Source organism: Papaver somniferum, chromosome 6 (assembly GCF_003573695.1).
Source record: "Papaver somniferum cultivar HN1 chromosome 6, ASM357369v1, whole genome shotgun sequence".
NCBI classification, from domain to species: domain Eukaryota; kingdom Viridiplantae; phylum Streptophyta; class Magnoliopsida; order Ranunculales; family Papaveraceae; genus Papaver; species Papaver somniferum.
This window is the reverse complement of record NC_039363.1, coordinates 39959821-40031909: the sequence shown is the minus strand read 5'-3', so window position 1 is coordinate 40031909 and position 72089 is coordinate 39959821. Positions and strand designations below refer to the sequence as shown.

The window sequence follows — 72089 nt, the reverse complement described above, 5'->3', positions numbered from 1 at the left end:
GTAGTGAAAGATATCTAATCGTTTGAATGATCTGTCTCAAATTTGATTTTTTTTTGAATGTTTGTTAAGACATATGTGGGGTGTATGAAAATGTTAAGTTTCACATAAGGGTGGTCCTACATGATGATATTACATGTAAAGATGGTGTTTCGTATTCTCAAAAAATCAAGAAGTCTATTTGATTATTTGTTTTCCAAAAAACGTTTTGAACTATTTTTTTTTATTCTCATTTTTTTTATGATTCAAAATCCCTTTCTTATACAACGTTCTTATGATCATAAACATTATAATCATCTATAAATCTACATCAAGATTTTTTCTTTTCCCAAGTAATTAAAATGAATAAAATTTATTCTTTTATGTTTGGTCTTAATTAGAATTTTGGGTAATTTGATCTTGACTCAATTTTAATGTTGTGTTCGGTCCAAATTCAGTCATTTTTAATTAACAAATTAGTAACGATTAAAGAACATTTGACCCACATATTTTAGGGCTTGTTTGGTCAACGTCGTTGACAAATTCATGTAGGCTACCAATTGAGATGCTTGAAGTGAAAAATTAAATTTCTTAAAGTGTTATAAATCATGTTTATTTACAAAGTTGCCCTTGTGTTTAACATTAGGGTTTCCCATATCCCTATAAAAATGAGATTTCTTAAATCGAGCACGCTAACTGCATAATTTTCTGCCGACTTTGGAGCCAATTATGCTGAAAAGAACCGGTGTTATGAAAGGACAAGCCATAACCTATATTCCATTGGGCGAACCCTACCTGCCGAATCGGAGTATTCTAGATTTTTCAACAATATACGTATTGTTAGAGCACCATGCAGCCGAACTCACAAGTTTTGTTATCTCAAGCTTGTTGTCGACGTTAGATGTACAAAATTATATCTTCATTTCTAGTATATTAAAATCAAGTCTCGGATTAGGATTAGAGTATGGTAGTTGAATATCAAAGATCACTGAATAACCCTTGAAGATTAAAGACTAAAGAACAAACAAAAACATTAACAAGGACTTCATCAAAAAAGGTGTGTGGAGACCGATTTCATTTGGAACTCTTGTTTGATTCTACCTTTATAATCTATCGAAACGAGTAATCACTCTACAAAACATTCCTATGACGGTGAACATATATATATATATATATATATATATATATGCATATACTTGAGGATATTTGAGCCGAAGACTTTACTGAGAATGACCTTTATCCCCGGAAAGGTCCTCGTGTTATAGTGAGTGAAAAATATGGATCCGACGAGCCAAAAATCACTCAATTCCGAGTTATAACGAAGAAGTTACTTATTAAAGACACATTCATGATGTGTGGCTAAACACGGTTCGTGAATAAGAAACGGTCCACAAACTTTCAGTGACGGTTCACAGACTAAACCACAAAAACATGATTAGATGCCTTTTTAGTCAAGTTTTTGATGTTTTATCTTCTAGGCAAGATGGTTATTCTTCCACATGCAATCTATTGCCATATTAAAGTGTGTGTGATTTTTTATACTCCTTCCTAAGTTAAATTGTAATTTATCTTATTTATTGAGAGAAAATTACAACAACAAAAAAAATTTATGCTAGAGTTGTAACTTAGGAAAGACTCTTAAAATAAGGAAAGTCTTAAAAAGGGAAAATAGCTTATGAACTTTCTTAGGATTCAAGCTACCTTGCTTTGGTCATTTACTATAAATGGAGGATTCATGTAAGCTACACAATTTATCCCTTGGAAAATTTGTGTGTGCTTCATAATGTTGTTTTCTACTACTTATGTTCTTCAACAACAACAGTAAGACAACAAATACTTTGTTTGGGGATCACAAAGCACAAGTTGGTAATAATCTTCTAGATAGTTACGCAACTTGTATCTAGGTTATTTCAACAATCTTTGTCTATTATAAGGTCCCCCTCCTCTAATATAAGGTTATTTCAACTTACACAAAGCACAATTTTGGGGATCGCACACAACCCATGCGACCATACTCCAAGAACAAAATTTTGGGCAGATATGGATGATGTAAGAAGCTGGTGAATGGTCCTATTTTCATTGCGGGTGATATGAATATTATAAGATCTTGCGAGGAGAGGAATCAAGGTAATGGGGATAGTCGCATTAATGCAATGTTAAATGATTTTATTGCGGAGAACGAGTTGATTGACCAACCATTGATATGTGGTTTTCTTACATGGTCAAACAATCAAGCCAATCCTCTTTTGTGTAGGCTTGATCGGTTCTTATTCAGTCACGCCTTTGATGATGCTTTCTATAACGCCTTACAAGTGGTGCTGACAAGAACCATCTCGGATCATAATCCTATTTTGGTGATCTCATAACCGGTAATGGCATTTCCTTACTTTAAACTAGATAGGTTGTGGGTAGAGAACAAGGATTTCGTTTAAAGTGTGAAAAAATTGTGGGATGTTATGACTTATACTGGCAGTGCAAGTACACGTTTTTTCCTTAAGCTACAGAATTTGAAACACCTTATTAAACTGTGGAAAAACATGAGTATGGTTTTTGTTTGAAGAGGAAAAAATGAGCTCACAAGTAGGATTCATGAGCTAAACATTTTGAAGGAAATGAGTGCGCTACAATACAGTCAGTTGGAGGAGAGAACAAAATGCAAATTGAAGCTAAGGAACCTAGAAGCAATGGAGGCAAGGAAATGGCAATTGAGAGCAAAGCAAAGTAATTTTAGGCGGGGAGACTCAAATCCTAGGTACTTCCGTAGTATTGCTAGTGCAAGGAAAAAGCGAAATACAATTTCTAAACTTCCATTACGAGGCGTCGACTGTGTTGAGCAAAAAATTATCAAGGAGTAATTAAGAAGTTTTTACATCAATCTCCTTACTCAGCGGGATGAGGTGAATTTGTATATGGAAAATTTACATTTTCCAAAACTTAAAGAGGTGGACAGAATGTGGCTTGAGCGCGAGTTTACAGAGGAGGAAGTGTGGGATGTTGTTAATAAGATGGGGGTGCAATAAGGCACTAGGTACGGACGGGTTTGCTGCTGGATTTTTCTAGAGTTGTTGGAGCACGTTAAAAGAGGATTTCATGAACCTTGTCAAAGGCTTCCACATGTTTGGTTCAATAGGCTGGCGTTTTAATTTCTCTTTTATCACTCTTATCCCTAAAAAGGAGGATTCTTGCACACTCGGAGACTTTAGGCCTCTAAGTCTTATTGGTTTGGTGTATAAGATTTTGTCTAAGTTACTCGCAGTAAGGTTTAAAAAGGTGAAGCCAGAACTAATTTCTGATTTGAGGGAGTTTTTATTCATGATAAACAGATTCTTGATGGCGTTCTTATTGCAAACAAATGTGTAGACAGTAGATTGAAGGCTAAGAAACCTAGAATCCTTTGTAAGATTGACATTGAGAAAGCATTCAGTAATGTTAATTTGGCAAGATTTATTCACCATCTTGCAAAAGCATGAATTTGGAGACAAATGGATATTCTGGATCAGATGGTGTGTTACTTATACGTATTCATTTATCTTTTCATGTGAATGGTGGTTCTACAGAAAAATTCAAACCAAGTAAGGGTTTAATGCAATGCGATTTATTGTCTCCGTATCTATTTCTTTTGGTGGTTGAGTTACTTTCTAAATTAATCAATGATGCGGTCGAGAGAGGACAAATTTCTGGTTTCCAAGTGGTGGAAAATGGTTCTATTATCTCTCATATGTAATTAGCAGACGACGATTTGATATTCATTGATGCTACAACGGAAGACAACTTCTCATTATTTTGGATGTGTTTGAAACTATCATTGGTTTGAAGTCGAACCTTGATAAAAGCATCATTATCAACATGAGTGCAGAAGGGGTTATTAGTTTTCTAGCTAGAGAACTTGGATGTAAGACAAAAAAATTGTCGTTTACCTACCTTGGAATGCCAGTTGGGGCACATTGGTGTAACACCTCAGTTTGGAGCATGTGTGGATTAGAATGGAGCGAAAGATGGCATCGTAGAAGAAAAGGCAACTGAATAAAACAGGTATACTAATACTTATTAAGAGTTGTCTTTCCAGTTTACCAATTTATTACTTGTCGTTATTTTATCTTTGTTAGAGAATTGCTCGGTTGAACCCACCAAGCGTTAGTATGTTAAGTTTGGTTGTCTTATTTTAGTATCAAAACTCGATTAGAGTCACTTGATTAAATGTACTAGAGCCAACTTCGTGTAGGTTAGACTATAAAGTATAGGAATGTTGATACATACAAGTATTACCTTGAAGACCCGAAGAACGGGAAGACGTATCGACTACAATGAAGACATCATCCTTACACTCGAGGTTAATGATACTGACTTGACTTGTTTCCATTCCTATCGTTACTTTCAAGTCGTTTAATATTGAAAAGATAACATGCGAGTGTTGATGGTGGTTTTTAGTTCATGGCTAAAATTGTGAAACCCTGTATTTCATGTGTTGTCATTCTGCAAAGAAACAAAGCCATTTAAGAGTAATGAGTGCCTAGTCCTCTTTACTCACATATGTATTGAGCAATTCAGTATATTTATATATATAATTTATCCAGAATGGTGCATTTAGCAACAATCCCAAATATTCTGTAAATTTTATCAAACTCCTGCTTGCATTATTCACTAATGTACATCCTGTCGAGCATTTTCCTATGTTATGTTCCCCAACTGAACTCTTAATATTGGCATGACATGACAATTATTTTTCACTCGCAGCGGAGTATCATAAACATCCCGAAATGTCGGTATTAAGATCTGCATGAAAATACTCAGGAGCACGTAAGTTGCACAGCTCTCTGATAAAGAGGTTTCTTGTGCCAACGCACAGATAATTTATCGAAAATTATTTAATTTTGTGTCATCTCACGAAATTCAGTTTTCTAACCTAATTTTACCTATTTGCAAAAATTAGGTTTTTTGCGCCCTGCGCGATATTTCGAACCCTATTGGTTGAAACTAAACCTAGGAAAATTAAGAAATTGATCCATCATGGAGCTAGTAGGAGCAAGATCTTACCAAAAATCAGAAAACAAGAAATAAAGAGGAACTGCGGCAAGTAAAAAAGCAGCAAAGGGAGGCGTGGCCATGCCACTTAGCCGGCCGATCTGCTCCAGCAAGCGCCACCCGTGGCCGATCGGCCACACTCCATGTTGCCGCTTGTCGACCCCCTTTCCCATCAACCAATCAGATCGATTTAAATGCGTCACACACACTTTTAAATAAAGCTGGAAGTTGGTTGGTCGACACGCCTAAATTCCTTAAGGAATTTAATATAGACTGCCCAATACAGTCTTAAAACGATCACGAACATACGTTTTGGACACTCAATTTATCAAGCTTAGCCGCTCCCTAACGCAACCGGACGAGCATCACCATACACAACGGCGGGGCCACTAATGCCTTGGTCAATCAGAATCCTTCCAACTCGCAAGTAGAGCCACCAAACGTTTACCCAAAGTAGGTTGGTCGCACGAGTTATAAAACCCTAAATTATGTTAGAGGCAGCATATTGCTACCGCAAAACGATCTTGGCCATCCAACTTTGCCAGCCGAATTGATCGTCCTAGATTCAATCTCAATCAACGGGAAAGGTGCAAATACGCTCACCAACGGCCTAGATATTGTGCTGGCCAGACGAACAGCTCCCAACACGATGCCAACACCAAAAAACGTTGGCCCAAAATAGGTTGGCCACACGGCTTTTAAAGCCTAAATTAAATCAACGACATCCATTAACTGTCGCAAATCATCTCGGCCGCCCAACTTCGCCAGTCAAATCGGCCATCCTAACTCCTATTCTAAGAGTTCAAAAAGATGTGTCCATAACCACTGGCCACCTCCATTCCATAAGGAACAATCGGCCACGCCGCGGCCTTCCCATATGGCTCCTAAACGATCTCCCAAATATGGATAGCCGCGCTTCTTGTAAGAGTCTTAAATAAATTAGCGGCAACCAATAACTGCCGCAAATCATCTCAGCCATCCAATTTGGCTATCCAATTTAACCGGTCAAGATTTAACTTGGACCGACCAATAGGATGTCAAAATGGCTACCATCCATCACTCTCCTATAGGGACCGACCGACCTACTTTTGGCACGCGTGAATGGCTACTGGCAGCTTCCTGAAAATGGACGGTCATGCTCCTTTTAAGACATAAAGCTCCGCGACTGATTTAAGCGAACTTTATACAATGATGCTTTACATGCATCGATTATTTTGAGCTGCTTGCTTAAAAGCGATGCTTTACATGCATCGAATACATACGATATTTTACGAGTATCGGCTTCACAAATAACTTAGTTATTTAACCTAATAGCGTCACATGTTATTCTTTGCATAAAGTCTCATGACTTGGCTCGTCATACATGACTACCCGCCACCTAGCTTGCGCGTGGTTGGTCAGAATAATTAGGCAAGACCCGCTCAACACATATTTTCTATAAAATACTCGAGACATCAAACGTGTCACAAACTAGGGGATGTTCATCAGAGTATTGGTCTGGCGGTTTACAGCGTGCGGCGTGCAACACGCCCATTATGAGAAAGTGTTAGTAAAGGAGGACAGTTAGTTGCAGGAGAGAAGTAGTGGGTGTAAACTGACTCATCTTTCCTCATAGTAAGACGTGGTTTTCTACATTTTCACATGACCCCACTTATCCATCACGCAACTACTCCCACTTCCTATGATATCAGGGTGCGTACAACTATGACTATATAATTAGGGTTTTCAACCTATTTCAAGCAACAGAGTTTTGGTTAACAACACGAGTATCCAGAAAAACACCAAGAACTGATAGCTTACATTCCGCAAGCCAGTTCCATATTCTGATACAAGTCATAAAATAGCCACACCTTCAGATTTAACCATTCTGATCTCAACACCTTCTTTGCTTCCCTCCCCCAGATAAACCCTTCTCCTTCATTTTGTGACCGAAGCAAGACTGGAATGACTATTTCTTGGTTTAGGCCAGGATTGTATAGATTGATCTCTCGAATCTAAAATACTCCCGTGCAGTGCATTTTTTTAGGGTTTGAATTCGTTTCTTTACCAAAACCAGCTGAATCAGTTTTACCCCAAAACTATTGGCGACCACAGTGGGAGATTAATCTCTCGGTTGCGAAGGAAATTTCTCAATTTTCATTTCAATCTTCCCAAACTCAAGATGGTGGATCTTAGGTCTAAATTCAATCTTTAACCAGAATTCACTTCAATCACCAATCTCGACTTTCCGCTTCATGATGTACCCCGGCCATCCCAAACACTTTCAAAGCCGCCAATGCTCGAAATACAATCACCATGGAAGGAATGGCAAAAGTATTAGAAGATTTTGTCGCAAATCAAGAAGATATTGTCAAGCTATAAAATGAGACGTTTTGTCTCTTAAAGAGTATGGAAAACCGGCTGCGGAAAGAGCCAGCAAATATTCGCTCGGAGAACGCCACTAATTTCATAGATAACAAAAAAAATGTTGAATCCTTTTCTTAGGTATGTGCCTCCGACAACGACGATCCAAACAGAGTATGTGGCCGTATTGGACGAGAGCAAAACGGAATAGCCAACACCAATGTACCGCCTTCCAGCACAATCAACGCATCTCATGGCACTACATCTTATACCACCAACACCAGCGACACAGTAAACATTCTTTTCGGCGTGACACCTCCTATCACCAGAGCCAGAGCCGCTGCCACCCTTCCCAATGTTTCTTCTAGTGTAACGCTCTCAATTGTTACCAGAGCTACTGCCACTCCTCCGTCAGGACGAGAGGCTAGAGGAGTCAGAGGAATCCAACCCTCTATTACCATTGTTGATTTGATGGAAAGACAAGAAGTTCTCGCTAAAGCTCAGACAGACATGGTTACAACTCCGAAAGAGGTACTTACTTTCCTCAAGACACTAACGGAGCGGCTACCGCAAGAGTCACGTCAACCCCAGATGGAGCTGACAAGGAATACTGTTAACACCCCAGCGCAAGCACTTAAGTGGGACATATAGATGAAGAGGCTCGCGTTGCTCCTGAACGCTCATTGGAAAGGAATCGACAATCCAATTTCATCACAGTGAGAACCTGGAATGACTTCTCCAAAATTGAGGCAAAGCAAACCCAGAGGACATGTACCAGCATCAACCTACTTATCCTCCTGGCGTGCAAAGAGTTCCTCTTCCGAGGGGATACTCTTCTCCTCAATTTTCCTTTATGACGGTACCGGTAACGCTCGTGAACAGATCTCTCGTTTTATGGAATCCTTAGAAGAGCATGAACACAACCATATCCTCCGCCTGAAAGAGTTTTCAAAGTCGCTTACCGGAAGAGCATATACCTGATACAAAAACATTGCACCAAACATCATAGCCAATTGGTATGAGATGGTTAACGCTTCTACACAAAATATTTCTTTGTGTCTTAGCAAATCGCTCTATCGGACCTGGGAAGAATGTTTCAGAGAAACAATGAGCATCCGAACGATTATGTCAAGAGATTCAGAATTCAGGCACTAGATTGTCACGATCCAAATGTGACTGAACAACAATTGGTGGAATTATGGTACATGTTTATTGTGCTTTGCTGGAGAACCTGCGCTTCCAGGCATTCTATAAATTTCATGAAGCTTCTAAGCGGTCGGCTACAACAGCACCACCCTTGCTGGAAAGAACCAGGCCCGCCAGGAATGAAGACGCACATGAGACTCGAGGAAAGAGACGTTTCATCAACAAACAATACAACACCCAACCCTCTGTAAATGTGATGAGTGAAGGAAGAAAGAGGAAAGCTCCAGCTGCAGAACAACAACCCAAACGTGCGACACCAGCGCAGCAGGCAGCTCAACCCTTGAAAGCTGCGACTAAGACGCCTGCAAAAACAACATGAAACTGGAGAGGCTGCTCTAAACTTCCCGTTTCCGATTGAAGAGGTAATAAAACTCCTAGAAGCATGGATTCAAGATGATGCTATCAAGCTACCTCCTCTAAACGTCCATCAACCGAGGAAGAAGTGATAAATCCCAAATATTGCCATTACCATAGGTTCGTCAATCACCCAACCAGTGACTGCAACAAATTGAAACACATTTTCAAGAAGAAGGTGGATGTAAGAGAACTTTAATTATGCACTGAAGGAGTTCACGGATATCCTCTTCCCGTCAGGAGCTACATGATTTCTGGGGACTCCGTCTACAAAACCGTACAGTCCATGATGGAGCATTTATCTGAGATTTTGTATTTCTCTAAGGCGCAGCGTCAAGACATATTTGCAGCCCTCAACCGTGTTGTATCAAACAAACAAAAATAGGCAAGCTTTCGCATGCAGGAATTTAGGGAGGAGTTGTTTCACAGGAAATAATGGAAGGAGAAATAAACTCACGTATGTGAGTTATATGAAAGGAAGAAACTCATCGTTTGAGCCATAACGGCCGGCCAAAGCCTTTTAATATTAGTGGTTGTGGCTAGCATCACCGCATATGCTCGACTAAAGCTCGTGGACGTAGCTACCCCTACTTATGCCTCTCTGCTCATCCAGGATTCATGGTCGTGATTACCAAAGTGATAGACACATTTTTGTGTCCTATTTGTCTCGATTCTATATATTGTTAGGCCTCATTTTTGTACTTATTATGGTGTTTTATTTATTTGTAGGTATTTTTGGCCAATAAACATTTTTGGAAAAAATTGGCTCGAAAAGTTGTCGGAAAGCACCCGGAGGACATTTGCTATACGGACCCCAGATTTGGCTAAGGGGCATCCAGCCGATAAGGGGCACCCCTGGGAGGCAACTGCTAATCGCACTCCAACACTGGATAAGGGGCCACCCTCTTCTTCATTTCAAATTCTGGTTTTGGCGGGAAAATGAAGAACATAACTGAGTGATTTTCGATCGAAGTTTGAAGGAGTTCTGGGTAGATTAAAGGGATGAAATTTCTTGGGTAGTTGTGATATGTCTCAGCAAAACTATCATGAGTGATTTGATCGATTAAAATTGGCTGGATTTTCGGCGATAAGGAAACAGAGAAGCGTGTGCATGGAAAGAGATGTTCACAGGATTACTCCGTGCCTGGATTGATTTGGCATACTGAAGAAGTGTGCACCATCTAAGCAAGTATATTTTTCACGAATCATACAGCTGCAGACGCATGAAGAGGCGAGAAAGGAAGGAAAATTGTCCGAGATTATTTTTTATTTACTGCCGAGCTATGGAAAGATTTTCCGGAGTAATGAGCGAAGATTTCTGTGGCCGATGAGTATAAAAAGGGTCTTGAGGTAGCAGAGAAAGGGTCTGGGGAGTTTGGGAGAGTTAGAGAGCATCACATAGCCGAAAAATCGAGTTGCATAGAACACCATTTCTGCTGCTGCATAACTGAAGAACACGAAGAACAGACTGACGAAGACAGTCGTTTATCAACAGTGACAACGACAGACACGTAAGGGTCGCAGAGATACAACAACAGCAGTTCTCTTTTATAGTTCTTTGTAACAGTGTTTTGCAACAATTATAAACGTTGCAAACACCCGATTTTCATCATTTTCTCCATTTCATCATTTGTACACCTATTTTGAGTAATGAAATCAACTTTTGAGCCTGTTTCCAACATCATGATGAGATAAACCCAATCTTCCGGGGCGATGGAGGAAGCCATTCTTCCAAAAGTTATGTGGTAAAATTTATTTGAATTTATTTATGCAATTATTTTATGATTATTTGCACTGAATGAAAATTGAGTAATGATTTTTATTAATTAGTTGTGTTTTCTCTTGATGAAGTATGCTTAGTTTAGGGCTTTTGATACTTTATTCTTGCGATTAACAATTGATGCTTTGAAAATCTAATTTAGGCAATGATTAGAATCACAATTTCTTTTGATTGGAGTTATATTGTCTAGAATTGCATGATAAAAATTAACATTAAATTACATGAATTTTGGTGAATGGTGAAATCCTGAACCCCGGTCTCTCTAATATAATCAGTTTTAATATTTTTTTTTTGTTTTAAAATTTAAATCTAAAAGCACAACCTTCACAAGTCTTGAACGAACTCTATTTATTACTACAACAACTTTGAAAATACATCAAATTTTTGGCGCCGTTGCCGGGGAGTGGTTACAAAGTACTCTTTTTTTGATATCATTGTATATAGTTTATTTTTAGTTTTTGTACATAATTTATTTTTATTTTTCTTTTAAATTTCTTTTAGTCTTTTTATGCAGTTTGCTTGATTTCTTTTTAGGTACCTTAGTCCGAAGTGCTGCGGGCGAAAAGCAAGTATGTACTCGGCAAGCTTTTGCAAGAGCCACTTGGAAGATCCATTAGAGGTTTGCTTAGCTCATTTTGGGTTTGGTTTTGATGATGATATTGTTATTTGTGAAGTCAATGCCTTGTTAGACTCCCGCACCATTGCTAGACACTAATAAATGGAACCCCAAATTAGAACCTCTAGTTTTGTCCGAGTCTCGACTAGTTCCATTAGTCGAGAAAGATCCGACCTTGACCCTTAAACCATTAAGTTCTAAATTTTTTCGTCTTGATGATATTAATAATGAAACCGTTTTAGATGATAATGGGTCTATGAGTCGTGATATTATTGCTCCATTGAGCTCTTTTTCCGCGGAAATTATTTCAGCTGATTTAGAACCTGATTTAGAGCGTGTTCCGCCAATAAAAACTGTCAAACAATCTGAATTTGTTGGGTATGGGAATGACTATCCCATCTATGCATTATCACTTACAGTTTTCGATTGAGAATGAATTTACATACCGCTTTGGAGGTTTATAGTGTTCACAGGGACATATCTTCAGCTGGCCGGATTAGTTGGGATGATCCTCAACTTTCTAGACTCTATATATATGATTGGATGTCTACTTTGGGGTACCAACCTCACCTTGTTTGAGACTACATGTTATTGGCAAGTAAGAAAACAAATACATTTCGCTTCATGGGAGTCAACCCATCAGATTTGTTCCCTCTACTCTATCTCTTATTTTTATTGTTTATTTTTGTATTTCCCATCTTAATTTCTACGTTGGATGAATAAATTACATTGAGGACAATGTAATATTTAAGTGTGGGGGAGTGGGTAATTATCCATATTTTTGCTTTCACTTTTCTTAGAATAATAAAAAAAAATAAAAAAAAATCAATTGCATAATATCTCTGTTTTGCTCGAGGACTAGCAAAATATAAGTGTGGGGGTGTTGATAAGCATGTATATGCTACATTTTATACCCATATTTATATTAGCTATGATACAATATTTTAGTTACTAATACTATTTTAGTGCTTTTGTAGAAAGTACAAGTGAATCTGATCATCCAACGAATAAACAGCAAAATGTGAGACTTAATGGTGTTTGCGACGAAAATGGAAAAATGTGGTTGGCCTGGTACTTCCATATATCAGTAACCACAATGATGAAATGTGGTTGGCCTGGTATTTCCATGTATCAGCAACCAAAATGATCAATTATGTTGGCCTGGTATTTCTTTATATCAGCAACACTTATTATGCTGGCCTGATATTTCCATGTATCAGCAGCCGGGTTGGCCTGATATTTCCATGTATCAGCAACCACAATTATGAAATGGGGTTGGCCTGGTATTTCCATATATCAGCAACCACAATGATGAAATGAGGTTGGCATGGTATTTCCATATATCAGCAACCACAATGAAGAAAATGACAAAATGTAGCTGGCCTGGTATCTCCGTATATATCAGCAGCATAAAATTGTTTCATAGGCGAGGCACAAACGCAACAAAGGAATTGAAATCAAAATGGGGTTGGCACATGCAAACTGAAAATGAGAAGTATTTTATCTTTCTTACTTTATTACAAATATATTCCACCGGGAAAGATAATTTATTTTCCATGTGAAGAATTAATTGAGGAATATTTACACGTGAGATTATTTTGGAAATAAAATAATTCTTTCTTCATTTGGGAGATTTTGGAAATAAGGAGAGTTTATTATTTCATTGGAAGAACGAGGTGGCAATACTATTTGGAGAAAGATACTGATGACGACATCAACTTGTGTGCAAGTATTTCATAGAATAATTTTTTTTGATACTTTGTTTAATGAAATAAAATAAAGGGAAGGTGTATAAGAAGGATGTCGGATGAATGAAAATGGGGGGAACCCGGCCACAATGTCGCAACAAATGAAGGGTTTTGAAGTTTTGTTTTCGATTCTTCATTTTTCATTTGCTAGAGTTTAATTTTAATATCTTTATGGCTTTTGAGAAAGCCATTTCTAGCTAGTGTTATGTTAGGGTTTAGGTAGAAACCAATAAATTGTGTAAACTCTATATTTATATGCTCAATAGTGATTTGAATGACTAGTAGTTTTTCTTCATATAGCTTGGTATTTTATTGTTCATGTGATTTCATTGATTATTTATGCTTTTCAATTGATATGGCGTGCTTTGGTTAAATCCCTTGACGTGATATACTTTAGGATTGATAGGTAATGCTTTAGAATCGCTATCCATGAAGCGAAGAAAACTATAGCGGAGAAACAATATTTGAAAATGCATGGAATTTATTTTTAACGAATAGTAGAATTTGCATAATTAATTGGTGGAAACCGAAAACCTTAATAACCCACATTCATTTTGTTTATCTTTAAATTATTTATCATTTCATTTTGTTCTGAATTTCTAAAAATCCTTAAAACATTATCTTGTTGATTACTTAATTTTTGGTATTAGTTGGTAGAGTATTTCACACTCCTCGTGGGAACGACCTGTACTTGCCATTGTCTACTAGTTAGACGATGTGCACTTGCAGTATATTATTGTAGGTTTCCCAACCTACCAAGTTTTTGGCGCCGCTGACGCGGACTTGTCTTTAGGCTAGAGTTTTTAGATTTTTATTTTTATTTGTTCTTCTTTACGTTTTTGGGTTTTTGTCCTTTTCTTTCAGATTTTGGAATTTGGAGCGAAAGAAATTTTTTCCAAAGCTTTTGGTGAATACTTAAAGACTGGAGTAAAAGGCAAGGCGAAAGGAGCGAAAGAAGAAGATTTTTTTTTATATAAAAAAAAAGAGAGAGACATTTTTTTTTGTAGATTTTTTTTTTTTTTAGACTTTCTTTTTCTTTTGCACTTTATCTTTTTGGACTTTGGACTTTAAATTTTGGGACATTATTTTTAAACCCTACGGAAGGGTAGTTTAAATATAAACTGTTTGCAGATAAGGACGGTGATTACAATATCACCTCGGCCCCTCGGGTTCGTACATGACATAGGAGTCGTGGCCCGAGTCGACTACAAAGGTTCATCCCCCGTATGGTACGGGAGGTAAGTTTGTCGAAACACTCGCGAATCCCCTATCAGCGAGTTACTGTCTTCCTTCGTATGCATATATGTTGAGGACTTGAAAACGGCTGCTTTAATTTCCTAGTAAAGGGCAAGGACTGGCCATATAAGATAAGGGTTCGGATTTCATCACCGTTCTCTTCTTGCCCGCCTTAGGAAAACGACACCAAACGCGAACCTAAGCCTAAAATTTTGACTAGAACGAGACCGATAGGGTAACGAGTTTAACAGGAAAGTCATTCGAAAAATATTGGTTACTCTTTTAAGCATACTTCGAAGTTCTTAACGGTTTCTGTAAGTTGAATGCGTGACTGCGCCGCCTTGTAATACCGGTGAGGCCTTGGGTATCAAAGATCCACCGAGCTTCCCTATCCTCTATTCAGCTTAATTTGACTCGGATTGATTCCAGAGGGGTTTGATTAAATTGTAACGAATTGCCGTTCGAAGGATTAGAAGATGGTCTAGAAACAATCTAAGTGGAGCCATCGTGCTTTTTGTTTGCTAGAAATCAGTAGGTTTGTTGTGGTGGAGTCAGCCTTGTTTGTGGAAACTTCAGTTTTGAGAATCTGTCTCTTCGTGAGGAAAGTACCCCTAGTACTCCTAGTCTTTTGGTAGTGCCATAAATGGCAACTTTGAAAGCTTTGCTAAACCCAACTAGGACCTCTCGTCCGTCTTGTATCAAGTTAGCTGAAACCGAGGCAAATTATGAACTGAAACCTGGGACTTTACAGATGCTCCTAATGTTTTTAGGGAAGGATAATGAGAAACCCTATTTTCATGTTAGGGAATTTTGAGGAAGTTTGTAGTACTATGAAAATTAAAAACCTAAGTGATGATGTGTTGAACCTTAGGTTATTCCCCTTTTCCTTAAAAGATAAAGTCAAATCTTGGTTGTATAGTTTGGAATCTGAATCAATTGAAACCTATGACCAACTTACTTCTGCCTTTATCCATAAGTTTTTCCCAAGGCATAAAACATCGTCTATTAGGACACAAATATGTACTTTTGCCCAACAAGAGGGAGAATCTTTATATAGGTACTTAGAAAGGTTCAATGACTTGATATCTCAATGTCCTCATCATGGTTTGGAGAAGGTTAGGTTAGTTCAGATCCTCTACGAGGGTTTATATTATTCAACAACAACCATGGTTGAGTCCTTATGCACAGGTGGGTTTGAGAATAAAACTGTTGATGAAGCGATGACATTTTTGAATGAAATCGCCGATAAGACCCAACAATGGGAAAATAGTAGGGAACCCCAGAAAACAATTCTTCTAAGTAGAAGAAATGTTAATAGGGTAGAAGGATCTCATGAGTCAGATGCCAAAATAGCAGCTATAGCCAAAAGGTTAGAAGCCTTAGAATTAGGTCATTCTAGTGGTAGTAGTGGAAGAAATGAGCCTTTTTGGGAAGGTCATGTTGTTGAGGAGCAAGCCAATGATCTTTATAACAACACAAGGTTTGATAACCGACAGAAGTTTGACCCATATTCAGAAACCTATAACCCTGGCTGGAGAAACCATCCAAACCTTTCTTGGTCCAAGGGCCAGAATCAAGGTCAGTCTGGTAATGCTCAGGTTCCCCCAGGTTTTGGTTATACTAAGAATCCTTCAGCTCCGGCACAGTTTCAGAACCCTTCGGATAAGAAGATTATGAGTTTTGAAGAGTCTCTTGCTTTGTTAACTCGTAACACTGTGCAGTTTCAGCAATCTGTTGCTCAAGGTTTAGGAGAAAATAAGAGAATAGGTCAGGCTAACTCTCAGGCTATTTCCGAGTTGAAAACCCAGGTTAGTCAGATAAATGAGTCTTTAAGAGAAAGAGACAAGTTTCCTAGTCAGACTCAACCCAACCCTAGAGGAATTAATGAAGTAGGTGAAAGACCATCTGATCATGTGAATGCTATTAAAACCCTTAGGAGTGGTAGAGAGATAGACAACAAGGTTTCCATGCCTGATAGTGAACATGTTGTAGTTCACCCTTTTGAACCAGAAACTGAGGAGACTGATAGAGTCTCTAAAGAGACCAATGAGGGTCATATTGAGCTCGACTTTGTCCCTATAGCCCCATTCCCACAGCTGCTTGTTCCAACTAAGAAGGAGTCCAATTTTATTGGAGGTTTTTAAGCAGGTAACTATCAACCTTCCACAACTAGATGCAATTAAGCAGATTCCCTCTTAAGCCAAGTTCCTCAAGGATATGTGTACGCGAAAGCGAAAGCTTAATGTCCAGAAGAAATCCTTTCTAGCTAGTCACGTGAGTTCTATTATTCAGAATACCACTACTCCTAAGTATAAAGACCCAGGGTCCCCTACCATTTCTTGCACAATAGGTAAATATAGTGTTGAGAAAGCGTTGCTTGACTTAGGAGCTAGTGTGAACTTACTACCATATCATGTGTACCTTAAGCTAGTACTTGGTGAGATGAAACCTACCCAGATGACAATTCAGTTAGCTGATAGGTCCGTTAAAATTCCTCGTGGTGTGATCGAGGATGTTCTCATAGAGGTTGACAAGTGTATTTATCCAGTGGATTTTGTTATCCTAGATACCCAACCTGTCCCTGACCCAGAGAACCAGATACCGGTAATTTTAGGTCGCCCGTTTTTAGCTACATCCAATGCGATCATTAACTGTCCAAATGGCATTATGAAATTTTCTTTTGGTAATATGACTATTGAGATGAACATTTTTAATATTAGTAAGCTACCATCCGAACTAGATGACTCGAACATAGAAGAGGTGAACATGATAGGAACATTAGTCGAGGAGTCATTACCAAACACTTTGTTAGAAGATCCATTAGAGAAATGCCTAGCTCACTTTGGGATTGATTTTTGATAGACACATTTTTGTGTCTAATTTGTCCTCAATGTCCATATTGTTGGAACTCTATTTTTGTACTAATATTGTGTTTTTATTTATTTTTAGGAAATAAACATTTTTGGAAAATTCGGCTCGAAAAGTTGATTTTGGCACCCCCGGAGGACAAGTGTTATTCGGACTCTCGCTTTTGGATAAGGGGTAACCTAATTACTAAGGGGCACCCTCAGGTCACCCCCAAGGCAGCTGTTATTCGCACCCCAGTTCTGGTTAGGGGGAGGACATCTTCTTCCCAAATTCAAAAACCAAAAATTGGCGGGAAAAATTCTTCTTGAACTGCCGTGACTAGGGTTGAGGATTTGAAGGTGTTCCAGTGAGATTCAATGGCCCAAATTAAATGGGTTTGTTCCTAGGTCCTAGATAGAGCTGGTATGGGTGTTGGATTCGGTCAAAATTGGTTAGATAACCGGTGGTAATCAAATCAGGGAAGATATTCTAAAATAGGAAAAATATTCTATTCTTGGAATTCTTAGATGGAAGAGACGTGCATGGGTTGATTCTATTGGCTGGAAACAATCCCTACAGCTCAAGGATGACGCGTGAGAAGAGATATAACAGGGAACAATCCGTAACAAATCAGAGAATTAAAGAAAAAAGATATCGGGAATATTTTCATTCACTGCCGAGTAATGGGAATAATTTTTGGATTAATGAGAAGTTATTCTTGGTCCAAAGGTGTATAAATATAACTCTTGGGTTAGCATAGAAGGTTATCGAGAGTTTGGGGTCGAGAGGAGGTCCAGAGAAGCAGAAATCAATAGTTAATGAAACTCTGTTGCTGCTGCTGCTGATGATGAAGAACACCAAGAACACGAAGAACGGACCTGCAACAGCAGTCGTTTTTCTACAGTAATAACGACTCGCACCTGTGGGTCGTACATCAGGCAGTCTTATTTTCCACAGCTTTTGAGACACAACGGCAACAGTATTATTTTGTCACTCAGGGTCGTAGGTCTCTGGTTTTATTGTATTTCTCATATTCTCATCATTTGTAAACCATTTTTAAGCCATAATAAATTATTTTGAGAGAATTTTTACCATGATGAGTTAAAACCCAACACTGGGACGACGGAGGAGGCCGAGCTTCATACATGGGTAATTTTATTAATTCTTTTCATGACTTTTGCATTAATTTTAATTGAAATTATGATTTAAATTAATTAGTTGTGATTTGATTTGATGGGTCATGCTTAGCTTAGATGATTTGATGTCCCATGCTTAACATTTACACCTAATATTTTGAGAATATATCTTGGCGATAAATTAGAGTCGATATATTTAATATATTTTTCGAGCTATTATTGATAAAAGAATTATTATTTGAACCTTAAGAAATGAATTTGGCGGAATCCTAGTCCCAGTACCTCTCTACCAATTTGTCAATATTATTGTATATATTTTTATTAAATCTAAAAATTTCATTTCCTTCACAAGTCTGAAACGAATCCTATTTACTACAACCCCAAAAAATCTTAAATCAATTTTGATGATGATAATGTGATTAATGAGGTGAATGCTTTGTTAGATTCAACCCCTTTGTTAGATACTAGTAATGGATGGAAACCTAAAGTCGAACCACTACCAGTTTCTGAGTCTACCCTAGTTCCTTCGTTAGAAGAGCCTCCTAAGTTGGACCTAAAACCATTGCCAGATTCACTGAAATATAGGTTTTTAGGCCCGTCTGAGACTTTACCTGTGATTATTTCTTCCGTCTTGGATAGTGACCAGGAAAGTAGGCTAGTAACCGTCCTTCAAAACAACAAGGAAGCTTTAGGGTGGACCATAGCTGACATTAAGGGTATAAGTCCCACTGTTTGTATGCATCAGATCTATTTAGAGAGTGAGACCAAACCTTCTAGGGAGATGCAACGTCGACTAAACCCTAATATGAAAGAGGTATTTCGAAACGAGGTCCTTAAGTTGTTATATGCAGGCATTATCTACCTCATTTCAGACAGTAAGTGGGTCAGCCCCGTTAAGGTTGTTCCCAAGAAATCTGGTATTGTTGTAGTCCAGAATGATAACAATGAGTTAATCCCGACCCGAGTGACCACGGGTTGGCGTGTTTGTATTGACTATAGGAAATTGAACAAGGTCACTAGGAAGGACCACTTTCCCCTTCCCTTCATCGACCAGATGCTAGAGAGATTAGCTGGACATAGTCACTACTGCTTTTTAGACGGCTATTCTGGATATAATCAGATCGTTATTGCCCAGAAGACCAGGAGAAAACCACTTTTACCTGTCCCTTTGGTACCTTTGCGTATAGACGCATTCCTTTTGGGCTTTGTAATGCCCCTGTGACTTTTCAGCGTTGCACGATGAACATATTTTCTGACATGGTAAAACGGTTCTTAGAGGTCTTTATGGATGATTTTTCAGTGTTTGGTTCGTCTTTCGATGAGTGCTTGCATCATTTGTCACTAGTGTTGGCTAGGTGTAAGGAAAAGAATTTAGTGCTTAATTGGGAGAAATGTCACTTCATGGTTCGTTCAGGAATTGTTTTAGGGCATATCGTATCTTCTAAGGGTATAGAGGTAGATAAAGCCAAAGTTGACCTGATTAAAACTTTACAGGTCCCAAAAACCGTAAGAGATATTAGGTCATTCTTAGGGCATGCAGGTTTTTATCGTCGATTCATTAAGGATTTTAGCTAATTTCTAGACCTCTTTGCAATTTGCTTGCAATAGATGTTAAGTTTGTCTTTGATGATGCTTGTTTAGAGGCTTTTGAGAAGCTTAAGAATTTACTCACTACCGCCCCCATAGTCCAGGCACCCAACTGGAACCTACCCTTTGAGATCATGTGTGATGCTTCAGATTATGCTATTGGTGTAGTGCTAGGTCAGCGAGAAAACAAATTACTTCATGTGATTTACTATGCTAGCAAAACTCTGAATGATGCCCAGTTGAACTATACCACTACTGATAAGGAACTGTTAGCCATTGTGTTTGCCTTAGACAAGTTTAGACCCTATTTCTTAGGTTCTAAGATCATAATATATATACTGATCATGCTGCTTTGAAATATCTTTTGTCTAAGAAGGATACAAAACCTAGATTTATTAGGTGGATCCTTTTGTTGCAAGAGTTTTCTCCAGACATTAGAGACAAAAAGGGTTCCGAAAATGTTGTAGCAGACCACTTGTCTAGGCTAGTTGTTAGTTCCCCTGATGATTCCCTTCCTATAAGGGATAGCTTTCCTGATGAACAATTGTTCTTTGTTACCCAATTACCTTGGTATGCGAATATAGTGAACTATCTTGTTACTGGTCGAATGCCCCAACATTGGGGTAAACAAGATCGTTCTAGGTTTTTAGCTGAGGTTAAGCACTTGTTCTGTGATGATCCTTATGTGTTTAAGTATTGTCCAGACCAGATTATTAGGAGATGTATACCTGAGAGTGACCAGTCCAGTATTATTTCCTTTTGTCATGATCATGCTTGTGGGGTCACTTTAGTGCTAGGAAAACTGCTGCTAAGATATTGCAGTGTGGATTCTATTGGCCTTCGTTGTTTAAAGAATTCCACAGTTACTGTGTGACTTGTAAACGTTGCCAGAAATTATGAACCATTTCCCGTAGGAACATGATGCCCTTGAACCCTATTTTAGTTGTGGAGGTCTTTGATGTGTGGGGTATTGACTTTATGGGTCAGTTTCCTAATTCTTTTGGTAACTTATACATCCTTGTCGTTGTAGACTATGTATCTAAGTGGATTGAGGCGGCTGCGTGTAAAACCAATGACCATAGGGTTGTGATTGAATTCTTGAAAAATAATATACTTACACGTTTTGGTACACCGCGAGCTATAATTAGTGATGGAGGGTCGCACTTTTGTAATGGACCTTTTAGGCTTTTGATGAAGAAATACGGTATTACACATAAGGTAGCTACCCCGTATCATCCACAGACTAGTGGTCAGGTAGAAGTTTCCAATAGGGAGATAAAACATATATTAGAGAAAACAGTTAATCCTAATCGGAAAGACTGGTCGTCTAGGCTTACTGATGCTTTATGGGCTTACCGAACTGCGTTTAAGACCCCCATTGTAATGTCACCTTATCGACTTGTGTATGGAAAGGCATGTCACTTACCTGTTGAGTTAGAACATAGAGCTTATTGGGTTGTTAAGCAACTAAATTTTTCACTTGACAAGGCAGGATCCCATAGGAAACTCCAGCTCAATGAGTTGGAAGAGATTCGTAGAGATGCATACGATAGTGCTAAGGAGTATAAGAACAAAATGAAACTTGTGCATGATAGAAATATTTTAAGAAAGTCATTTTTTCCAGGTCAAAAAGTTCTTCTGTATGATACCCGCTTGCATCTTTTCCCTGGGAAGTTACATTCTCGGTGGACGGGTCCTTTTATTGTTCGCACTGTCTTTCCTCATGGAGCTGTTGAGATCGAGACACCGGATGGTAGTAGTTCTTCAAAGGTTAACGATCAGAGATTGAAACCCTTTTTAGATCCCTTTCCTACAAATGATATTGAGGAGGTCCCTCTGGAGGACCCTGTTTACCCTTGATTGACCATCGAGGCGATTGTATGTTGTTGTATATTAGTTTTTGATTTCTCTCTTCACCCAGGTACTATCTTTCCGACTTCTCTCTTTCCTAATTCCTCATGTTACTTTATTGTTTGGTGTTGCTCTTTCATTAGAAACATTGATGACAATGTTAGATTTAAGTTTGGGGGTAGGGAAGAAACTTTTTGTTAGCTTTTAGTTGCAATAAATAAACTCCAGAGCCTAGAAATTTATGCCTATTAAGGATGGCACTAACCAATCTAAGTGGATGGAAGCATTTTGGTTATAGGAGTTGAGGAACCAATCTGACTAGATGGCAACATCTAAAGAGTCTATTCATAAAATCACAGAGCTCAGGTGTTAGAAATAACATGATAGTTTCACCATATCTCATTGAGTCCTTTTCACTTCTGTTTTTATTTTGTCTTGTTTTTAAACTATGTTTCTCTAAGTGATTAGGTGGGGCTCACGATTCAAGTTGTTACCAATGTTAGGGTGAATTAGAGTGATTGAGATACAAAAAAAAAAAAAAAAGATCACAGACCATTAGACCAACTGGAATAAATTCAATAAAGTCAACCACTGGAACCCTTGTATATGCCAGTTGTGTTGACCTAGAGTTAGGATTATCGACCACTGGTACCCTTGTATATGCCAGTGTGCTGATATTAGTCAGACCGGTATCTCAGTCCATTAGGATAGGTTCATTTTGGCGGAGGCCTTCAGACAGATATGAGAAACACCGCTCACCTAGTAAACATCAAAACCATCTATGTTTTTCTATATCCATCTTCTTGATCTATCCATGTGATTAGTTTTGACTCCGGATATTGATGTCCATAATGACACTATCTGAGTAGAGCTCTGTCACTTCATATGAATTTTAGTATGCTTGAGGGCAAACTCGTGTACAACAATTGGAATTTTGCATCAGGGTACTTCCTCCTGTAGTCAATAAGTATGCCAACCAAGGAGATTCTTTAGTGCCTTCCAAGGTTCTGTGTAGATAGCTAGGGTCTGGAGTATAAAGGTTTTGTGGGTATACCTCTGGTAATCCCTCCGGAGACTTCACTCCGCCACTAGGGACACCTAGGGGCTTAAAGGATTATTGCATATGCTAAATGCAATCGACGATGCCTGCGACAGTGAGTTAGGATTTTATTTTTATTTTATTTTTTCTCGAGGACTAGAAAATAATAGGTTTGGGGGTATTTGATAGACACATTTTTGTGTCCGATTTGTCTCGATTCTATATATTGTTAGGGCTCATTTTTGTACTTATTATGGTGTTTTATTTATTTGTAGGTATTTTTGGCCAATAAACATTTTTGGAAAAAATTGACTCGAAAAGTTGTCGGAAAGCACCCGGAGGACATTTGCTACACGGACCCCAGATTCGGCTAAGGGGCAACCCAGCCGATAAGGGGCACCCCTGGGAGGCAACTGCTAATCGCACTCCATCACTGGATAGGGGGCGACCCTCTTCTTCATTTCAAATTCTGGTTTTGGCGGGAAAATGAAAAACAGAACTGAGTGATTTTCGATCGAAGTTTGAAGGAGTTCTGGGTAGATTAAAGGGCTGAAATTTCTTGGGTAGTTGTGATATGTCCCAACAAAACTATCATGAGTGATTTGATCGATTAAAATTGGTTGGATTTTCGGCGATAAGGAAACAGAGAAGCGTGTGCATGGAAAGAGATGTTCACAGGATTACTCCGTGCCTGGATTGATTTGGCATACTGAAGAAGTGTGCACCATCTAAGCAAGGATATTTTTCACGAATCATACAGCTGCATACGCATGAAGAGGCGAGAAAGGAAAGAAAATTGTCCGAGATTATTTTTTATTTACTGCCGAGCTATGGAAAGATTTTCCGAAGTAATGAGCGAAGATTTCTGTCGCTGAGGAGTATAAAAAGGGTCTTGAGGTAGCAGAGAAAGGGTCTGGAGAGTTTGGGAGAGTTAGAGAGCATCACAGAGCCGAATAATCGAGTTGCAGAGAACACCATTTTTGCTGCTGCAGAACTGAAGAACACGAAGAACAGACTGACGAAGACAGTCGTTTATCAACAGTGACAACGACAGACACGTGAGGGTCGCAGAGATACAACAACAACAGTTCTCTTTTATCGTTCTTTGTAACAGTGTTTTGCAACAATTATAAATGTTGCAAACACCCGATTTTCATCATTTTCTCCATTTCATCATTTGTACACCTATTTTGAGTAATGAAATCAACTTTTGAGCCTGTTTCCAACATCATGATGAGCTAAAACCAATCTTCCGGGGCGATGGAGGAAGCCATTCTTCCAAAAGTTATGTGGTAAAATTTATTTGAATTTATTTATGCAATTCTTTTATGATTATTTGCACTGAATGAAAATTGAGTAATGATTTTTATTAATTAATTGTGTTTTCTCTTGATAAAGTATGCTTAGTTTAGGGCTTTTGATACTTCATTCTTGCGATTAACAATTGATGTTTTGAAAATCTAATTTAGACAATGATTAGAATCACAATTTCTTTTGATTGGAGTTATATTGTCTAGAATTGCATGATAAAAATTAACATTAAAATACATGAATTTTGGTGAATGGTGAAATCTTTAACCCCGGTCTCTCTAATATAATCAGTTTTAATTTGCTTTATTTTCTTTAGTTTTAAAATTTAAATCTAAAAGCACAACCTTCACAAGTCTTGAACGAACTCTATTTATTACTACAACAACTTTGAAAATACATCACAAAGCCCATGACCACCATCACCACGCCTCTCCCTGACGTATCCGTAGCCACGATTCCTCCATGTCAGCCAAGCTCCAGCCAACCTGTTTGTTTCCATGAAAAAAGCAGTTTCTTATGATCGCAGCTGCTGTCAAGAACCATTGCTGCTCGTTTGTTGACACCAGCCAGAGCTTCACCATAGCAACAACCACTACAGACAGAGGTAATCCGAACTTCTGCATATTTTAGTTTCCCATGGAGGAAGTAATAGAGTCACCAGTAAGGAGGCAAGATTGTGATACCTTTATCATGGTCAACCCACCGACCATACAAGAAAGAACCGTGTAAACCACACTTGGGGACTGAGGCTCAACACGAAATCCCTTCACTGTCAAGTACCTCTTCAAATCAGAAGAGACGGTCACACAAGAAGTCATAACCGTGACAAGTTCACCACTCTTCAAAGATGTAGCGTAAAGATATCATCACCTCCCCGTCTGGAACGCGCCTGACCAACAAGCAGTATTTGGCTCGGCCATTCATAAGCGTTGTTATCAATAAAGAATCAAAGAGGAAAGTTGCACCTCAGCAATCCACACATACCAACCGCATCATGCCTGCCACATCACCTACTCAGAAGTCAGTGCCTCCTACCCAAGGCCTGCACGAAGCTGCGCATCAACAACCACATCACCGACAAAGTCAGATTTGGTGTTTCTAGATTTCCAATTTCCTATGGAAGGGGTACATAGGCTTCCAGAAGTTTGGATACAATACAGGTTTATCAAGTGCGACTCCCGCCCATTGATTAACAAATGACGGATCCAAAAGATTTCCACTTTCGTCAATTCGTCAACTACCTTACCAGCAAATGCAATGGAAGTACATCTTTCAGGAGAAAATAGGCTCAGGATAATTACACATGGGGACTGCCAACACATGATGCTTTGACGTCCCTCAACCAGGTTATTTCTGATATCAACATCATCATTGTCAAAGCATTACGAGCCGCGGGAATTTCTCAACATGAAGGCGTACATGTGCATCAAAGACCCCAAAAGAAGATCCAGAGATACTTATGGTCGTATCACCCCTGAGCAAAGCCAGACACGACACCCCTTAGCTACATGATTATTATCAAGGGACTCGCCTGATGATCAACAGTAAAACATAACTACAGTTGCTGTGAATGTTCCGAGATTCTTCAACAAACAAGAAAATTCGCATCGACTGTTGCATGAAGCATAACTGTATACGAAGAATCACGTGAATCATACTTGGAGGATTGAAGGCTTGCATAAAATCCCCTCACCGTCAAAAATCTCTCCAACTCATAGAATATAGACAACCAGAATGTCGCAAATTTGATGAGGATTTCTTGCCCTCCAAAAGTACGTCGCAGAGATATTTTCACATATCCGGCCACGCCATCATATCTAAAGTATAAATGGGGATTGCTCATCGCATCTCATTCCATACAACAATCCAATATTCAGAAGATGGTTCAAAGGATGTCACTTGGAAGGAAGTTCTTGAAGACTTGATAGAAGCACATCGGAAACGGAGCGCCTCTCAGCTCGTCTACTCCACCCAATGGCTCCGGAATATTTTATCCATAGAAGCATCCCAAGCATATCGTTATCGCAATCAGAAGGGCAAGAATAAGCCTGTGATCTAAAGAGCCAGAATAATCTCATTTCGGTCAATGCTCCGGAGTTTAAAAAATATTTTAATTACGGCTCAGCAGTCAAGACACCAAATAACTTAAAGTCATGGACGGATCAACAACGCAACTACACTCTCCAAGATAAGCCCTGACATGATCATTGCCGAACATATATCTCATCCATACACCCCAAGAGTGCAATGGAGTTTGGTAAATTTTGAAATCCATTGACGAGGCTAGATACTCATTCTTCTGTAGACAGAACCTTATTACACATTCTGGAGAAGATCAATGGTACTGTTGGGTAGCTACATGCTCAAAAAGAGAAAAGAACTCCTACCTTGAGTATTCCTGTCTCGCCTTGCTACTGATTATAACTATTGGAGATTGCTTTATTTCCATTGATGCTTGCTCTCCAAGTTTGATCAACTACTCATGGATATTACAATGTCACCATCTAGTGCTTACCCCGTAAAAATGTCACTGTTACGTACTAAGCAGGGGACTTAATGCTGATGGTGGTTTTTTAGTGCAGGGATAAAATTGTGAAACCCTGTATTTAATGTGTTGTCATTCTGCAAAGAAACAAATCCATTTAAGAGTATTGAGTGTCTAGGCCTCTTTACTCACATATGTATTAAGCAATTCAGTATATTTATATATAAAATTTATCCAGAATGGTGCATTTAGCAACAATCCCAAATATTCTGTAAATTTTATTAAACTTCTGCTTGCATTATTCACTAATGTACAGCCTGTCGAGCATTTTCCTATGCTATGTTCCCCAACTGAACTCTAAATATTGGCATGACATGACAATTATTGTTCACTCGCAGCGGAATAACATGAATTTCCCGAAGTGTCAGTATTAAGATCTGCATGAAAATACTTAGGAGCACGCAAGTTCCACCGCTCTATGATAAAGAAGTTTCTTGTGCCAACGCACAGATAATTTGTCGAAAATTGTTTAATTTTGTGTCAACTCACGAAATTCAATTTTCTAACCTAATTTTACCTATTTGCAAAAATTAGGTTTTTTGCTCCCTACGCGATATTTCGAACCCTATTAGTCGAAACTAAACCTAGGTAAACTAGGAAATTGATCTATCATGAATCTAGTAGGAGCAAGATATTACCAAAAATCAGAAAACAAGAAATAAAGAGGAACTGCGGCAAGTAAAAACATCAACAAAGGGAGGCGTGGCCACGCCACTTGGCCGGTCGATCTGCTCCAGCAGGCGCCACCAGTGGCCGATCAGCCACACTCCATGTTGCCTCTTGTCGGATCCCTTTCCCATCGACCAATCAGATCGCTTGAAATGCGCCACACGCACTTTTAAATAAAGCTGAAAGTTGGCTAGTCGACACGCCTAAATTCCTTAAGGAATTAATATAGACTGCCCATGACAGTCTTAAAACGATCACGGCCATACGTTTTGGCCGCTCGATTTATCAAGCTTAGCCTCTACCTAACGCGACCGGACGAGCATCACCATACACACCGACGGGCCCACTAATGCCTTGGCCAATCAGAATCCTTCCAACTTGCAATCAGAGCCACCAAACGTTTACCCAAAGTAGGTTGGTTGCGCGAGTTATAAAACCCTAAATTATGTCAGAGGCAGCATATTGCTGCCGCAAAACGATCTTTGCCGCCCAACATCGCCATCCAAATTGACCGGCCTAGATTCAATCTCAATCAACGGGCAAGGTGCAGATACGCTCACCAGCGGCCAAGCTATTGTGCTGGCCAGACGAACAGCTCCCAACATGGCGCCAACACCAAAAAACGTTGGCCACACGACTTTTAAAACCTAAATTAAATCAACGACAGCCATTAACTGCCGCAAATCATCTCGGCCGCCCAACTTCGCCAGTCGCATCGTCCAGCCTAACTCATATTCTAGGTGTTCAACAAGATGTGGCCATGACCACTGGCCACCTCCAATCCATAAGGAACAATCGCCCACGCCGCAGCCTTCCCATATGGCTCCTAAACGATCGCCCAAAGATGGCTGGCCGCACTTCTTGTAAGAGTCTTAAATAAATTAGCGGCAACCAATAGCTGCCGCAAATCATCTCAGCCATGTGTGCTAAAGGAGTTGATATGGGTATCTTGGAAGAAGCTTTGTGTGCCAAAGGAGAACTGGGGTTTAGGAGTGAGAAATTTTGAGGAAAAATAATCAATCGTTGTAGATTTGGAGATAATCGAAGAACAAAAACAACTTTTGGAGGAAAATAGTGAATCAGAAATTTAAGGACAATAGCGAGTTGTTAATACTAGACGTGGATAATCAACCCTAAGGTGGGAGTCTGTGGAAGAAGATAGTTTACACGGTGTTTATGCCTTAAACAATGGCACGCTTCATTGTCAGAAATAGGAAAGGAATTTGTTTCTGGAATGATAAATGGTTAGATAGAGGGAGGTTGAAAGACTTGTTTCTGATAGTCCTTAATGCATCAAGAAGGACGCCAATCACTAACATGATAGTGAATGATAATTGGTTTTGCGAGTTCAGGAGGCCCTTAAATATGAATGAGCGGCTTGAATGAGACCTGTGCAGGCACGACTTAGCTCACATTCCTGAACTGGTGGAGGTGATGATGAATTGGAGATAATGGAGAACTTTAGTACGCTGAAGTGTTATGAAATATTAGCAGGTGGTGTGATGATTGCATCTTCGAAAAGCATCTTTGGAAAGGAAATATAGACAACAAGGTAAGCTTTATCCTTTGGGATACTTTCCATGATTCACTACCAACGAGGCACATGTTGCGACATCGAGGATTAACCACCGGTAGTGACTTGTGTGCATTTCGTGACGCCGAGTGACTTGTGTGCATTTCGTTACGCCGAGTGACTTGTGTGTATTGTGCGACATCGACAGAGAATCCTATGACCGCATTTTTATATATTGTATGTATTCTTTCGAGATTTGGAGTTACTTTATTAAATCTTTCACGATTACTTGGCCCCTGCCAAGAACCTTGCTACAACTGTTTGAAGCTTAGTTAAATAACGTGTTGCAAGGAAGAGGAAAGGAAATATGGCAAATCATGCATTATATGATATGTTGGATTTTATGGAAGGAGATGAACAAAAGGGTTTTTGTAGAACGTCATAAAAGTGCAGCAGAAAATATAGACCTCGTTAAGCAACTAATAGTCTTATGATCTTGTGATTCTAATACATTTAAATTTATAAATCTCAGTCTCATTTAGAACAACTGGCACACTCTTATGTACATGTAATTGACCTTGTAATGGTCTTGAATTGATCTTGGTTTTGATCCTTTTTTTCCCTTCAGTATAACTTCTTTTTGGGAAAAATAAGTAAATTGCCCTGTCATTACAATGTAGTTGGAAAGGTATACAATATCAGATTTGCTAGACCCATCGAAGAATTTGCACCGTGAATGCACCGAGGGAGATCGCATGGACCCAGGACAACGTTCGGTGCATTGGGATAGGGGTGGAGCAGAAATGGGCCCCACGCATCCTCTCACACGGTGAGAATGCCGTGCAAATTCTTGGGTGAGTAAATCATTTTCGATGCAATATTAACCAAAAACCTTTTCGGTCAAACAGTCGCCACTTGTTTGTAGTTTCCTCCCTATAGTTTTTTATATTACTATTTCATCCCTTGTAACCGGACGCCACTAAAGATCACTAGCAATTCCAAACTACGGTAATTTCAGACCAGAGTAGATCCGCGTCACTAGTGCTAGGCGCAACGATCTTTGGGAGGTGGAAACTTTTTTTTTGAACAAAGGGGATATATTCCATTAAACGAAACCTCTAGAGAGCACCCATAAATCGACAATCTTCTACTGAATACCAATTGGAAATCCATACTATTGGAAATTCCCAGGACAAATCATAAGGGACAACTAGCATCTATATTGCAGACAACTAAAGAAGCCAAACCGAGACATAAAGAAGCAAAACCGAGACATAAGGAACGACTCTGAGAACAGATTCCACTGAAAGAAGTGGAGGCAACACAGACAATTTACAAACAGAACAACAAACTAGACCCCAAAGATACACAAAGCCCAGGTTTACAAACAAATCCAGACCCCAAAGACCCGATCTGACCCGCAATCCATCGAAACCCTAGCAATCATCTCTGCATCAACCACCGTGAACAACATCAAAACGGCAACACCATCGCCATGTTCTGATACAAACAGCCACAAGGATTCCATCACAGCCAAAGCAACCAGCAACTGATTTATTTCCACAAAATGAAATAGAACAATCGCTACATAGAAGTTGCAAAACAAGCTGAGCCACCACACCAACCACCACCATCATTAACATCATCACCATTGATATTATTGATAGCCACCAAAACAACTTATTAAACAAAGCCAAAATCACAGCTACATCAGCATCAACCAAATCAGGAAAACAAACCTAAATTTGAACCACTAACCATCAATTCTCTACTGGTTGAACTTAGAAATCAATCAATTTAACCACCATATCAGCCAACAAGCAATTCAGGAAGTGAAATCCAAATTGGGAGCAAAAAAATTGCTGGAACTAAAGCAAACAAAGGAAACACAAATAACTATAGTATAAACATGATAATTCCTCACTCAATTAGCCAGAAAGATCCAAATCAAGCAAGAAATTACCTAGATCTGGAAGAAAAGAAGAGGCGGTGAAGATAAGGAGGAGTTTTTCTTTTTTCGTAGGAGAGAGAAAGAGATAAGAAAAAGAAAGAAATTATGATGAGTTTCTGTGTTTCTAGGAGGTGGAAACTTTGTGTTTATGATCTATCGACGAGATTTGAGACTCCTATTATATTAATGTTTTTGTTTAATAAAAGAGTTTATTTTGCATTGACTTAATTTGTTTGTGCTTTGATTGTTTATACTTGGTTACTTCGTCTCATGGTGATGCTAAACTAATTCGTCTCATGGTGATGCTAAACTAAGTACTAAAACGAAAATGATTGATACACTTCGGATTAAGCACCGAAGATGCACCATAGAGAAAATGATCGATACACTTCTACCGGAAAAGGGCTCTGGACTAGTATTGGTTATTGTATTTCTAATTGGATGACTACAAATCTTGGAAATCAATTTTTGTTTTTTCTAGAAAGAGTAACTTCCACTTATACCCCTAACACATCTGTCTCCTTCTCATATAACTTTTTTGCATAACAAAAACACGCCAGAAAAATAATAAGGAACTCTAACTTGATCAAATCAGATCAATCAAATCAATAAAACAAATATTTTCAGTATTTCCAATTGAGCTGATGAAGGCCATCTCGTCTTCGCATACCCTTACAACATATAATAGTTCCATGTCCGATCAAATCGTGCATGTCGGCAACAGCTCTTACAGTCAACTAGACACTGTGAAGGAAATCACCTACGGCTAGTAATGGATAGTTTAAGAGTCTAAGACATTGGTATTCCCAGCCAATTAACCAAATAATCACCGCAAGTCCGCAACGAACATCTACTGCATTTAGTTGATAGCGTCGTACAAACTAAAATTTTATGAATTGCCACTTTAAAAATCTAAAAATGGCTCTCTTTTGGATTTTAAATCACCAGAAGACATTGGTATTGTCACATATTGACTTCAAACATAGTAAATTGAGGTGGCAGATTGTTCGGCTGTAGATCTTCATATTGAATCATTTCTTCACCAGATTCTTAGATCATTAGAGCTACTGTTTCACTCACCAAAAAATAGAATAAAATTAGAAGCCGTCTTAGGAAAAGAGAAAGAACTGTAAAAATAAATCAGTCCGCTTTAAAGAAGATCTTTTCCGGTACCCATCACGGAAAATCTGAGTTCTCTTAAAATTTGAGTAACAAATGAGAAGAATGCTTCTAGTTGGAGTCTAGCACACCTACAAAAAAGTATAACTTTTCATTTAACCTAAATGTTTAGTTTCACCGAATTAGAACTTGATTTTATGACCTAAGGCACCATTAGAACATTAAGGGTCTTTGTTTAATGGAGAATAACTGTGCATCAATATTGAATTTTATATATAATAATAATAAAGTCTTGAGGGTATAAGTGAAAGTTTCACTTTCTAGAAAAAAAACAAAATTTGATTTCGGAGATTCTTAATTATCCAACTAAAAATGCAATAACCAATACAAGATAATATTATTTTATCCTATCTTAACATGTATCCTGGTATACAATGTTCGGCATCTTGTTATTAGTGATAGTATTAAATTGAATTTCTATTACTATGGAATTATTATTAATTGGCTTGGCCATTACAGTACAAAGGTTAATTGTTGTAATTTAATTTAAGGAGTAAGACCGTCCAGTACAAGAGTATAGCTATAGGATGCAGTTATATTTTGGGATAAATTTTTGATGGGAGGCATGGGTACAAATTAGGAGTTGACTTGTGTCTTTCATGTTAATTGATGGCAACTAATTTTGTTTCCAAAAATATAAAATAAATGTATTTTTGGAGAAAATATTGGTTATATTAATTAGTTATATTTTATCTTTGATATTTTTAGAAACAAAATCAATTAATATGAAAGACACATGTCAACTCGTAAGTTTGGCATTCTAAACGTCATAAGCTATAAACGAACTTAACTCAAAGTCTCAAACCCCAGTCTTCGGACTCGTTTCAGGCTCAATATGACATTTGAGTGCCTTCAAATAGGGTGTCGTAACTGGTAAGATAATGAGTCTAGTTAATATTTATCTGAGAACGAGTCTGCTTAAATTTTATCTGAAAACAATGAGCCTGGTTAGAACCTCCATCCCGAATTGGTTAATCAGGGAATGAATCTAGTTTGAATCTAGATCCCAGATTATGATCGAGTAAAATATATTGTTTCTATCACTATTGACTATACAAGCACCCACCTGCTAAAACTAAATGCAAAGCCATTCAGAGCACTTAATTAGAGTAGCTTTTACCATACACGATTGTGGATGGTCTATGTAATCAACATTTCCGTTTTTGAGGCCCCTTTTGAAGCTTAACTGACGTCTGCATTTCCTGACGTCTGACGGACCATGTTGTCATCTGATCCTTGAAACTTTTTTGTTCACCCTCCAGTGTAATGCGTATGCAAACGGCAAACCTTGAAGAGGCCAGGCCAGTAAAGGCCTTGTTTAGGCACAACATCGGACCCTAGGACCATGGTACCAGACACTGGAATGATAGTTGATTTCAGTTCAAATTAACACGTGTTGGTTATTTCAACTACATTAGCTCAAACAACCTCTATTTCCGAAGAAAAGGAAATTACGGTAAGTTCTAAAACACGAACACCATCATATACACATAAAAAACAATCTCCATGCCTTCACAATCTACATGGGTAAGGGAATGGAGTCAAAATCTCAATCTCTAACACTATAAGAAGAACAATATGATCTGTGGTTTCTATGTACATAATTGGATGGGCATAAGAAATATACACATAAAAAATAATCTCCATACCTTCACAATCTACATGGGTAAGGGAATGGAGTCAAAATCTCAATCTCTAACACTGTAAGAAGAACAATATGATTTGTGGTTTCTATGTACATAATTGGATGGGCATAAGAATACTGCTAACATTATTTAGGAACTAAGCAAGATGTAAGGCCCAAAGTTTCCAAACCTCAAGCATCTGATATGAATCCTGATTTTGGGCATACTTAAATCTTTCTAGGCATACAAAACAATAGTCCCATTTTGGGTGACCTTATAAGGGGTACCCTATGGGTAGTTCAGTTACCTATATACCTTTAATCCAAAAATCTAAAATCAGTTTTCTGAAAAATCAAAATCAGTTTCCTTTAACATCTCTTCTTCTTCCTCCTCCTCTAGCCGAACTCTTCCCCCTCCTGCGAAAAAAAAAATTCATCATCGTGATTAATTGTCGATTCGTAAAAATTTGATCGTCGATTAAACTCAACCACATAATGACTCGTACAAAGAAAAGCAGGGACTAGGCAAACCAAATCGTCTTCTAATCCATCAATTGAAACAGAAGAACCAATTGAAAATGAAGGTGTAGAAACTGAAAATCAACCACCAATTAAATCAGAAATTGAACCAACTGCATCTCCAACTCCGGAAATGAGAATAAGAAAGTACGTTTTACAAACCCAATCTCCTAATTGTTGTTTTTCATCGATTAAATGACGGTTACAGTGTTGGGTTCGGCTCAAAATTGAGTTGCGTTTTTAGCCGAACTGTTCTTCACAAAAGCTTCCTGTAAGTGTATATGAACAGTTCGGCATGAAATTTCATGAAATTTCAAGCCGAATCTAGTCACAGATAGAGATGCATAGGGGTTCGGCGTATTCGATAATCATAATATGTGCCGAACCTAGCACATTTACGAGGTTCGGCTATTACGATATTCTCAATATGTGCCGAGCCAATAACAATATTTTAACCCAAAATATAACAAATTGATGCTCGGCTTATACGATTTTCGAAATATAACCCGAACCAGTAATTATTTTTTTTCCAGGCTATTCAAGATGTTGTTCGGCTTACTATAAAACTTTCATATAAGCCAAACTAGTGTCTAGCAAAAGGGTTGGAATTGAAAATTATAGGTTCGGCGCATGCAGTAAACAGATTCAGTGAGCCGAACCGTTCATCAGTTGGTAGATTCGGCTCATAGATGTGAGCCGAACCTCAACTTGTTTCGCCAAACCAGGATCCAAAAAATCATCTAAACAACCTTTATAATTCTGAAAATTATCTTAATCACTAAACAAAATATTTAATCACTAATCAATATTACTAACACTAATACGTAAAGGACAGATTTGCCATTAAAATTTTGGGTTAAGGGGTAATTTGATTTTGCTATTTCACAACCCTTTTTGTCTTTATGCAGTATGCCTAGTAAGATTTTAGTATACCCAAAATCAGGGTTCTCTGATATTGTAAAGCTGTATTGGGTGTTCACAATATGGATAAAATTGACAATATTCGGCCTATGTCATCAAAGGCGAGCTAGGAGCCCTAGGCGCACGAGTCGCCCAAAGGGTGCCTAGCAATAAAACGCCCCAAGGCGAAACACTATGAGCAAAAAATATTCTTTTTCCAGGGCACCTAGGCGCCTAACACAACATAATTCAGCACAATGCTAGAATATAAGCAAGACAAGTTTTCCCCATGAATGGACTTGGTGTTCCAAACTCCACTTTGTAGTAACAGTATTGAGATGAGCAAGATTAGTGAACAGCTTGCAACTCCTAGATAAATTATCTAGGTTTTTCTTTAATATGAGCTTGTTTAGAAGCAGCTGTTTCAAGGCTATGCTGTCAAAAAGAGTTTGCACCAAGAACACTGTTACTTTATGGACCAACTATTATAATTTCCCTACAGTAAAACACAAAAATCGTGGAGGTGAAAACTATCAATATCAGCCACATCCCACAGGTAGTTCATTATTCACATTTAGGAATGAACTGGACAAGATATCAGATTCAGTTTGTGCGACGTTCCAAAATTGATTCACCTAGACGAATCATTTAACCGAGTATTCTTCAAATCCGACTTTTATGCAGATCTCACCTCCTGTATGACTCCCCAGATCAGAACAAAATCGGGTTTTCTTTTCCTATATATGTGTAATACCGAAATTGTTCGGAAAACAGATGAACTACCGACGGTTTGCTGAAGGAAGCATGCAGTCATATACCCGCACTAGGCGTGACGTCACCGCAAGCTTATACACAGTTTGCATTTGTGGCTTCCCAAGTTCGATAATGTCTTCTCTCAAACTGTAAGAAATAGCCATTTATTTAAATTCTCAAACAAATTTTAAGGTATTTCCACAAGCAGTTTCATATGGATTGTTTAGACTGATACGAAACAATAAACTTATACTGGACTAACCTTAGCCATTCGCCTGTCTCCTTGGCATGCCTTTCCACAGACTTGTATAGGTGATCCAAACTATACAGCACCAATCCAAGCATGCATTGAGCATCTTCTCCCTAAATATAAAATTACATGAACGAAGAGTAACACCCATGCATGAATATTAACGATAATATAGTATATACGTTTAGCTTAAAATTGGTTCATATAAAAAAACTGTTCCAAGTTTAAGAATCCAATTCGGACATTCTCTTCGTGTTCATCACTCTCATAAAGAAAAATCTTTACGTCAACATGAACAAACTATAGCTACCTCGTATCACACCAAGATAAAAGAAATTACTGTTGCCCCGAAACTTTCAGCGATCTAGCTCCTAGGCATATGTGCAATACACGCTGGATTTTGGCTGGATTTCTAGGTGGTGTCCAAGACCAAAACTTTAGGAACTCAAAAAGTTTCACATGTTTTTTCTTTTACAAACTTCGATGAAGAAAATAATGATGTAGAAGAAATGAGAAAAGAAAAAAAAAACGAGAGCAAGAGGAAGAAGAGATAAAGAAAGAAAGATTTTTTCTGGTTATTTAGATTTTCTTAAATGATTTTTTTTTCTTGATAAACCCCAACTTATATCTAGTTTTATACACCCGACTAGTTTTCTAGGCATTAGGCCTCCTTGGCTGGCTGCCTAGTGGCCACCTAATGTCTTCAATCACAGAAAATTAAAATCCATCTAGGAATGAGTATACAATTTTTTTTAACAAAATCATGTATATTCCAAATAAACAGCTTCTTCTCTTATTTCTTGCTAAGCTAAGTGTCTGGCATTGCACTAACCTTGAAAAGATAAAACACTATATCATGATAATTGCCAAGTACGCTCAACCCTTACCTGTCCTTTATCCAAGCAAGTTTGGAATTGCATAATCCTTTTCTCAACCTCGACAACAAGCAGTCTCCTTTGAAGGCGAGCCATCCTTCCTCTACCTTCAGCTCGTTTGTCCTAAATAGATATTAGATCAAATGAGAAAATGCACACCACACCAGAACAATGCAATGATAGCAGTCCAAATCAATTACTGCCTGTCATCTGAATGAAAACAATAGACTTGACAGTGTAAAAAGCATGTGCTGCATTAAAAGATAGCATGATACATAAAAAAAAACTACTAAGAATAACTTATACTAATTGCTATAGCACAATAACCAGTTTAAGGGGCTCCTTAGCATTTTTAGTCATATTCCTCATGATTCTGCATTGTACCTTTGGTAAACAATGATACACATACAGTACCACACTTGAAGTGCCGTTTTGTTACTAGTACAAAAAAATAAAATATATATAGATAAATAAATAAGCAACTACTAAATCCATATTGACAATTAAGCATGGTGAACCAATGTACGTTAGCACATAGCTCTGCAGCATTGCTTCATCATTCAGCTGAACAAAACTAATCATGACATCCACTTACCATTATACAAGCACTTACATAAGTAAGTGGCAAACAGTAGGTGTACAAACTCTCTGAATCGTAATATATCATACTATAAAATTAGTCAGGAAAATGGCAAGTGCAATATCAGAAACCATAGAGGCTATGCAGCAAATGCATAAAAAGCACTCTTGTTGCAAAACTAAATACAAGAAAGGGGGACACCTTATAATGCTAAAATCTGTAGACAGCCATGACAGATGGTAAATTGTTGTTATCAGAAACCATGATATCAGAAAAGACAAGAAACCATAGAGAAATATGCTACTGTTGTTCAAAAACTAAAAATATATGACAGCGGGACATCATGCACGTCCCTTCAGGAAAAGACAAGAAATTTTGGATTATAAGGTTAAATAGTGTAGACAACCATGATATACGGCTAATATTTGTCTTGTGGATTCTTTATAATTGTAAAGGTAAATAGAAAAACTTCCAAGTTAACAGTTCTATAAAAACATTAGAGAAAGCGGATGTAGGAGCGAGTCGTGAAAAGGACTAGAATGATATAAAACCCCACCATTAATTTAAGTGCTCTATAATGGATCAAACAATCCACAACTCGAGCTCCATTTCATGTCAAGGAAACTCGACAGTCAACTTGAAGATTCTGCTAACCTAGTGGCCTACAATTATTATACACCTGTAACACCTCTTATCTAAAACATCAGACTACCAGAGACACCAGCCCACCAAATATGTGATACTTGAGAAATTGTTAAAATCTAGGATGCCTCGGAGGGCAACGATTTTTAAGGAGTTCTCTTACCTGTTTATACCATGTGCGAACAAGCATAAGCAACCCAACGGAGAGAAAGAAAGCGGGTAAAGCGGCAAGAATTGCAAAGTTGATTTCATTTGCCTTCAGTATCTGGTTTAGGTCGAGCATTGCCCTGTTTAGCAGGAACAACCAAAATAAGAAACTTAACCCATCAAATTGATTTAATCAACTTTGAACTTACGTCTCAATAATCTCAATAAACAACATTGAACTTACGTCTCAATATCCAACTTCAGCTTCTGAATCTGCAATGAACAAAAAGTACAAAGTTAAATATGACCTCTATGTTAATCAAACTCAGAGTACCATGTCAGTAAAGGTATTGAACTATACCTGAATAAGCAAAGCACGAGCGATCTCTCCCCCAACAAAATTTTTAATTGGATGCATAAGATCCTTTTCATACCTTCATTGTAAAACAACGAAATACTCTTCAAATGGGCAACGGATATGAAAACATTCAAAAACAGCACGTCATGGCATTTCCATCTCATTGTGCAATCTAGATGCAATTTTGCATTGTTAATTTCATGTCTTACCTTGCCATTACTATTTCCATCATTTCCTGATCTGATGCGTCTTGCGGAAACTCTTGACCACACGTTTGCTCGCTGAATGTTAGCAGCATCCTGCGAACCAAGAAAATATAAATTTCTGACATCCTTGAAAGTTATTGAATCCAGTTTATTTTACAGAGCATCCAGAACAACCAAAGAAGATAGAACTGTTTAAATCAACTACCTCTCATATTCCTGAAAGAATCACTTCCTCATATAACATCTAATACTTCACCCCATAGTAAAGAGGGAGAAATACTGCAGGTGTTGTAAACAACTAATATGGATCTCCAGTATCATTTCTGAGGCAAAGACTTCCTCTTAATGACGAGATCCCTGGATCTCAAGTATCATATCTCAATCAAGTTCCTCCTAATACTTCAAGTGTTGTAAACAACTAACCTGAAGAGATCCATGGATCCCTGAGGGGTGAACTGTTTAGCATTACTATGCCTCATAACTAGGACAGTTATGAAATGATTTAGTTTTACAGGGGTCAATTCTGTTGTAATATACTCCGCCTGAAAATTTACAGCCCTTTACCTCTAAATCTAAAGACTCTATAGCAAACAACTAACATGGATCTCTTGAGGTTCATATTTTAATACTTTTACTGTGGAAGAATTCACAAGATATCAAGCAAAGCCTCTGCAACAATTTCATAGTTTGCATCACAGTTACCGGTATCAATAGTTTGCAAAGGTTCACCTATGTAGAGAATCTGAAGTTAACTGCACTTCTTCAAGCTCCATCACCCCCTTGTGCCTCCTCCTGAAGGTCTCGAAGAGCTCATCTCTTATGGAAAGGATCTTATGAACAACAAAGGGGAAGAGATCAAAACAATTAGCAAAAAATATATAAGATAACAGGCACGCCACTTCAGCATTTTGGTCTCTAATATTCTACGAAGCACATTATGGCCGAAGGAATTTGCAGAGTGGATAGAAACAACAGCAACATATACCAATGCTAAGGAAAATTTGTAGACTTTGTCCAAAATAAAACCATCCAAAAGAGAGAACCGGAAAATATACAGTGCATCATAAAGAAGACTGTATGGACCAACAATGCATAACATCCATTAATATTCCGCAGTTGTCATTAGCAAAAACAATAAAGCATGAATACTAACATTCCGAAAACCTATGATATGGCTACTTCAATTTTTTTATTCTTATGAACGAAATAAACCTGTTTGCTTTGCAAATCATAACAGAGACAAATATTAGGAGTAAGGTGTCGGAGAGCTTTTACATCCTTTAAAAATATTTCAACGGAGTCCAACATAAAGCTTACCACAGTCACTGGTTAAATTATAGATTAATCTCATTAGATCAGATATAACACCAAAAGATGTGGGGTAACCTTGAATAGATCACCAGGACTAAAGATTTAGGATACTTCTATATGATGCGCATAAGGGAACCGCTTTGGTTAATGCCGTTATGAAATATTTGCATACAGCCATAGATTGATTACTGATAAACATATGTACGCTCCTACATCAATTGAAGTCACACATAAAAAAAGAAAGTGCACTTAAGAATCGAGCTCAGATATCATACCGGCTGTTCAACATGATCATTCCAGAATCTGACTGTTGATTCTTGTGCTTCACGAATCCAGTTATCAATGTCCGAACTACCTGCCAAACTGCTATGACGTACAAGCCATACTGAGCACACTGAAAGCCCAACCGCTCCGCACGTATAACCAAACCAGTGCAAAGTCACTCTCCTTGGTTTTTTGTTTTTGGAAACCTTTTAAGCGATAAAAGCAAGCAACAAATCATTATTAACACGTACTATCAATTAAACGCACTCATCATTTGAGCATTCTTACGCCTGCCACATTTCTTTCCACCAGTGCAAAAAAGTAACTTGAATGCTTCGACGAGAGCAATATTCCTAATACTAGTAAGTCAATGAAATCTGCTTGTTTTCCAAGGACAGGCCTAGCTACAGACATCAACTTTTGCGGGCTGAGCGGTTAAAATCAGTTATTTGGTCCTCAATGCCAATCTAGATTTCCTATGAGGAATTAAATTAAATAATCGAACCCCTGAGCTTTTGAGTTTGAAGAGGCTGAGGCTATTAACGCAGAGAAGAATAGGACAGCTCACACAAATTTTTTAAAATTTAGAAAATAACATGATTTTGGTAGTAAGAAATTGATATGTAGTGCAGATGATTAATGGAACTTACAAGCTGAGTTATGTATGAATTAAGCTTATCGAGATTCTGATAGACCAAGTTGATAGCATCCTTGATCTCACAGTCAGTCCACTGAGAACCTTCCTGATTAATTTCAGGCAATTTCTCAAACTGCAAAGTGTATGTGTTGTTCCCACCAACAGATGCAGATGAAACCCTCTGCGAGCAATAGCATAAGGAAAGGTTGAATATGGAAAGGGATAATATGAAAATACAATACAGGAATTAAGTAAGGCTTAGTACCTGAAACATTTCATGCTGCTGGTTGATTGATTCTTCAAGTTTCGATAATAAGCTATTAATGTTCACCAATAATGAAGGCAGTGATGTCTCTGGATCCTTGACTAAAGCCTCCCCGAAATTATCAACCTCCACATAAACCTATAGACAAGAACAAGCTAAGTAGTGCTACCGAATATAAGAAATAGAGCTTCATATGTCCTTGTCATGCCTCCAACTGGTTGGGCAACAGCATGTGGTTAATCAGACACGGCACAGCACTACAGACATCAGTTCGCCCTTATCTCTAGCTTTTATCCAGGTCTCAGTAGTGAATTTGAATGAGACCTGAATAAAAACTACAGAGATCAAAGCATACATAATAACATTGTTCCGGATATACAAACTTTACAAAACAAAACAACAATCCGAAGACAAATGTCTTAAGCATGACAACCATGAAAGCCTCACACATCAATACATCACCACATTTCGATCAAATCAGCTCCTAAAATTTACTAAATGAATCTAGCCAGCAAAGGAAATAATTGGTTGATGGAAAGCAAAGAACCAGAACCCAAGTCAGATTGTAAATCAACTGAAAACCAATTAAGGTGCATCCGTGCATGTAATCATTGTGAAGATTGCTCAAACAAATGTACATGGTTGACGTTGAATACAGTTATAAGTTTATATTATGATAAACAGAAGTACAACAATGTACTATAGCTGGCCTTATAGGATTATAATCATGCATATCCAGTGAGACGTCCAGAGTAAAGACAATGCCAGAGATGAGCCACCGCATGGACAATGCCAGAAAACTTCATTATTTCACATAAACCGTTACCTTGAAGAGATTAATTTACTTCAACCAGTTTGGAGTTGTGCGTCTATATGAATCAATGACTGTTGGTATCATAAGCCTGTCCTGTGGTCTGCGAAGTACGTGCCACTGAATGTCTATCTAAAACTAGCAATTTTTAACAAACAGATTTGCACACGATTAGTTAGCATTGTTTTTAGCCAAGCAGTAATCATGATTAGGAATACACCAATCATGCTTTTCAGACTGATGAACATCATATTAAAGACCTTATGTGGTTGGTTGTGCTACACCTTCTTACAACTATCAAATAAGCAGTGAACTTAGAATACAAAACTTCCTCTATGCGTTTGAATATTGCGCCTAAAGGGCACCATGACGACATGAGCAGTTCCTTGGTGGTGAAGGTCCATGGATGATCCATAAACAAAAAGGTACACACTGAAAAATATCAGGATACCCAGCTGAATATGTTTAAGCAGTGATCTTAGTGAAAAAGCACAGACAGAAGATCAACTTTGGATGTTTAGGTGACTGACCAGAACAAAAGAAGCAAAAAAATTCCATAGCTAAGGCAGTGTACAAACAGTAAACGACATCTTTGACTGATGAAACAGGATGAGAAGTACCTGCGAAAGAAATGTAGCCAAGCAACAGCGTAAGCTTGTTAAAACAGCTATCTTCTCAGATATCTCAGTAGCTGCAGAATGACAAAGTTGTTGCAAGGGAGAACCCTCCATGGAACATCCGCGAATCAACTGAACCGTTCCATTGATAAAGGCACGTGGTCCTCTTTCAAAAACCATGAAGTATGCTTTTTGAGCATTTGTTCCCTAAAGATAAAACCAAAAAGAAGACAATTTATGAGCAACATATGCCGCTTATCATGATGCACTAAAATCAGTTTTGTTTTTAGATTTTGAAACAAAAATTGAACCTCAGCTTTCAACTGCCAAAACTGCAAACTCTTTTGGATAATATGCATACTTGAAAGGACATGCTCCAAAATATCATCCAAAACATCGTAAACTCTAGATGCTTCAGTTAGAATTCTACACACAAACATAAACACAGAGTTAACACAAACGAACACATTGTACACTATACCGGGGATTAACTGAATCTAGGGCATAAGCTAATTTGCAATCTATCGATTGTTCTATTAGACAAAGCATTTTTCAAATTTAAAGAAAATATCACCAAGAAACTTCTTATTTTGTCTTCTGACAGTTATCGTGAAGGAAATGCTGTTGCTGAGAGGAAGTGAGAAACACTTACAGAGTAGATTCAAGTGAATTTGAAGGCAATGGAAGAGGAAGACCTGGTCTACGTCTCCAAGATCTAGACCGAGCAGTTCGATAATAGAAATTTGTAAATTTTGCGAGTAAATTGGAATCATGATGCTTAGAGGGAAACAAACCAACCAATCTTCTCCATACTTGATTTGAATAGGAGGAGACGATGGTTCTCATGTCTCTTTCTGGTTCAATTCTAGGGTTTCCAGATTCTACTTCCATGATGACTCAACTCCTTCCAACCCCACTCTGCAAATAAAAATCATTATATGGTCACGCACAGACATAAATACAAGTGCCAAAATATGAACTCGGGAGAAAGAAATCAAAAGCCTAATATTTTGAAGGCAAACTTAGGCTAAGGCCTGACCCACCCGTTACCATAATATCAAGCCCTTAACTAAAAGAAGTTTAAATTTAGCCAAAAATATTAAAAGACATTATATCCTTATACATGTTGTCAAGCTTATAATTAAATAAAATTTAAATTTAGACCCAATATTATTAAAGTATATTGTGATGATGTTCCAACCAACTCCGACCACCATCGTCGCCAATTATCTCCGACCACCACCGCCAGCCACCTCCGAACACCACCACCACTAACCACCTTCGACCACCACTGTCATACCACCTTCGACCACCACCGTTAGCCACCTCCGACCACCACCAGCCACCGCAGTCAGCCACCTCCGACCACCACCGCTACCAACCACCACTGCCAACCACTGGCCCCAACCACCACATGCCACCACCGCCAACTACCACCAACATATGGATGTGTATGCAAAAGTTACACATGCATATGGCATGTGTATCCAGAAGTTACACATTCATATTACATGTGTTATGCAAAGTTACACTTGTATATAGATGTGTACTCGGTATTACTCATGTGTACGCAGAAGTTACACATGCGTATGGCATGTGTAATTAAAAGTTACATATGCATATGGATGTGTATTCATTAGTTACTAGGTATCCCGGGGCTTTACGGCCCCGGCTCAACCTCTCCTTTTAGTCTTAAGTGTATATATGTTATTTTTTTGTAACAATATATTAAAAAAGACTACAACTCAATTAATGTATCCATACACTTTAAAAAGACTACAACTTGGTCAATTTAGGTTTCAGGGAAGAACATCAATAATCTTTTAAAAATATAAACATAAACATAGATTTATAATCCATTGAGTATGCCAAATAAATTCATAAAACAATAACCGAGAACATTGTAACTTTAAAAAAATCTAAAACAATGTAATTGAACCATAATGTATAGTACTGAAAACGGAATCAAATCTTATAGGAATCCTTTTTAAAAAAAAAATAGCTATAGCTAAACCAATTCATTAGATTATTTTCCATAAAATCATTGGCCACCTACTTTTCATCATCGCAGTCCACTTTGTTTTTCAGTTTGCGTCAAGTCTTTTTGGATGGTGTGTTTGGCTGCGTTGCTTCCTTTTCGTTAGTTAATGCATGCTTCCCTAAATCCATGGTCAGAGGCCTCTGATAAGTGAAACCTTTCATTGTCAAATTAGTATTCAACAATCAGTAACTCAAAATAATGTTGGCTTCCTCAACAATAACTATGTCCCATTTTTGTTCATGAACAATACAATTACTTGTTAAGTAATATAATTCTCGACACTTGGTAAATCTTGTTCTTGATAATTGGTATTCTTGACAACTCTTGACTCTTCACAAAGGTCAAATTTTCCCTCATCCATTTTTTTGAGACATCGTAAATCTATTGCTTTAGTATTTAACACATCATACGTATAGTTGGATGCATAACACTCATCAACATGTGACAATAAACATAACAAAATCCATATTGATGTGGAAATAAGCTTCATGACAGATTGGGTTGTAAGAAACAACATCTGGAGATAAATTGGATATTCACCTTCATCCAAAAATATACGATGAACTTGTATCTTCAATTAATTTTCAATACATTTTTAATTTCTCATACAGGGAGATTCGATTCCTACAACCATATAGACCATGTACCATGCATATTCCTCGTGTTAGAAAAAAGAACCGGGTCATTTTTTCATCTAATGATTCAACACAAATAAATTTGTGGATCTGTTCCACAATTCATATTTTTTTTAAAATTATTCAAGAATAAAAAAAAATCATATATGGTAATTAATTTTTGAATTTAGTCTTGTACACATAGAAAATACAACTACTTTACCAAAATATTTTTTTCCTTGATTTATTTCATCAAATAATCTCTTTTCAACTTGAAACATGGGTTATTTCAATCAGCACAATCTGATGCATCTTGATATTGTGGATGTTTTAAAATTTTGTGAATCTAAGTTCGCAGTCATCATCGGAAAGATATACAGTTGAGGGTTAAAACGTGTAATCGTCATCAAATGTTGATAGATTTCGAACGTTTGTCTACCAAAACTTCTTGAAAAATCTTCTAATTCTCAAAATAGAAAAATGCTTGTTTGGGCATTTAAAAAAATAATTTAATTTAATTAAGCTTTGGTAGATTTGTTTTACATACGAATTTTGATGCTTCATTTCAGGTTTCCAACCGTATCTGCCATAAAGCAAAAGGAAAAGAAAAGAAAAAAGCATAAGATAAAGGCGAGTACCCATGAAGGGACTTAAAAATCCAAATTGATTTATTTCCTACGGTCAATTGTAAGTATCGGTAAGAGCTACCTAATGGTTTATCTTTTTTCCTTGCTAATTCATAAGGCAAGTGTTCAATGTCGTCCAGGTGTATTACCTATTTTGCATGCTTAATTATTTGGCGTAAAGCTTGTTAATTCAACAATAAATAACGCCGACGTTTACTTTTATATTTTTTTTTCAAAAATATTTTAATCCATATATAGTCTATTCGCTTTAGAATATTTATATCAGAAGTTTATTGAAGTTCATAGGCCTAACTAACCTCAAAAACCGGCTTGCAAGGTTAGGTTTTCCCCGGGCTCGTAAAAATCAGGATCTTAGATATAACGCATACAATGTGGGCCTAATATCTCAACATGCCCCCTCATGCATATCCTCTTTGGGTCCAACACGTGGACACTAAATCAGGTGCGATCAAATTATTCGTCACAAATTGCCTGCTCTAATACCATGTGCGACTAATAATGTGAACAAAGTACACTCAAACTAATTAAATCAATCCTAATCAAAGATATGAAATTTTAAAAAGTAATCACAGTCGATGCACATTTACACACACATACACACAAACACATTTCCAGTCTAAAGAGCATGACTATAACATAGACAGAACTCAAGTTGGAAGTTTAAGTTTCGAGGTATAACATGGACACAACCTAAGTTGGATGTTCATTTTTGGAGATCCACCGAATGTCATAGAGGAAAGAAGACTTTGGAAAATCAAGTGATGCAGAAAGAAGAACAAAGAGAACACAAAATAACGACAATATCATGTTTAACAAAAAAGTACAAAGGAATGAAGCAAAAGATAACTCACCACATAAATGGCTCGACGATTTTAGTGTTGAGTCGTTAAAGAGATTACATATTGAGTACATGTTGCATCAAAGGTTACATTACTCATGCACTTACCAACACTAAGCTTTCCACAAACATTTAAACCTTATGATGTCAACTTTTCGTAAATCGACAGAGTAAGTACATTTACTATCTCATCTTGGTCTTGTTACTCAAATGCTCACATGAATGCATTCAAAGCACAAAAGAAAAAGGCAAAGGAACGACCAAAAAACTCTACATAATGCCCGCATAAAGATTAAAGAGTCTTGGAAAGGTTGAGTCTACGAGTGGTTATTAAAAATATAATTATTGGTGTATATTTATTTACAACTGTATTTAGGTTTCTGATGCAATTAGCACCTCATATTTAGTATAGTATCCGATAAAAATAGTATTTTTCACATAACAAATACTTTTAGTATAGTACGAAACGGTATGTATTTCTATTATAATGTTCGAAAAGTAAAATGTTCGAATTTGGTTAGAATACCAAATAAATTCTTAGTATAATTAACGTGTTTCATATTTTTAGCAATATCATTAAGTAAGTATAGTATCTCCCGCGTAGATTTGTACATGTTCCAAGTAAAGTCATATATAGACATAGAAGTAAATATCCGATGGGAACAATATTTTTTTAGAGTCACTTATCATCATTATCGAGCATTTATTGTTTTCAGTCCTATAAAAGTTAGCATAATCTAACTCCAAAAGATCGTTTACCTAGGGAAAAAACCTAGGCAATGTTATTATAAGTTTTTTTAAACCAAGTAGAACCATGCTTAACCTTAACCATTGACATGTCATTCACCTTAATATATTTTGGAACATTATGTACCAAAATTATTATGATTTTGATTTCTGCCTTTCAAACATGACCCAAAGTAAAGACATGCCTGCGCAAATAATCGAGTAAACTGACGGTCTAGTTCATCTCAATATGGAACCCAGCGACAATTCATGTGTTCTAAGTTATTTCCAGGTGTTACCTTGACTTTGATGAAAACCGTGTAATAAATGCGTCGTTCTGTAATGAAACAAAAATAAAGCAAAAACTTGTTAACTCACTCCGAGTTGTCGTACTGTAAAAATTTAGAAATAGATGAATCAAACAAACTATCCTCTAGAAAAAGTAATCTGAAAAACATTATCCCAATAAATTCATGAAAATCAGGCATATCAAATGGTATTTTTCTTCTCAGAAATAAGTTGTTCTTATTCTTCATCCAATGGCAGTTGCTATACTTTCTCACTTGTTTGTACATTTTAGTGTTTTCACCAAGAACCTAGTACTATTTTATAGCTATTTGTTGAGTTTTATATTGCCCAATAATATTATTGACACTCGAATATATATTGACTAAAACTCAACATTGACTTCGTTGACTACACAATCAAGTTACATATTTGTAGATCCATAAAAGATGAACGTCGTAGAGATAATAGTTTAATCAATTGAATTTTTTTTCCAAACCAACATGTAAGGCATCCATAGTGCTTATTACTTTGTTCGATTTTTCTCTTTTTCTTAATTAAGATGATGTGGTAAGGCTTTTCCAATTAAGAGTTATTTATAAAAGTTTTCCTATCTTTGATTTAAAACTATTTATTTATTTTAGTAATTTTGTAAATATTTGAACAACCAAAATAGTTTTATGCAACTAATTTACTCTTTCTACATCTATATGGATTTTAGTCCAAGAGCATAGTTCAGTGGTATCCCATCAACTCCAGTAAGGAGGAAGTCAGGGGTTCAATCCCCACCGTCGTAAAGGTTTGTAAATTGTAATAGATTAGTTGTATAATGGGTTTAGCGGTGCTGGGTCTGGCAGTGGGGCCAGTCCAACTGGCTGGGCTCGGGTAGGGATCTGGGTCCGGCTTTCGCATATAAAAAAAAAAAAAGAAAAAAAGAACTATACATGGATTGTAATTTCATATACTCTATCAAACTCATGCATGTAATTTTAATCACATATTACATATGTTTGGCAAAACATAATTGAAGTGACTAACAAACCAAGCCAAAAAAGATAAGTTTCAAGAACACCGACGAAAAGATAAAGATCCAGCATCAAGTACATCCGAAATAAAAACTGAAAATGGTTAAAGAATAACACCAAGGAAAAAGACAGTCATTTCATTACTAATATTTCCTACGTGAAAAAATCAGCGGAGTCATGGCCGTACTTCTTCTAACATCTTTCCGTAAGATCCAAACCTTCCCCATATCCTGTTCCACCACGACCATCTTTCCGTGAGAACGAAACCATTCCTTGTCCTTTCTACACATATTTCGCCTTGGTCAACTATTATTCCAAGTTCCTCCAAAAACATTTCATCTGTTAATATCTTAGCTTTCTCCAAGAATGTCATCACTCCAAATCCAAGCTTGTACGTGTTTTGCTCTATCTTTTCCTTTTTCTACTGATATCCAAACTTGTACGTGCTTCGCTGTATTCTCTTCCTTTTTCTATCTTCTTCGCAGAAATCTGCCATCGTATGCTCAGACACCAATATTAATTATCTAGGAAAATGCACCATATGTAGGTTAAATTTCTGTGACATATACACACTACTGATAAATTTTAAAACAAAGCTGGAAAAACTACATGGACATCTGCTACTCATAGATAGTCTCTAAACAGATTTCCTCGGATAATCTTTTTGCATTTTAGGTTTCGTACCATGGTTCTGGCGAGGCAGTACTTGGAAAAATACATACCTATAATGACCTCTTCATCAACAAATAAAACTTGAATACCGATAGAAATTTAAGTTTTAGCTAGAAATTGGCAGTTTTAAGTGTGTACTGTGTAGTTCCTTATGAAACTAAACACAGGTCTGTTAAAAATAACCAATGAGGTGTAATTTTTGGATCAAAAAATAGGTGGATCAATTTTACGGCTAGTCAATTAAGAAATAGGTAATTATATATGTGGTGTACTAAATTTGGTATAAAATGCCTTTATTGCTAACAGGTAGGTTAAATTTATGGTTAGCGATCGATGAAATAAAGCCTAGAAAGCATAAAGTTTTAACTGTAGGGAAAATCTGCTAATACCTTACTTGCATACCCATTCACCCCTGCTCCATAACTCAACATTGATGCTATAAGTTGCGGCACGTCCCACTTGCGAGAGACATTATAAGTTGCAATTTTCATATAGTTTAAGAAACTTACACTCGGTTATACACTCAACACCCTGCAAAAAATACCATGAAAAGGATGTTAGCTTTAAAACATAGGATTTCCAGAATTTCTGCTGCTTGTAGGTTTCTGATGACCCTGTCCAACTGTCTCTGAGAACCCACCGTTGACATTTCTACCTGTGAGGGAAAAAATATTAGTGTTTGAGTAAATCTAGAAACAATCCAAGACACCTCAATTCAAACCTTAGACGTGTAATGAAGCACCTGTGTAACTTGATAGATAAAATGAACAATTTATAACCATGTAAATAAAGTATAAGGCGTCTGATGAAAAGGAATAAGACTACCATAGCTGATCTGCAGAAAAAATGAACTACCTCAGCTAGTTATCTGTAAACATATTAATTTCCGCTGAAGTCCACTTCAGTAGAAGGGTCATAAGTAATAAGTATTGGTAACACACAAAGAACCAATTAAGATTAGCTGCACGAAAACATGTGTAACCATAAGGACCTCCGCCATCTGGGGGAATCGAACCCACAACCACATGGTTAAAAGCCATGCGCTCTTCCGACTGAGCTAAGATGGCAAGTGGCAACACATGAGGAATGGCAAAGCGATCAGATTCATAATCATGTACTTTGACAAAATCACAACAATGTAGTGTACAATAATAAATATGGATTGATTTTTGACATACTCACTGCTCTGGTCTTGCAAGGATTTACCAATTGGTGTGAAAGCAAGCAACAACCTTACGAATTCATCCTAAACAACACAAATAAGAATAGGTCAGTTTGAAGTAGTAGCTTTTAACTTGTGTAATTTTGTATCAGTGCTCTAACTTTTACATGTAGAAAAAATATGAGATGTATTTTAAAGATAGGCATTGCTAGACTTACCGCCGAATAACCTGAGAACTTTCCCGACAGGAATCCGATGGTAGTTTCGGCTTCCATCATAGGGATATTTGTTTGCCCAACACTTCATATGTCTATTTCGAAATATATTTAACTGGTTTCTGGAGACTCGACTTCTTCATCGCAAGAGTAGCACCATAGTGTGTTGTTGATTATTGCATGTTTTTCATTTTCATTTTTGGCAAGCAGAGTAAAACCACTCTGAAGATTTTTTTACTCCCCTAAGTTCATTGAGTAACGTTGAAAAAGCAATCTTCAGAGCAATGAGTAACGCTACAAATGCTCTGAAAATGCAATCTTCAGAGCAATGAGTAGCGTTACTCAATGAACTGCAGAGCAATGATTAAGGGAGTAAAGAAATCCTCATAACATCTCTTTCATATGCAAAAAATTACGCCAGCAACCTCTTCAAATGTAAACATGTTAAAGTATATAGTGATAGAGCTCATGTTGATCATTACAGCTATTCAGGTTTGCTTGAAATGTACAAAAGAACTTACACATGGCTAAACTAAGGTATCCGTATCAGGTGCTGGCTAAAAACATATAAAAGCATAAAGTATAATTTCATTACCCCATTGTCTACCCCATTTTCTATTCTTGTTACATGATAATAGACCACTACTTTGTTAATGTTAGCTAGGGGTTGTACGATTTAATGCAGCGATCCTAAGATGCTCAACCTACTGAAGAGGATCATTATACCTAATGTAATAAGGATCATTTTGGAATGAAGACACTAGTGAGCTGTGTCTACTCACTTCACTGTCCGTATACACATATATAATTATGGACCATTCATATGGATAAAGTATCAGTTGATACAGTGCTCCTAAGATGCTCAGCATTACTGAGGAGGATCATTTTACCTAATGGATAGGCAACATAAGGCTTATTTTGTAATATATATACTAATGATATGGTTGTGCTCACTCCGTAGTCCATTGTACACAGTATTAGAAATGATACCCAACAATTTCAGTACCGTTGTCAAACTACACATCTTGCAATACTTAGTATAAAACAACCTCAAAAATTCTTCAGTTTATACATAAAGGAAGTAGATGTTAACTATGAGATATATTTTTTTAGGAACTTGGCAAGGCAGATGTTATAAAAATTTATTAAACTTAATTACGCATCAAGGCACTTAAAAATAGATTCTAAAGAAAAATAAATGTAATATGAAGATTATATCTAACTTTTGCTAGACTAACCCATGCAACCATATTTGACAATCATACGGGTATCACTGTTCATCCTTAAGAGCAGCAGATTACACATTAGTCTTTAACAACTTGTTGTACGATTCTTTTCCATCACAAATCTGTTGAGTTACAATCTTAGTAATTTCTGAAAATCTACTCCCCATGGCACCTAACGATAACAATCCATCACGTAAAATATTGCAGCCATCATAACAGTGCAATACTTTATATTACATGGCCAAATGATATACACAACTGAAAAAACCAAGCAGAAAAGACCAAGAGTCGCACATCACAAAGTTCTACATACTGAAAAGTCTAGCAAAGATGAAACAATTAGAGTTACCTTCATCATGCAGAAGACCTCAAGCAAACACCTCAATTCTGTGAAGATCGGTGCGCTGCTGAGGGTTCTTAACAGAATTTCTATCGCTTGGAGTGTAGTTGGTTTTGTAACATGGCATCATAAAGAAAAGTCAGAAGAGTAGACAAATTATATCAATTACACAAATGAAACTGATCTTGCACCATATGATGCTGGAGATCTACTGCTAGGATTCTCTCATAGCAAATCTCATATGAGAAGCTAAATCAATAATGCAAATCATGCAAGGATATGAGCAACAATTATTAGCTTTGTTCAAGATCGTACAAATAACAAATTCAAGAAAATCATGAATTTTCATGCTCAGTACTCATTATTCCATAGCTATATTGGATTCCACAATGAGATGCAAGAGTCTGTAACACGAAAATGTAAGAATGGGGTTAGATTTATGACCCCTGTAGACAACTAACAAATAATCAGTGTAAAGGTTCAAATTGAGTAAAGAATGATTTGCTAATAATAAACCTCTCTCCCAGTAAACTCAATCCTATCCACCTACACCAAAAGGCATCAAGAAAGGTGTTCCTAGTTAAAAAGAGCAACAATAGTGTTCATAGTTAAAAAGAGAAGCCACCAAAACCTAAGGGTCACGACTCCCTCCAATTAACTTTTGTACCGACAAACTTTCCACATAGTCATAAAACTGTGATATGCTAGATTGCATATGTATCAACATTAACCACATTCTTCAAAAGCATATAGCACCAGGCATATACTATCCATTTGTGCACATACATCCTTTGATACTAATGGTAGCAGAGAAAGAGTGACATGGATCATACTTGCCTGTTCTAGCCATTATGTCGCTGCTACAAAAGGGAACATTACAGCGGGTGTTGGGTGAGAAGCAGCGAACACAGCTTGATCTCTGTCAGTATGGCCAAGCTCAGCCAATTCACTATAAAATAATTTAAAAAACCAACTGAAGTTAGCTTTGGTGCAACAAATTATTCTGAAAAAAAAAACAATTTAAATACAAACATACAATTCACCTATCACATACATTCAGTATTCACATTCTTATAACAGGCAACTACTTCTAACATGTTCTTCAGTGATAACACCCCAGCTGGACAAAGTATCAGTCAATGTAGCTTTGGTAGTTCTTGCGAAAAACGAAATTGTCAGAAACTATTGTTAAAAGGGCACCAGCCAACTTCTGCAGGCTCCTTATAAATTCACATAATGTGTTTGCGTAGCTGGCAATTTTTCTCTTCCAGAGATATCAGTTACACACTGAGCTGTAGCACTACCGCCTATCATAACAACAAATGTATAGAAACGACATGCTTTACCATCGAGGACATGATGCAGACAATTGAAGGAATTTCATACCTTGTTTGATAGCGATCCTGGAAAAGCCTTTAGTATACATTGCGCCAGTGTCCTCAGTGATGCAGAGATGCAACATGTTATCAATCAGTCTTATAGTTCTTTCCATATACAGAAGGGTAACCATCCTTTCTGTAGCAGAAATACTGAAGGTTGGCTTAGTTTCTTTAGCCAGATATCTTAGTTTCTTTAGCCAGATATCTAAATTTTCCCTAGCATTAGAAAGTTTTTATGATTTCCCATACGAACTTGAAATGGCATGATCAAGACTAATTGTTGAACAACCATCACTCTTGAAAATCAACCAAATAGTATGAAGAGATTTTATGCAATGACTTTTTATTTATGATTAGAGAAAATGCAGTACAGAAAGGGCACAGAATGGATTGAGATGCCACACTTCAGAAAACACGGCAAGAAAGTCGAAAAGTGCACAAAGCGAAATTCAAAATATCAGTTCATAGAAATTTTTCTTACTTGAATTGGGCAAATGAATACCTTCTGAATATAACCCGAGTTCTGTTAGTATTAATATTGTCATCAACCCATTTTTTCAAAGACTGGGAGCTCTCTCAAATGCTTCCGGTACCTCTTATTTTTGGTACACCTTTTGCCTTCTTGCTAGTAGTTCTCTCCATATAAACAACACAAATCACAAAAGTTATAAATAAGAGTCGGGATGAAAAAGCAGTAAGAGACAATCTTGTTTCCGGTAATGAGCTTAGTTTCAAAATTTATTAGTGAACCCCAATGTAATAAGAGGAATCTAAAAGAAGAACACAAACTATGTGCCCAATTCCTCAATTAAAAGTACTAAGTATAAAATCCTAAAAAACTAAGCAGTCAAATCAAAATCTAACCGACTTATAACTACGTGCAGTGCATTTAAATCAAAGTTTTATGATTTCCCTGGTTTATAAATTAGGGTTTCAATTAACTCCATTCTCTGGTTTATTCCAGAAATCAATACAACCCTGCCCCAAAATTAACCTAAACCCTTAAAAGAAACAGAAAAAACAAACTCGATTAAAATTTAAACAACAATTAGGATTAGGATTTTAGTTTGGGGTTGTGATGCACATTGCAAAAGAGGAAGAAATCACCTTTCTATCAACGATGTTGATACGCACGAATCAAACAAAAAAACAACAACTAAGTATTCAGGCATTATGCTCGTCGCTCGATCTGGTTTCAGAGAGGCAAAAGAGAAAGAAGGGGTGCTGAGAAATTTTGAGAAAATAATGTTTTATTCGTCAAAATCCCCCACTGATACCGAATTTCGTTCACGCACACACCCTACTAAATCACCCGAAGCTTTCACAGCCGTCCAATGGAAAACAGGAAAAATATGGTTTAGTCCAAAATTGTATATATAATTTGAGTATAAATTGGTGGCCTCACATTGAAAATCAGGCCTAAAGCTTGAATTTTAGAACTCCTGTTCCCCTACCAATAGAAATCAAGAGTTTTGCATTTTATTTCGCATTCACAACCTTAGGTCTCTACTTCTCAGTAACTTTCTTCCCCTCAAACATCCTCTCTTCTTTTTCCAGTTCTCATACGGCATGAAGTTACTATTACGGTGACGGGGGATTATGATGTAGGTTTTCATTCTTTTTCTTTGTATGCCCAATTGATGAGGCTTTAATATCCTAAAGGTTTAGCAGGCGGATCGGAAGACGCATAAAGCAATTTTATTTGCGAACCCTAATTCGTATTCTTCTTTTTCTCTTTCTTTTAATCATTGTTTCCGTTATATATAATTTGAGTACAAATTGCTGGCCTCACATTGAAAGTTAGGCCAAAAGCTTGAATTCTAGAGCTCCTGGCCCCCTACCAATAGAAATCAAGAGTTTTGCATTTTATTCGGCATTCACAACCTCAGGTCTCTACTTCTCCGTAACTTTCTTCCCCTCAAACATCCTCTCTTCTTTTTCCAGTTCTCATACGACATGAAGTTACTATTGCGGTGACGGGAGATTATAATGTAGGTTTTCGTTCTTTTCTTTGTATACCCGATTGATGAAGCTTTAATATCCTAAAGGTTTAGCAGGCCGATCGGAAGACGCATAAAGCAATTTTATTTGCGAACCCTAATTCGTATTCTTATTTTTCTCTTTCTTTTAATCACTGTTTCCGTTATATTCAATCTTCTTATCGCGTGTTCTTATTTTCATATTTTGCAGTGGCAGCTAATTGTGCCCTGGACAGCCAAAGAAACTCTTCTTCTTTCTGTTGTATATTCCCTGTATCGGCCCTGAAAAATTAATCGATGTAATCCGGATCTTCCTCTCTCTTAGCAGGTATAGATGCGATAAATTCTATGATTGGTGCTAAGTTTTGTGATTTCTGATTGGGGTAAGTGATTTCAGGGAGGAGATTGAAACATCACTTATTTCCATGTAAAGAAAATAGGTTTGCTGGCGTATACACATCAGGTCAGTGTTAGGGATGGCCATTTGCCCCACCCAAACCCATACCCGTGAGCACCTTCCCCGTTTGGATAGAGTTTTACCCGCACAAATGGGGATGGGGTCGGGTATGGGTAATACCCGAAACCTAAGCTACGGGGATGGGGCGGGGATGGGATTCAAGGTCCCCGCCTCATACCCTCCCTGTTGCTTCCATGTTATAAGGGTTTTGACTTTTATGCAAGAATTTGCATCGAATTTTATACTTCTACCACTTAGTCGAGCTTTCTTACATTTATTATATTCTTGACCGTTCTTGTATATTCATCACTTTCGTTTAGTTGTTGTGGTCAGACACATTCTTTGATCGTTCTTGTATCGAAATGACAAAGTAGAAAAACTAAGAAGTCATTTAAAGATTCTTTTGTTCACCTTAAGATGAATTTCTGAATTCAAAATTTTAGAATGCATTATTCTTATGTTATTATTTTTGTTTTCTTCATATTTAAGTTTTGATTATAAATAAATTTATGTATTAACTCCGTGTTATGGGTTATCCATGGAAAACCCGCCCCAAACGGGTCTTCCCCATACCCGCCCCGCCTCAATTCATGTGGGTAACGGGGCGGGTATGTGTATTTTTTTTTACGAATGGGGCAGTGATTGGGATTGGCATACTCGTCCCATACCCGCCCCATGACCATCCCTAGTCAGTGCATACAAGCCTTAATTTTGTAGTTCTATAAATTTAGTTAGGAGAATCCATCTGTTAATGTGGTTAAGTTGAAATGTTTTTTCGTCAGTCATTTGATTATGTTTCTCATGTTCACAAAAGATTTCTATACTCCCAACCATGGTCACTATAATGTGCTTTCATTGTTGTTTTTGTTTCTTCTATAGAATGTTGTTCTCAATAAGATGTGGAAGGGGAACTAAGAGCATGAAGTCCAATAGAAATATGCCAGGTAAAGGTTACAAGTGGCTTATATTCTACTCAACTCTTTGCAGTTATTGAAGGTACTTTTTCATAGTGACCAGTTTCTATAATGGAATTTCAAGTTTGATTATCCTTCAAAAATTGAGTTTTCATTCAGTTTTTGGTATACCGGATTAGACAAAGGGTTTTCGCGGGACTTAGAAAATCAATCACTCGAAGAAGATAAATATGTATATATCTAAATCTATCAACAATGGTGGAAAATTCTACACTAACTACGTTAAGTTATCTATGATGATTATACGAAGTACGGGTTTTTAAATATCGAGTTGTGATGCTTTTCCGTATGTCTCATGATTATATGCAGCATAGCACTACTATTAATTTTTAGAATTATTTTGCATCATATAGCAAACTATTTTTCATCATACAGCAGGTACACCACAGAGACTGTGGATCTTTTTCATTTTCCTCATTATCAAAAAGATCATTGTAGGGGTATGAACATACAATCAAAGTAATAGGTCAAAATTACTTTTTCTTCCGTCTTGAAAGGAGGGTGTGAAATTTTACAGCTTCTAGGATAATGATTGTTATGAAATTGCATTTAAACAATATGATTGATAGAATAATCTGATAAGAATTATTTAGAGAAAATCATTTGATTAACGGATTGTTAGGGAGTTCTTTTAATATCTTCATTTATAAACTATTCTAACTATTTAAAAAAAATTTGTTTTCTTGCACAACGACAGCATCTTACAAATAGAATCACAATCTGGAGCCACCTTAATAAAGGGAATTAGGTGAGCCTCATTGAACAGTTCCGGATCACATATAATGGGCGAAGGTCATCGTGAAGGGAGTCACTCTAGGTATCTGCAAGTTCTATGACGGAAAATTTCCATGTCAGCTGCAGTTTTCTCAGGGTATGGTTTCTCAATCCTAGGTATCCTTCATAGATAGGTGTGATCAGTGGATGACATAATTAAGCTCTTCTTGCTAGATTATATAGTTGTAGTTATCTTGGGATCAATGGTACCCACGTTTACCACTATCCATCTGTAAGGTTGGAATTATTTTCTTGGAATATGAGAATGTTGGTATGCTCATAAGGAACCAAGTGAGCTTTAGTGGCTTAGTAAAGCTACTGAACATATCGATGCTAGGAAAATAAGGGATTAAGATATTGAGATTGTTAGGGATATCTTTTTGATAGGTATGACGGACTGCATCATTCTGACATGTTTTTATGTCTCAAATTAGTGGACGTCATGTGCCCTAAAAATATAATCAAAATGGATTCATTTTCACCCAGTCTTCACATATGTATAGGTGGTTTACATAAGTTGCTATTGCCTCTTATCTTCAATTTCTGTTGTGAGTTGAACACCACGGTTCATGGTACTCCCTTTGTTAATGTAAACTGATGAATCCATTTCTTTCTGTGAAGTATAAGTATAGGACGCTTCTTTTTCCCTCTCATCTCCTTTGGTAAGAACTGAAGTAGATATGCCCAAGGAAAAGCCGGATGCAGATTAGCAGATGTGTTGGTAAGTTCTTGATGTTTTAACTAACTTTAAATGAACGAGTTCAGATGTTTTTGTTTATCGTACACCAATTCTTATGCTATGATTCATATGAAATGTTGTACTCCGAATCTTATAATTTTATGATTCGCTAGATTGTGGAGATTTAGCTTTGCATTACATCCTTTCAAACACAAATCATAGCTTAGCTATGTTAGGACTCCTGAGTTATACAGGAGACAGACCGACATATAAATGTCCAACCTTATTATATAAACTTGCATGTTCCACAAATACCTACCTCTAAGTGACGGAGGTAGTCTTGGTGATTACAAAAAATTCGAACATTTGTATTTCCATAAATTAAATTAAAGTGTGTATCAGCCATACAAACTGAACTACGTACTTAACTTGCTGAATTTGTATTTCCATGAAAATACAAATACTTATCCAGTTATGTTGTTACGAAGACCATACATAGTCTTGGAGTTCACTTGCCAAGACCAGTTTTCACTCATTGGAAATGCTATGTGGTAGTTTTCACTCATCACGTCAAAGTTCGAAAATTACTGATAAAAATAATTTGCATATACTTCAGTAATTTACATTCAGGTAACAAGCAATTACTAATAGTAGATCATAAATACTAGATAACATAAAATTATGTCAGATGCAGGTGTCGCTGTAAATGGAGAAACTCCAACATCAAAGGGAGGGGAACTTGAATATATGAGAAGATCTAAGTGGAGACAAAAAAATGAGAGTTCTTGACAAAGTATACCAAATGTATACTTCACTTATGGAGTTGTGAGTTGTAAAATACTATTTTAATATTTTACGTATTCAAGTTTCCTAATCGTGTAATTAATGTATTTTTATTGTTTAATCAATACGATAGCTAGTTCGGTCTGTTTTCTTTCTTGAGTTACTTTTTTTTTCTTTTTTTTTTTACGTAACATATGTTTTTCTAGATTACAATTTCCGAGATTATTTGATTGAAAATAGATTTTGAATTTTATATACCTTGAGTAAAACTAAGCAATGTAATTGATAGATTTTTTTGGATATATTTTGAATCGACTATCCCCGTGCAACGCACGGGTAAGATACTAGTCATATCTAAAAATACTAGTTAGTCCACACCCATTCAACTAGGTACAAATTAGTTCATTATTTGTTTAAAATATGAAAAATACAGTAATAACCCTTATTATTACAATTTAATCCAAATATTTGCAATATAGTCCACAGTGACTTATAATGATGTTACCAATTTTAAATAATATAAAAATAATTTAAAAATGATTTATCTTTCGAACCGCTCGTCCAAAATTCACGAACTTTATATATTCGGAAAGCTCTTTCCGATAGCTACAAAAAGAGTACCCATATGACTATATAATTTTCATTTTTAAAAAAAAAAAATTTTTTGCTTCAAAAAGGTGCACATGCACAAAATTTTCATAAGTTTTTCAGTCAGTTTTTCACATGTGCACCACTTTATACCGCCTACAAAACAGACATAAAATTGGTCATTCATATGATATCCACTCTCAAACCTACTTTTTCATGGAAATTACACTAGTGCACCAATATGTACACTACTGCAAAACATGCATGTAACCGTTTGTTCATAACCAAACACAAATTTACTTTTTCATGGGAAAATACACTGGTGCATCGATATGTATACCCCTACAAAACATGCATAAAATCGATCATTCATCACCACACCTAACCTTCTTTTTTATGGGAATTACATTGGTGCACCAATATGTGCATCCAGCAAAACCTGCATGAAACTGTCTATTTATAACCACACACAAAAATACGATTTCATGGGAAAATACAGTGGTGCCTCAATATGTACATGCATGAAATAGTCATTCATATCCACTTTCTGACCTACTTTTTCATGGGAATTATATTGGTAAACCTATATGTACACCCCTACAAAACATGCATGAAACCGTTTATTCATAATCTCACATAAATTTACTTTTTCATGGAAAAATACACTGGTGCATCAATATGTACATCCCTGCAAAACATGCATAAAATCAATCATTCTTAACCACACCCTAACCTTATTTTTCATGGGAATTACACGAGTGCGTCAATATGTACACCCCTCTAAACATGCATACAATCGAGCATTCATAAACACACACAAACCTACTTTTTCATGGGAATTACACAGGTGCACTGATATGTACACCCCTACAAAACATGCATAAAATCAACCATTAATTTCATACCCTACGCCGACTTATTTTTAATGGAAAAGCAAAGGTGCAAATATATGTGCACCCATACAAAACACGAAAAAAAATCAACCATACTTGCCTACAAACAAATCTATTTCATGGGATTTATACAGGTGCACTAGTATGTACTCACTTACCCATATTGTATAAACATAACAAGGAAACTCAAATGGATTTGAACCATCAACCTCCGCAAACCTTGTGATGGGCTTGGGCGCTCTACCATTTTGAGCTTGTGAGTCCCTAAATTAGATGCATAAAACGAAGAAAAAAAATTTGATGTCAAAGGTGCATCAGAGTATAATACAATTATGTATCATTATTATTCAACATGTGTACAACTATATACACAATTACAATCAACAGGTGTACAACTATGTACACATGAATAATCAAGATGTATACAACTATGTGAACAAGAGGTTAAATTAATCAACTCGGAGCTAGTAAAATATTCAACGTATATAAAATGAAAATATAATGAACATAGACAAATATCTCTAAAGGACTAGAAAAAAAGCAAGAAAATCAAAAAGAGGTGTACATAGTTAACAATAAACATGTGTACAACTATGTATAAATTAAGAATCAACATGTGTACAACAATGTTGAATGCATATCAGCCATTAAACACATGAGGACATAAGAACATGAACCTAGGGTGTTAAATCTTAGATTGGCTTCAGACAAAGTTCGCCTGTAGAGAATACTCTAGAAATTTGACTATAAATGAGCATAAAAACATTATATTTGACGAAGGTGTACAATTATATACACATTAAGAATCAATAAGTGTACAATTAGGTACACTTTGAGCTTCCCTACGGCAGTTGACACAACTTAAAAAATCAAATTTATTGTTTTATAACAGGAATTCACAAGTTCTGTTAACTAAAACATTCAAATATTTCCAAGGATACGTCAACTATTCAGAACAAATATGTATTGAGCTACACATCTCAAAATAGTACATGCAACAACAATTTAGAGAGCAATTAGTTGAGAATAATAAAAACCGAACCAATAAGGTAAAAATATGCGATTTACAGGTCTATGATTGTTCATTCCAGCAAAGTGAAGGATAAGACTGTGGCATTTTATGATAGCATATCATTAGTATTCCAGCAAAGTGAAGGAAAAGACTGTGGCGTTTTAGGATGACATCTCATTATATGGTTCTATATTAAACCTTACCAACATAATAAAATTTCATAAGAGCTAATGTACAAGAAAATTAGTTAGGGTGAGAATACCTCGTGTTGGTGAATGAGAAGATGCTTACCAAAAGAGTTGTTCTCCCTTCCAATCAGGAACTACTCCATATACACCTTCCACTGCTAGTACAAGTTAAAGAAATTGCTGAATAATTAAAAGGATTAGTAAGAATCCACGTGAGAGAAGTTCAACTATAAATGGGTGCCTTGACAGGTCACACATTTCACCATGAATTAAAAAGGAAGAAAAGACCAACATAAATAGAGAAAGGATCAACTTGAGGTCAGTAAGAAATGTGTATAACTGTGTACACCTAAATAATCAACATGTGTACAAATATGTTCACATTAAAAAAAAAATATGCACAAACTACTAAAGAAAGTGTTTAAATTAAACATGTCTCTTTTGACAAAATAGAACTATAACTCCTAAAGAATAATGTCATGAACAAAATTATGTAAGAATGGCATGACAAAATAGAACGATAGCAACTGAGCCTTATGTAGTCATTTTTATATATGTGCACCAGTTTTTACACCCCAGTTATTTACACATGCATAAGCTTATGACGTACACCCTAGTTAACTTAAAAATTTGGCGACGGAACCCCTCTTCGTATTAATGTACCAAATGTATTCAAACCCTCTTAGTATTAATGTACCAAATGTACTCTAGTAATGTGGATGGTGGTGAAAATGCACACTAAAATTTAGACTCCCGACCTTTACTATCACTTATATGATATAAGCAATGAGCACTAATAGTAATTATCTCTTTCTAGAAAGGTCCGAGCTGCACTTCTTCAGACAACAAATTTTAACGGATAACTAGCAAATGATGAACAAAAAAAATGACAAGAACATTTTTGTTTTTCTAGTACGTGCTTACTACTAGATGACGATTGCTACCTTTTATGTGATTAGCAGTGATAATTTCAATACCCATACAGCCTCTGTAATGTATAGTATTTTTTTTCCATTTCATACAAACCGCAAAAAAAAAATCCATCAACATCATACTCAATCACCATAATCCTCGTGTATAACCTATAAAAAATAGAAACAGTCCAAAAAACTTATTCGTGTACGGAATTTACAAACATAAACATACCCATTAGTAATGTAATTATCACGGATGTTGCTGTACAAGTTGACATTAACGTAACTTTATTAGAAATTTCGCATGAAGTTTATAATGGGAAATCCCAATGTCTCTCCACACATACCCAACCTTAAATGTCTTAGCCAGCTAAATTAACACTCCCAAGCTATTTGTAGCATACATAGTCATATAGGTAAAACAACTCTAAAAAATTAACATCATGCAAATCATTAACACCGACAATACCAAACTAAATCCATAATTATCAGGGACAAAAATGAAATAATCCATTCGGTCATTTCTTACAAAATCTCAACTTTTCAAAAATGACACCATTAACATTGGACTACACAATAACTAGTTTTACAACTAGTGTCCAAAATGAAAGGATTTAAAAGGACCTAAGCTCCAAAAGTAGGAGTGTCATTTAGAGGAACATATAATAGGGAATTCTTTCTCAAAAACATAATGCTCATGAAATTGAAATGATACAACTAGCGTCACAATTCAGCAATTCGTCATATGTACTACACAACAATTGGTTTTACAACTCACTGTTCTAAATGTATGATCATAGAATTTTTTGAATTTTTTTTATATCAACTGAATTCTCAAATAGAAATCAAAAAAATAAACATATAATGAAATTAAAGATAAACCAAATTACCTTAAAATTTAGAACTCTTGAGCAGATCCTTTGAGTAGAAAATCACATCTAACTATCGTCCGTGTCAGAAGAATTCGAATGACTTATTTTTCAAAGAAGAAGATCCAAAACTCTTGGTATCAATCAAAACTAATAGATCGAATGAACATTGAATCTCACACTAAATTAAAATTTGAATCTCTTCATTCGTATCTAATCTCTACACATAAACCTTACCATAGATCTGGTGCATCTCTGTCATTTCTAGGGTTTTAGAGAAAAACTAAATCGAGAAGAAGAAGAAATTAAGACATCAATCAAAGAAATTTGAAAGGAACAATCGAGAAGAAACATGATGAACGACTAATCTAGTTTTTTTATTCGCTGCACAGCTCTGCGGATAGGAACAAGGAAGAAATTATTTAGAATCAGTATACTGTTTTTACATAAGGGCCATTTTTGTCATCATAAAAAAACGTTTTGGACTGAATCGTTTATTTATGGACTAACTCGTTCTGGAATATGTAAATTTGGACCTCCTAGTACTAGACTTGAAGAGGCAGGACTAGAATGTCTAAAGCCAGCTAGTTTGGGATGAAACGTTAATTTCTACATGGAAAACCCAATCTGAAGCTTCCCGACCACAAGATATGGGTCCCTGTTGAATGACGTCCGTCTGATAGCCCTGGATATCATGGACACAAACCTCATACCTTTTCATAACAATGATATGCATGTGTAACGATAATTTACACATGCATATGTCTTGTGTAGTCCAGAGTTACGCATCCCATAACAGTTGCACATCAAAAGAAACATACAAAAGTTACATGTATCAGCCTTAATATTTGTTTACAATAATTTCTCCGTCCATCAATTATAGTAATCAGTTGTTATTGATAACAATACACGAGTTAAAACACTTGATATGCAAAACAAAATCCTAGAAATGAGCCACCACATCCTATAATAGAATTGTTCCCATCCATTCTTGCCTTCCTCAACACAAAAATGCTTGCATATCTGCAACATTCGTACAACAAGAGCTTCAAAAGTGATACATACACTAAGAGAGGGTAACAAAGTATGAAAAAGATGGATAAAGTTAATTTGGCCAAGTGTGTCATGTATTCATAATAAACGTGCCACAAAATTGTTGTATTTATAGCAAAATAACACACTCACAAAATGAAGTTACCTAGCCCTCACAAATTTCAAACTTCTTATGGCTATCATCCATAATAAAAGAACATGATTCAAACTTCTTATGGCTATCATCTAAACCGCAAATCAAACTGCAGATTCAATGGATTGGTTTCACATGAACAACGTTCTTGGTTTAGTTTAAATATGTCAATATATCTCATGATATCAATTTCCAAAGCTAGTCTATCGGTCAAGTCCTAGTAATTTGCTTGTATAAGTTTCAAACGAAATAAACCAAAGGTACTGGCATTTAAAAATCGAAGAGAAGGTAGATGAGAATATACAAGGTAAATGAGAATATACAAGGTATAAAAGAAAGTTTGGAGAGTAAAGGAGAAGAAGACTAAAAGTATTATAGGTTTTGATATCTGTCAAACACATAAAGAAAAGGATAAGAATGATGATTTCGAAGGTGTTGAAAAGGTAATTGTGGATGAAATAATTCATGATGTGGTACAGTGTAATGGGAGTTCTTCTTCAACTAATAGTATTTCATCTAGAAAATTTTACAGTTTACAAGGTTTGGAGAATGATGAGTTAATACCAATCAGTGTGGATAAAATTTTGGATGTCACTTCAAGTAGTACTTCAGTTCTTCAGGTTGTTAAATTTGTTGGTGAAGGTGAGTTTGTGAACAAAGAAGTGATAAAGAAAATTGACACACCAAAGCCAATTAGAATAGTCACAACAAGACAACAGGGAGCTCAAATTTTGGATAACACAAAGAAAGGTGTGAGAATCCCTTCTGCTTCTCAATCTTCTAATTCTAAATGAAGATAGCTTTTTGGAATGTCAGAGGCTCAGGGAGAGATAAGACCAAAGAAAAACTCAGAAGTTTAGTTAACCAGTTTAGTCCTACATTTTTTTGGATTGCAGAACCAAAAATCATATGGAATTCAAAAGACTGCAAATTATTGAAACTAAAAGGTATGAATCATATGGTAATACATAATTCTATAAATGAAGGAAAATGTAATATATGGTTGTTTTGGAGTGATTCAATTGCCACTCTTTATGTTGTTTCTGTTACTAATCAAATGGTGACAGTAAATGTGGGAGAAATTTTAGTATCTGGTGTTCATGCTGCCTCTTTATACTCATATAATAGAGAATTATGGGAGGAGTTAGTGAGAATAAGTAGTTGTAATTTACTATGGCTAGTCATTGGTGATTTCAACACAGTATTAAGTATGAAAGAAAAGATTGGGGGAGACCTCCTTTAGGAATAATAATGCAGGAATTCCATGACTGTGTGAATACTTGTAATCTTCTACAGACTCCAAAAACAGGGATGTAGTATACTTGGTGCAATAACATAGCAGGAGTAAGAAGAATAGTGTGTACTTTAGACAGAGCATTATGTAATGTGGAATGGGTTTGAAGCATACCCAAATTGGGGCTATAAGGTGGGTGTTACAGGGATATCTGATCATAGTACAATGTTAGGAGCCTGTGCAAATTATGCAAACCCAACAAACATTCCTTTCAGAATACTTAGAATTTGGTTGGAGCAGGAAGGTTTTAAAGAACTCATAAAGGAAGTATGGAATACAGAAATAAGTGGAAATCCAGCTTCCAGCTTTTGTCTTTACTAATAAAATAAAATGAAGTTACTGAAGATTAAAATAAGAGAATGAAACTGGAATATATTTGGTGATGTAAGAATCAAGATGCAAGAGGCTGAAAGGGAGGTGATGAGAACTGCTAAACTATCTGATAGTGATCCTAGTAACATAGTATTACTAAATGACCTAGTGGTTGCTAGAGGAAAACAAGATATCATTATAGAGCAACACAGAGCAATTCTACAACAAAAATCAAGAGTAAAGTGGATTAAAGATGGAGCTGCAAACACTATATTTTTCCATACATCAGTAAAAATAGGACAAGCCACAAATGCAATGACCGAGTTGGAAGATGATTCTGGTGTTACTATAACTGATCCAAGCAGCATTGCAAAAACTAGTCACGTTTGGAGAATAAGTTCAAATATGTGGGAGTAAATTTTGCAGAAGGTGTTTTTGAGGCAATCCCAAAAGTAATAACAGATGATGAAAATAGAATGCTGGAAGCAGTGCCTACTGATGAAGAAATAAAGGAAGCAGTTTATGCTATGGATGCCAATAGTGCACCAGGTCCTGATGAATTTACAGGTTTTTTCTACAGGTTTTCTTGGGAGATAATGGGAAAGGATGTAGTTAGAGCAATTCAGTATTGTTGGAAAAATGGATTTATACCAAAAGGTTTGAATTCAAACTTCCTCAGTTTGCTTTCAAAAGTTAAATGTGCAAGAAAACCCAGTTAATTTGGGCCCATTGGATTAAGTAACTTCAGTTTTAAATTTTTTACAAAGATTATAACTTCAAGGATGTATAATGTAATGGAGAAGCTGGTGTCAGCTCAACAAGGAGCTTTTATTAGAGGAAGAAATATCCAAGAACAAATTGTCCTTGCATCAAAAATGGTAAATGAATTGGATATAAAAGGGAGAGGAGGAAATGTATGTTTGAAAATAGACATAACTCAAGATTATGACTCACCGAGTTGGGAGTTTCCTTTTTGAAGCATTAAGGAAATTTGGTTTTTCAGAAAAATGGGTTAAATGGTTACATACATTATTTTTATCACCAAGAGTATATGTTCTAGTTAATGGTGGACCTGTGGGATTCTTTCAAGTAAGAAGAAGACTAAGACAAGGAGATCCCTTATCTCCAATTATTTTTGTGATAACAGAAGACATTCTAAGCAGAAATTTGAAGAAATTGGTGCAGGATAAGAAGATAATGCCCATGGTGAATAGAAGAGGGATAAAACCTACTCATATCCTGTTTGCAGATGATGTTTTTTTGTTCTTTAATGGACACAAAAGAAATATTCATTCCATTATGAAGTTATTGAAAGACTATCAAGAATCTTCAGGACATGTAATCAATCAACATAAGAGTAAAGTCTTTGTAGGAGGAGTTACTGAAGGAAGAAACAACAAATAGCAGATGAATTTCAAATGCTTTTATCAAAATTGCCAGATAAATATTTGGAGGTAATTCTGTAACCTGGTAGAGTGACAATAAATTCAGTTTGGGGAGTGGTGGAAATGCTTCAAAATAGGTTATCTGGTTGGATAGGGAGCTTGTTATCTTTCAAAGATATACTGACATTGGTGAAATCAGTATTATGCAGTATACCCATATACAACATGTCAGTTTATAAATGGCCAGTAAAGATTGTAAAAATATGTGAACGAATAATAAGGAATTACTTATGGTCAGGGGATCCAGCTACTAGAAAAGGAATTACATTGAAATGGGACAAAGTTTGTGTTCCTTTGGAGGAAGGTAGATTGGGTCTTAAAAAATTAGAAATTGTAAATAAATCTCTGCTTATGAAGTTGTTATGGAAACTATTAAATTAAGAGGTTGAATGGGATTTGTTTATGAGAGCAAAATATTTTACAGAAGATGGTGAGATTATATCAAGTTACAAAAAATCCTCAATATGGTATGGTCTCAAATGGGTGATGGAAGAACTAAAACATCATACTAGGTGGATGGTTGGTACTGGCGAAAGAATATCAGTGTGGATTAAAGACAAACCTTTATGTGATCTATTTCCAGATGATACATATATTGAAGATACAAAGGATATGAAAGTGTCAGAGTTTATAATAAATGGTAATTGGGTTATACCCCAGAGAATGCTACAATACTTTCTACCAGAAGAATTGCCAATTTTATATACAGGAGAAGATAAAAGAATCTGGTCAGCTACTCTTAATGGAGATTTTACTGTGAAATCAGCAGCAGAATGCATTAGAACTCATTATGATAAAAAAGTATGGGCAAGAAAAGTGTGGCATCCAGTATTATATTCCACCACTGCCAGTAATGTTTGGAAAATGGTAAGAGGTATATGTGCTACAGATGAAAAATGGTAGAGGAGAGGTTATCGTCTAGCTTCAATGTGTTACCTATGTGCAAATGATTCTGAAAATTTAAAGCATATTCTGTGGTGTTGCAATTTTAGTCAAATAATCTGGAAATGGTTGGGGAGCATGTTTTTATTCTTAAATCCCCAGTCTTATGAACAAGTAATGAATTTAGCTAAATCAAAAAGCATTACAGTTCAGGAGGTGTGGATTCTGTCAGCATCAATAACAATAATGGAGTTGTGGTTCTTAAGGAATAAGATTGTTTTTGAAGCATAAAAATCTAACATTGGAACTCTCAATAGAAAAATTCTTAAATTCATAAAAGAGTGAGCTGAGAATTAAAGGCCAAATGTGGGATTGTAGCTATGATTGCCAAGTTTTCAGAAATTTTGATCTGAAGTGTAGACCAGTGAGAAGACAGAGAATTATGGAGTTAAGTTTTTTTTCTGCCAGGCATAAATCAAATACTAGTTTACTGTAATGGTGCTTCAAGGGGAAATCCAAGAGCTGTTGGTTTGGTTTTGTTTGTAGAAATCATGAAGGATCATTTATATTTGCAGAAGCAAGGGGTTGGGGGTAGCAACTAACTTCATAGAAGAATTAATGGCAATTATCAGTGCTACAGAATGAGCTTATACAAGAGGAGGTACAAGACTTACTCACCAACTCTGACTCCAAAGCAGTTGTAACAACTTTCTTAACAGGTAATGTTCCTTGGTTTTTGAAGTCAAGATGGATCAAAATAAGGAGTAACTCAATAAAAATAACATTTGTACACTGCTATAGATAAATAAACTTCACAGCTGATTCATTGGCAAAAAAAAGGAGTTGGAATGAACAAAGGAGAGTTTCAGCAATCTGGGTGAAGCCAGTATTCTTAAAATCTTTAGAATTTCCAGGAATAACATACTATAGATTTTATTGATTTTTTGGGCTTAATATAAATGGGCCTGTCTCTGTTTTTCTGCATCCTTATTAGGTACTGGGCTTCCTTCTGTTTTATTGTTTTACCGAGTTGAGAACTCTTGAGTCTGTTTTTGTGTTCTTTCTTTGGTTATAATAAAATCCATTATTGATCGAGAAAAAAGAAAAAGAAAAAGAGATACACATGCATCTGACTTGTATAACTTCCAGTTACACATGCATATGGCTAGTAGTGATTTATAGATGGATAAATCAATCAAATATGATATGATGATCAGATTTGTAAAGTAATTAATCAAATGCACAAAGGTTGAACACATAGATACCTAACTTCATTAGTGAAAGCACCTTCTTTCTTCACCCAACAAGCAGCCACTTGAATCTCAGGATACAATGAACTTTTAGCCGAGGTAAGGAACACAAATGGAGGACTGACCATAACCTGTGTACAAAAAACATTCCCAACTACATTTAAATACTTATAATACATAGGAATATCACATGTAATAGCATATTCACAACATTATCAATACATCCACTCACCAAAAAAATCTATGGATGCAATTTCAACACCATTAAACAATCTTCTTCACTTGGTCCTCAACTCCATTTTGAAATTCCATAATTACTCAATTATGAAGTCCACCTCCTAGTCCTCATTTCATCATTTCAGCGCCAACTCCATTTCCAGGGAGACCATCCTATAAAAATACCACAAATAAGCAGTCATTTTTATTGAGTTATTGGAAACCTGAAGAATAACAAAAATCAATAAGATTTTATGAGATTAAAAATAATAATACACACAACAATGTATAACTAGTTTTACATGCACTTGACTAGTGTAAATAGGAGTTACACATGTATATGACTAGTGTAAAACAAACTCAAAACTGGTAGAAGTTATATTTATATGTAACTACGAGTTACACATGCTAATTGGATGTGTAGAACCAAGTTACACATGCTAATTGGGTGTGTAGACGACGGTTACACATGTTAATTGAAAGCAAAAACAGACTCAAAACCGGAAGAAGTTATATTGATGTGTAACTGCGAGTTACACATGCTAATTGGATGTGTAGAAGCAAGTTACACATGCAACACATATTGTATATCATCACATAACAAATTAAACGAAAAAACAACTTCACTATCAGATTCAAAACATAGATGTTAATGAAAATAAATCATGGAGAGAGTTTGAGAATCATGATGTTGAAGATGATGATTAGTAGTAGGAGTAGTTACCATGAAGAAGGAGTTTGGGGATTGTACCAAACGCTTGAAATTGTGACTCCTCTATATCATTTGAGAGAACCTATAACACACAACAACACAAATCTGTATCATCGGATTGAATCTGAATCTGATTGCTTTTAATTATAAAAAATTAAAACGAGATTTTTCCTTTCACACTAAAATCAAATTTAAACGCCAGTGATTATTTCACTGAGACCGTACTAAAACGAACTAAATAAGATTAAAAAACATATATCTATTTTGTATAACCAGAGAAATCAAAACTATATGAACCTAACATTAAAATCGCATCTACTAGCAAATCAAAGACGAAATCCAAACAAAAATAACGAAATCAAGATAACTACATCAAAAACAGTATGAACTCAAAATATTGCATCAAAATTTGTTATCGCTTCAAACAGATTTTCTCCATCTAATAACAAGTTTATCATCGTTTTTCTTTATCTAAAGGAGCAGATGGAAAATGAAATCAGTGAAAGGAAAATAAACGTAGATGAATCTTGTTTGCGGGTCGATTTGATTTTAGAGATGAATCTTCAGATGCAGATGATCTTCTTTGGTTATAATCGCATCAAACCGATCTTTTTATCTAAAAATTCTTCACCATTGTTGCAGTAGAAGATCTAAAAGAAGAAGATAAAAATGAATCTGAGAAAACCCTAAAAGTTTTTTCTCTGCAACCGAGAGAGATAGAGAGATGAGAGAGAAATAATATGGAGAAATGAATGGATCTTATGATTTTTCTCTTGTATATATTGAAAAGGGCAAATTTGACACTACGAAAATGTCACTTTATTATCAAGCCCTGAAAATAAAA

General features: G+C 36.5%; 1 protein-coding gene, 1 long non-coding RNA gene and 1 other non-coding gene across 5 annotated transcripts; all 3 read right to left on the bottom strand.

Moving 5' to 3' along the window:
* Nucleotides 1-35302: 35302 nt before the first annotated feature.
* Nucleotides 35303-43638, bottom strand: LOC113287363 (protein DGS1, mitochondrial-like). The gene is made up of 14 exons (XM_026536097.1): nt 43321-43638; nt 42980-43094; nt 42672-42875; nt 41241-41378; nt 40989-41156; nt 40350-40544; nt 39493-39593; nt 38767-38856; nt 38561-38633; nt 38444-38472; nt 38216-38339; nt 36843-36953; nt 35968-36068; nt 35303-35852 (listed from the first exon to the last, which is right to left on the bottom strand). The coding sequence occupies exons 1-14, from the start codon at nt 43557-43559 to the stop codon at nt 35732-35734; spliced, it is 1809 nt and encodes a 602-aa protein (XP_026391882.1). The 5' UTR covers nt 43560-43638; the 3' UTR covers nt 35303-35731.
* A 5146-nt stretch (nt 43639-48784) lies between these two features.
* Nucleotides 48785-55089, bottom strand: LOC113287362. Of its 3 annotated transcripts, XR_003329977.1 has the most exons (4): nt 54341-55089; nt 53514-53974; nt 50897-53408; nt 48785-50762 (listed from the first exon to the last, which is right to left on the bottom strand). It is a non-coding gene; the product is annotated as an uncharacterized LOC113287362 (long non-coding RNA). The 3 variants fall into 3 exon arrangements; XR_003329975.1 differs by having other exon boundaries at nt 53514-55089; XR_003329976.1 differs by having other exon boundaries at nt 53846-55089.
* Nucleotides 50511-50583, bottom strand: TRNAK-UUU. Its single transcript has one exon. It is a non-coding gene; the product is annotated as a tRNA-Lys (tRNA).
* Nucleotides 55090-72089: the final 17000 nt, after the last annotated feature.

Excerpts from the sequence above, each read along its gene's own strand:
- LOC113287363 (XM_026536097.1), bottom strand. The coding sequence starts at position 43,559 with ATGGAAGTAGAATCTGGAAACCCTAGAATTGAACCAGAAAGAGACATG. Across the intron at positions 43,095-43,320 it reads AATTCACTTGAATCTACTCT|AATTCTAACTGAAGCATCTA; the intron begins GTAAGTGTTTCT and ends GTTTGTGTGTAG. Across the intron at positions 38,634-38,766 it reads ATGGAAATAGTAATGGCAAG|GTATGAAAAGGATCTTATGC; the intron begins GTAAGACATGAA and ends TTTACAATGAAG.